We start from the raw sequence: 72,089 nt of genomic DNA on the forward strand, positions 1-72,089 counted from the left end.
TGTCTCTGCCTTTCAGGAGCTTAAACGCCGATTTACTTCTGCCCCGGTGTTGCGTCAGCCGGATGTTTCTCTTCCATTTCAGGTTGAGGTTGACGCTTCTGAGATTGGGGCAGGGGGCGTTTTGTCTCAGAGGAATTCTGATGGTTCCTTGATGAAACCATGTGCCTTCTTTTCCCGAAAGTTTTCGCCTGCTGAACGCAATTATGATGTCGGCAATCGGGAGTTGTTGGCTATGAAGTGGGCGTTCGAGGAATGGCGACATTGGCTTGAGGGAGCTAAGCACCGTATTGTGGTCTTGACCGATCATAAAAATCTGATTTACCTCGAGTCTGCCAAATGGCTGAATCCTAGACAGGCTCGATGGTCCCTGTTTTTCTCCCGTTTTGATTTCGTGGTCTCGTATCTTCCGGGTTCTAAGAATATTAAGGCTGATGCCCTCTCTAGGAGCTTTTTTCCTGATTCTCCTGAGGTCCTTGAACCGGTCGGCATTCTGAAGGAAGGGGTGGTCCTTTCTGCCATCTCCCCTGATTTACGTTGGGTTCTCCAGGAATTTCAGGCTGACAAACCTGACCGCTGTCCAGTGGGGAAACTGTTTGTTCCTGATAGATGGACTAGTAGAGTGATTTCTGAGGTTCATTGTTCTGTGTTGGCTGGCCATCCTGGTATTTTTGGTACCAGAGATTTGGTTGGTATGTCCTTTTGGTGGCCTTCTTTGTCGCGGGATGTGCGTTCTTTTGTGCAGTCCTGTGGGACTTGTGCGCGGGCCAAGCCTTGTTGTTCCCGCGCTAGTGGGTTGCTTTTGCCTTTGCCGGTCCCTGTGAGGCCCTGGACGCATATTTCTATGGATTTTATTTCAGATCTTCCGGTTTCCCAGAGGATGTCGGTTATCTGGGTGGTTTGTGACCAGTTTTCTAAGATGGTTCATTTGGTGCCTTTGCCTAAATTGCCTTCCTCTTCTGATTTGGTTCCGTTGTTTTTTCAGCATGTGGTTCGTTTGCATGGTATTCCGGAGAATATTGTGTCCGACAGAGGTTCCCAGTTTGTTTCTAGGTTTTGGCGGGCCTTTTGTGCTAGGCTGGGCATTGATTTATCTTTTTCCTCTGCATTTCATCCTCAGACAAATGGCCAGACCGAGCGAACTAATCAGACCTTGGATACTTATTTGAGATGCTTTGTGTCTGCTGATCAGGATGATTGGGTGACCTTTTTGCCATTGGCCGAGTTTGCCCTTAATAATCGGGCTAGTTTGGCTACCTTGGTTTCGCCCTTCTTTTGTAATTTTGGTTTTCATCCTCGTTTTTCTTCAGGGCAGGTTGAGCCTTCTGACTGTCCCAGTGTGGATTCTGTGGTGGACAGGTTGCAGCAAATTTGGGCTCATGTGGTGGACAATTTGGTGTTGTCTCAGGAGAAGGCTCAACGTTTTGATAACCGTCGTCGGGGTGTTGGTTCCCGGCTTCGGGTTGGGGATCTGGTCTGGTTGTCTTCCCGTCATGTTCCTATGAAGGTTTCTTCTCCTAAGTTTAAGCCTCGGTTTATTGGTCCTTATAGGATTTCTGAGATTATTAATCCGGTGTCTTTTCGTTTGGCCCTTCCGGCCTCTTTTGCCATCCATAATGTTTTCCATAGATCTTTATTGCGGAAATATGTGGTGCCCGTTGTTCCCTCTGTTGATCCTCCTGCCCCTGTGTTGGTTGATGGGGAGTTGGAGTATGTGGTTGAGAAGATTTTGGATTCTCGTTTTTCGAGGTGGAAGCTTCAGTACCTTGTCAAATGGAAGGGTTAAGGCCAGGAGGATAATTCTTGGGTTTTTGCTTCTGATGTCCATGCTGCTGATTTGGTCTGGGCCTTTCATCTGGCTCGTCCTGATCGGCCCGGGGGCTCTGGTGAGGGTTCGGTGACCCCTCCTCAAGGGGGGGTACTGTTGTGAATTCTGCTCTTGGGTTCCCTCCGGTGGTTGCTGCTGGTAATGCAGTTGTCCCTGGATTGTAATTCTGCTCAGGTGTCCCTGCTTATTGCTGGCTTGCTGGGTATTTAGGTTTGCAGGATCCTTCAATCCTTGCCAGTTGTCCATTGTTCTTGGAGGATTCACATCTCTGTCTGGTTTCTCCTGCTCTGCTGCCCAAATCAGCAAAGATAAGTTTTTGCTTTTGTTTCTGCAGTCCACATGCTGTGGGCCTTACAGTTCAGTGCTTTTCAATGTTTTTTCTTGTCCAGCTTAGTCTGTGTAAGGATTTATTCAGCCTAGCTGGAATCTCTGGAGATGCAGATATACCCTCCATATCTTTAGTTAGATGTGGAGTTTTTGTATTTTCTGTGGTGGATATTTTCTAGTGTTTTAATACTGACCGCATAGTATTCTGTCCTATCCTTGCTATTTAGCTAGAGTGGCCTCCTTTGCTAAATCCTGTTTTCAGTCTGCGTATGTTTTTTCCTCTCCTCTCACAGTCAATATTTGTGGGGGGCTGTCTATCCTTTGGGGATTTTCTCTGAGGCAAGATAGATTTCCCTTTTCTATCTATAGGGGTATTTAGTCCTCCGGCTGTGTCGAGGTGTCTAGGTTTGTTAGGTACACCCCACGGCTACTTCTAGTTGCGGTGTTAAGTTCAGGGATTGCGGTCAGTACAGGTACCACCTTCTCCAGAGTACGTCTCAGGCTGCTCCAAGGCCACCGGATCATAACAGTACAACTGGCCCACTAGGAGTTAAATGCATCTCAGAAGAAGGGAAGGAAGCTTTTGAGCCATTTTTTTTCTGTAGTCTGCTTTGTCTTTCCTTCCCTCTTTACCTCTGCGTGGCTGAGGAGTTTTTTGCTAGCATGGATGTTCAGGGATTAGCTTCTCGTGTGGATCAGCTTGCTGCTAAGGTACAGGGTATTTCAGCTTATATTGTTCAGACTCCGGTTTTAGAACCTAAGATTCCTACTCCTGATTTGTTTTTTGGTGACAGGTCTAAATTTTTGAGTTTTAAAAACAACTGTAAACTGTTTTTTGCTCTAAAACCTCGATCCTCTGGTGATTCCATTCAGCAGGTTAAAATTGTCATCTCCCTGCTGCGTGGCGATCCTCAGGATTGGGCATTTTCCCTGGAATCGGGGAATCCGGCCTTGATTAATTTCGATGCCTTTTTTCAGGCTCTAGGATTATTATATGATGAACCAAATTCTGTGGATCAAGCAGAGAAGACCTTGTTGGCCCTGTCTCAGGGTCAGGAAGCGGCAGAATTGTACTGTCAGAAATTTAGAAAATGGTCTGTGTTGACTAAATGGAATGATTATGCTTTAGCGGCAATTTTCAGAAAGGGTCTTTCTGAATCCGTTAAAGATGTTATGGTGGGGTTCCCCACGCCTGTCGATCTGGGTGATTCTATGTCTCTGGCCATTCAGATTTATCGGCGCTTGCGAGAGCACAGATCTCTGCGCGCTGTGGTGTTGTCCTCGGAGCAGATGCCTGAGCCAATGCAGTGTGATAGGATTCTGTCTAAGACGGAACAGCAAGGATTCAGACATCAAAATAGGTTGTGTTTCTATTGTGGTGATGCTTCTCATGTCATTTCACTCTGTCCTAAACATACAAAGAGGATCGCTAGTTCATTTACCATCAGTACTGTACAACCTAAATTTCTTTTATCTGTGTCCTTGATCTGCTCATTATCGTCAGTTTCTGTCATGGCGTTTGTGGATTCAGGCGCCGCTCTGAACTTAATGGACTTTGACTTTGCCAGGCGTTACGGTTTTTCTTTGCAGTCTTTGCAGAACCCTATTCCTTTAAGGGGCATTGATGCTACACCCTTGGCTAAAAATAAGCCTCAGTTTTGGACACAGGTGACCATGCGCATGGCGCCAGCCCATCAGGAAGAGTGTCATTTTCTGGTGTTGCATAATTTGCATGATGCTATTGTGCTGGGTTTTCCATGGTTACAGGTACATAATCCGGTGTTGGATTGGAAATCTATGTCTGTGACTAGTTGGGGTTGTCAGGGGGTTAATAATGACGTTCCTTTGATATCAATCTCCTCTTCCCCCTCTTCTGAAATTCCTGAGTTTTTGTCAGATTTCCAGGATGTATTCGATGAGCCCAAGTTCAGTTCCCTTCCACCGCATAGGGACTGTGATTGTGCTATTGACTTGATTCCAGGCTGTAAGTTCCCTAAGAGCCGACTTTTCAACCTGTCTGTGCCAGAACATACCGCCATGCGGAGTTATGTTAAGGAGTCTTTGGAGAAAGGGCATATTCGGCCATCGTCTTCACCATTGGGAGCGGGATTTTTTTTGTTGCCAAGAAGGATGGCTCCTTGAGACCCTGTATTGATTATCGCCTCTTGAATAAGATCACGGTCAAATTTCAATACCCTTTGCCTTTGCTTTCTGATTTGTTTGCTAGGATTAAGGGGGCAAGTTGGTTTACTAAGATTGACCTTCGAGGGGCATATAATCTTGTTCGTATTAAGCAGGGTGAGGAATGGAAAACTGCGTTTAATACGCCCGAAGGCCATTTTGAATACCTTGTGATGCCATTCGGGCTCTCTAATGCTCCATCTGTTTTTCAGTCCTTCATGCATGATATCTTCCGGAATTATCTTGATAAATTCATGATTGTATATTTGGATGACATTTTGATTTTTTCCGATGATTGGGAGTCTCATGTGAAACAGGTCAGGATGGTATTTCAGATCCTTCGTGATAATGCTTTATTTGTGAAGGGGTCTAAGTGTCTCTTTGGAGTGCAGAAGGTTTCTTTTTTGGGCTTCATTTTTTCTCCCTCATCTATAGAGATGGATCCGGTTAAGGTTCAGGCCATTCATGATTGGATTCAGCCCACATCCGTGAAGAGCCTTCAAAAATTTTTGGGCTTTGCTAATTTTTATCGCCGTTTCATTGCTAACTTCTCCAGTGTGGTTAAACCCCTGACCGATTTGACGAAGAAAGGCGCTGATGTGACGAATTGGTCCCCTGCGGCTGTCTCTGCCTTTCAGGAGCTTAAACGCCGATTTACTTCTGCCCCGGTGTTGCGTCAGCCAGATGTTTCTCTTCCGTTTCAGGTTGAGGTTGACGCTTCTGAGATTGGGGCAGGGGGCGTTTTGTCTCAGAGGAATTCTGATGGTTCCTTGATGAAACCATGTGCCTTCTTTTCCCGAAAGTTTTCCCCTGCTGAACGCAATTATGATGTCGGCAATCGGGAGTTGTTGGCTATGAAGTGGGCGTTCGAGGAATGGCGACATTGGCTTGAGGGAGCTAAGCACCGTATTGTGGTCTTGACCGATCATAAAAATTTGATTTACCTCGAGTCTGCCAAATGGCTGATGGCTCGATGGTCCCTGTTTTTCTTCCGTTTTGATTTCGTGGTCTCGTAAGAATATTAAGGCTGATGCCCTCTCTAGGAGCTTTTTTCCTGATTCTCCTGAGGTCCTTGAACCGGTCGGCATTCTGAAGGAAGGGGTGGTCCTTTCTGCCATCTCCCCTGATTTACGTTGGGTTCTCCAGGAATTTCAGGCTGACAAACCTGACCGCTGTCCAGTGGGGAAACTGTTTGTTCCTGATAGATGGACTAGTAGAGTGATTTCTGAGGTTCATTGTTCTGTGTTGGCTGGCCATCCTGGTATTTTTGGTACCAGAGATTTGGTTGGTATGTCCTTTTGGTGGCCTTCTTTGTCGCGGGATGTGCGTTCTTTTGTGCAGTCCTGTGGGACTTGTGCGCGGGCCAAGCCTTGTTGTTCCCGCGCTAGTGGGTTGCTTTTGCCTTTGCCGGTCCCTGTGAGGCCCTGGACGCATATTTCTATGGATTTTATTTCAGATCTTCTGGTTTCCCAGAGGATGTCGGTTATCTGGGTGGTTTGTGACCAGTTTTCTAAGATGGTTCATTTGGTGCCTTTGCCTAAATTGCCTTCCTCTTCTGATTTGGTTCCGTTGTTTTTTCAGCATGTGGTTCGTTTGCATGGTATTCCGGAGAATATTGTGTCCAACAGAGGTTCCCAGTTTGTTTCTAGGTTTTGGCGGGCCTTTTGTGCTAGGCTGGGCATTGATTTATCTTTTTCCTCTGCGTTTCATCCTCAGACAAATGGCCAGACCGAGCGAACTAATCAGACCTTGGATACTTATTTGAGATGCTTTGTGTCTGCTGATCAGGATGATTGGGTGACCTTTTTGCCATTGGCCGAGTTTGCCCTTAATAATCGGGCTAGTTTGGCTACCTTGGTTTCGCCCTTCTTTTGTAATTTTGGTTTTCATCCTCGTTTTTCTTCAGGGCAGGTTGAGCCTTCTGACTGTCCCAGTGTGGATTCTGTGGTGGACAGGTTGCAGCAAATTTGGGCTCATGTGGTGGACAATTTGGTGTTGTCTCAGGAGAAGGCTCAACGTTTTGCTAACCGTCGTCGGGGTGTTGGTTCCCGGCTTCGGGTTGGGGATCTGGTCTGGTTGTCTTCCCGTCATGTTCCTATGAAGGTTTCTTCTCCTAAGTTTAAGCCTCGGTTTATTGGTCCTTATAGGATTTCTGAGATTATTAATACGGTGTCTTTTCGTTTGGCCCTTCCGGCCTCTTTTGCCATCCATAATGTTTTCCATAGATCTTTATTGCGGAAATATGTGGTGCCCGTTGTTCCCTCTGTTGATCCTCCTGCCCCTGTGTTGGTTGATGGGGAGTTGGAGTATGTGGTTGAGAAGATTTTGGATTCTCGTTTTTCGAGGCGGAAGCTTCAGTACCTTGTCAAATGGAAGGGTTAAGGCCAGGAGGATAATTCTTGGGTTTTTGCTTCTGATGTCCATGCTGCTGATTTGGTCTGGGCCTTTCATCTGGCTCGTCCTGATCGGCCCGGGGGCTCTGGTGAGGGTTCGGTGACCCCTCCTCAAGGGGGGGTACTGTTGTGAATTCTGCTCTTGGGTTCCCTCCGGTGGTTTCTGCTGGTAATGCAGTTGTCCCTGGATTGTAATTCTGCTCAGGTGTCCCTGCTTATTGCTGGCTTGCTGGGTATTTAGGTTTGCAGGATCCTTCAATCCTTGCCAGTTGTCCATTGTTCTTGGAGGATTCACATCTCTGTCTGGTTTCTCCTGCTCTGCTGCCCAAATCAGCAAAGATAAGTTTTTGCTTTTGTTTCTGCAGTCCACATGCTGTGGGCCTTACAGTTCAGTGCTTTTCAATGTTTTTTCTTGTCCAGCTTAGTCTGTGTAAGGATTTATTCAGCCTAGCTGGAATCTCTGGAGATGCAGATATACCCTCCATATCTTTAGTTAGATGTGGAGTTTTTGTATTTTCTGTGGTGGATATTTTCTAGTGTTTTAATACTGACCGCATAGTATTCTGTCCTATCCTTGCTATTTAGCTAGAGTGGCCTCCTTTGCTAAATCCTGTTTTCAGTCTGCGTATGTTTTTTCCTCTCCTCTCACAGTCAATATTTGTGGGGGGCTGTCTATCCTTTGGGGATTTTCTCTGAGGCAAGATAGATTTCCCTTTTCTATCTATAGGGGTATTTAGTCCTCCGGCTGTGTCGAGGTGTCTAGGTTTGTTAGGTACACCCCACGGCTACTTCTAGTTGCGGTGTTAAGTTCAGGGATTGCGGTCAGTACAGGTACCACCTTCTCCAGAGTACGTCTCAGGCTGCTCCAAGGCCACCAGATCATAACACAGAGTATCGCATGAGAGTGCACATCTTTGGCAACAGTCCTTCCCCTGCAGTCGCCATTTACGGACTCAAAAGGTCGGCTCAGGAAGGAGAAGCAGAATATGGAGTAGATGTCAGACAATTCATAGAAAAAGACTTTTAATTCGACGACTGTCTGAAAGCCATGCCTTCAAATGAGACTGCCATCAGTCTTCTCAGGAGAGCCCAGGATATGCTTCCCTGCTCAAACCTTAGGCTTCATAAAATAGCCTCAAACAGCCAAGAACTCATGGAAGCATTCCCTCCTCAGGACTTATGTAATGGTCTCAGAGACCTGGACATGGGGTCAGACCCCGCACCAATGCAACGCAGTCTCGGGCTTCTCTGGAATCTACAGTCAGACACTTTCACCTTTCAGGTCAGCCAGGAAGAAAGGCCTTTCACATGTAGAGGCGTCCTGTCTACCATCAACAGTCTGTACGATCCCTTGGGTTTTGCAGCTCCTGTTACTATACAAGGCAATGCCCTATTAAGAGACTTAACTAGGGAAACATCTGACTGGGATGCACCCCTGCCACCTGATAAGAGGATCCAGTGAGAAGGGTGGAAGAACTTGTTAGCGGCACTCTCCAACCTGAATGTGCCAAGACCATACGCCCCTGTGCCATCTACTGAAATACAAAGCCAAAGACTGTACGTATTTGCAGATGCTTCTGTCAAGGCAATTGCCGCTGTTGCCTATCTCAAAACTGTAGACTCCAAATGTCAGTGCCACATTGGTTTCATTATGGGAAAGGCCAAACTCGCACCACAACCAGAGCACACTATACCCAGGTTAGAGCTTTGTGCCGCAGTCTTAGCTATTGAGTTAGCGGAGTTCATCACATCCGAAATGGATATCGACTTGACACAGGCCAAGTTCTGTTGTGAATTCTGCTCTTGGGCTCCCTCCGGTGGTTATAAGTGGTAGCGCTGCTGTCTTTGGATCGCTGCATTCATCAGGTGTGTCCACTTGCAATTCTGACTGGGCTGTTTAGTCTTGCTTGACCCTTTAGTCAGTGCCAGTTGTCCATTGTTCCTGGAGGATTCACATTCCTGCCTGGTCTCTCCTGCTTGCTGTTTATTTCAACAAGATAAGTTCTGGCTTTGTTTTTTGCAGTCCACATGCTGTGGGCCTATTGTTCAGTTCTTTTCCATGTTTTGTCTTGTCCAGCTTGGTCTGTATAAGGATTTGTTCAGCCAAGCTGGTATCTCTGGAGAGGCAGATATACCCTCCATATCTTTAGTTAGATGTGGAGATTTTGTATTTTCTGTGGTGGATATTTTCTAGTGTTTTAATACTGACCGCATAGTACTCTGTCCTATCCTTTCTATTTAGCTAGAGCGGCCTCCTTTGCTAAATCCTGATTTCAGTCTGCGTATGTTATTTCCCTCTCCTCTCACAGTCAATATTTGTGGGGGGCTGTCTATCCTTTGGGGATTTTATCTCAGGCAAGATAGTTTTCCCTTTTCTATCTCTAGGGGTATTTAGTCCTTTGGCTGTGTCGAGATGTCTAGGGAGTGTTAGGTACATTACACGGCTACTTCTAGTTGCGGTGTTAAGTTCAGGGTCTGCGGTTAGTACAGGTACCACCTTCTCCAGAGTACGTCTCATGCTGCTCCTAGGCCACCAGATCATAACAGTACAACTGGCCAACAATGAGTTAATCGCATCTCAGAAGAAGGGGAGGAAAGTGCTGAGCCATTTTTTTTTCTGTAGTCTGTTGTGTCTTTTCTTCCCTCTTTACCTCTGGGTGGGTCAGGAGTTTGGCGCTGGCATGGATGTTCAGGGATTGGCTGCTCGTGTGGATCAACTTGCTGCTAGAGTACAGGGTATTTCCGATTATATCGTTCAGACTCCGGTTTTGGAGCCTAAAATTCCTACTCCTGATTTGTTTTTTGGAGACAGGTCCAAATTTTTGAGCTTTAAAAATAACTGTAAACTGTTTTTTGCTCTTAAACCCCGTTCCTCTGGTGATCCCATACAGCAGGTTAAAATTGTCATCTCTCTGCTGCGTGGTGATCCTCAGGATTGGGCATTTTCCCTGGAATCTGGGAATCCGGCCTTGCTTAATGTAGACACCTTTTTTCAGATGCTAGGGTTATTGTATGATGAACCTTATTCAGTGGATCATGCTGAGAAGACCTTGTTGGCCCCGTGTCAGGGTCAAGAAGCGGCAGAATCGTATTGCCAGAAATTTAGAAAATGGTCTGTGCTGACTAAATGGAATGAGGATGCCTTGGCGGCAATTTTCAGAAAGGGTCTTTCTGAATCCGTTAAAGATGTTATGGTGGGGTTCCCCACACCTGCTGGTCTGAGTGATTCTATGTCTCTGGCCATTCAGATTGATCGGCGCTTGCACGAGCGCAGAGTTGTGCACACTATGGCGTTGTCTTCCAAGCGGAGTCCTGAGCCTATGCAGTGTGATAGGATTGTGTCTAGAGCTGAACGACAAGGATTCAGACGTCAGAAAAGGTTGTGCTTTTACTGCGGCGATTCTGCTCATGTTATTTCTGATTGCCCTAAGCGTACCAAGAGAATCGCTAGTTCCGTTACCATCAGTACTGTACAACCTAAATTTCTGTTATCTGTGACCCTGATCTGCTCATTATCGTCATTTTCTGTCATGGCATTTGTGGATTCAGGCGCCGCTTTAAACTTAATGGACTTAGAATTTGCCAGACGTTGTGGTTTCCCCTTGCAGCCTTTGCAGAGTCCTATTCCTTTGAGGGGCATTGATGCTACACCGTTGGCTAAAAATAAACCTCAGTTTTGGACACAGCTGACCATGGGCATGATGCCAGCCCATCAGGAAGATTGTCGTTTTCTGGTATTGCATAATTTGCATGATGCTATTGTGCTGGGTTTCCCATGGTTACAGGTGCATAATCCGGTATTAGATTGGAAATCTATGTCTGTGACTAGTTGGGGTTGTCAGGGGGTTCATGGTGACGTTCCTTTGATGTCAATTTCCTCCTCCCCCTCTTCTGAAATTCCTGAGTTTTTGTCAGATTTCCAGGATGTATTCGATGAGCCCAAATCCAGTTCCCTTCCACCGCATAGGGACTGTGATTGTGCTATTGACTTGATTCCAGGCTGTAAGTTCTCTAAGGGCCGACTTTTCAACCTGTCTGTGCCAGAACATACCGCCATGCGGAGTTATGTTAAGGAGTCTTTGGAGAAGGGGCATATTCGGCCATCTTCTTCACCATTGGGAGCAGGTTTTGTTTTTGTTGCCAAGAAGGATGGCTCCTTGAGACCCTGTATTGATTATCGCCTCTTGAATAAGATCACGGTCAAATTCCAATACCCTTTGCCTTTGCTTTCTGATTTGTTTGCTAGGATTAAGGGGGCTAGTTGGTTTACTAAGATTGACCTTCGAGGGGCATATAATCTTGTACGTATTAAGCAGGGTGACGAATGGAAAACTGCGTTTAATACGCCCGAAGGCCATTTTGAATACCTTGTGATGCCATTCGGGCTCTCTAATGCTCCATCTGTTTCAGTCCTTCATGCATGATATATTTCGGAATTATCTTGATAAATTCATGATTGTATATTTGGACGATATTTTGATTTTTTCAGATGATTGGGAGTCTCAAGTGAAACAAGTCAGGATGGTATTTCAGATCCTTCGAGATAATGCTTTGTTTGTGAAGGGGTCTAAGTGCCTCTGGAGTACAGAAGGTTTCTTTTTTGGGCTTCATTTTTTCTCCCTCATCTATAGAAATGGATCCGGTTAAGGTTCAGGCCATTCATGATTGGATCCAGCCCACATCCGTGAAGAGCCTTCAGAAATTTTTGGGCTTTGCTAATTTTTATTGCCGTTTCATTGCCAACTTCTCCAGTGTGGTTAAACCCCTGACCGATTTGACGAAGAAAGGCGCTGATGTGACGAATTGGTCCTCTGCGGCTGTCTCTGCCTTTCAGGAGCTTAAACGCCGATTTACTTCTGCCCCTGTGTTGCGTCAGCCGGATGTTTCTCTTCCATTTCAGGTTGAGGTTGACGCTTCTGAGATTGGGGCATGGGCCGTTTTTGCTCAGAGGAATTCTGATGGTTCCTTGATGAAACCATGTGCCTTCTTTTCTCAAAAGTTTTCGTCTGCAGAATGCAATTATGATGTCGGCAATCGTGAGTTGTTGGCTATGAAGTGGGCATTTGAGGAGTGGCGACATTGGCTTGAGGGGGCCAAGCACCGTATTGTGGTCTTGACCGATCATAAGAATCTGATTTACCTCGAGTCTGCCAAACGGCTGAATCCTAGACAGGCCCGATGGTCTCTGTTTTTCTCCCGTTTTGATTTTGTGGTCTCGTATCTTCCGGGTTCTAAGAATGTTAAGGCTGATGCCCTCTCTAGGAGCTTTTTGCCTGATTCTCCTGGGGTCCTTGAGCCGGTCGGCATTCTGAAGGAAGGGGTGATTCTTTCTGCCATGTCCCCTGATTTACGACGGGTTCTTCAGGAATTTCAGGCTGATAAACCTGACCGCTGTCCAGTGGGGAAACTGTTTGTTCCTGACGGATGGACTAGTAAAGTGATTTCTGAGGTTCATTGTTCTGTGTTGGCTGGCCATCCTGGGATTTTTGGTACCAGAGATTTTGTTGGTAGGTCCTTTTGGTGGCCTTCTTTGTCACGGGATGTGCGTTCTTTTGTGCAGTCCTGTGGGACTTGTGCGCGGGCCAAGCCTTGTTGTTCCCGCGCTAGTGGGTTGCTTTTGCCTTTGCCAGGCCCTGAGAGGCCTTGGACGCATATTTCTATGGATTTTATTTCTGATCTTCCGGTTTCCCAGAGGATGTTGGTTATCTGGGTGGTTTGTGACCGGTTTTCTAAGATGGTTCATTTGGTACCTTTGCCTAAATTGCCTTCCTCTTCTGATTTGGTTCCGTTGTTTTTTCAGCATGTGGTTCGTTTGCATGGCATTCCGGAGAATATTGTGTCCAATAGAGGTTCCCAGTTTGTTTCTAGGTTCTGGCGGGCCTTTTGTGCTAGGCTGGGCATTGATTTGTCTTTTTCTTCCGCATTTCATCCTCAGACAAATGGCCAAACCGAGCGAACTAATCAGACTTTGGAAACTTATTTGAGATGCTTTGTGTCTGCTGATCAGGATGATTGGGTGGCTTTCTTGCCATTGGCCGAGTTTGCCCTTAATAATTGGGCTAGTTCTGCTACCTTGGTTTCACCCTATTTTTGTAATTCTGGTTTTCATCCTCATTTTTCTTCAGGGCAGGTTGAGCCTTCTGATTGTCCTGGGGTGGACGCCAGGACCATCCACTCTATAGGTAACCATTAACCTCTAATTATTCTAAACTACTGGTAAATACCTTATTGTGCCATATTGTGCCTAGTGTCATCTGATTATGGAGATCATGCAGTAACTTTAGATACTATTTTGTATGGCCCTGTATGTTAATTTAACACAGGTTTTTTTGCCAACATGTAACTGCTTTTTGGTGGATGCAATTTGGCTGACTACTAATTAGGTTACTAGATGTGGGGAATTTTCTTTGTGTTAACCTGGCGTCCCCTAGACGGTATTTTGCTTTTTTACTGTTAGTTTTTATATGTGGTGTCATTTGTGACTTAATAAAATATTGATTTTAATAAGTATGTGGGATCTCTTCTTTGTCCCTTGGATTGTTTATATGGGATTTGGTGTTGATTCTATGTTTATGTCAATAACAGAGTGCTACGAATCATCCGAAGCAGTAAATAAGGTACAGTGGTGTGCACTCAATCAATTAGAGGCGAGGTGCAGGTGTAATGGACTATAAAAGTCCCAATATAAGTAATGATTGAAAGACACCGCACACTCTAATTAATGCTTATGCAGGAGAGTGCAAATTTATTGAATACAACTGCAAACTAGTAACACATGGGAGCAATATACAATTTAAGGATAATCGACCACTGACATAACATTTGACGTTTCGGCTCTCCCGAGCCTTAATCATAACATCGCTAAAAAACAAAAGCATGACAAGGGTTAATACACAAACAAAACAGAAATTATATACATACAGCATCCGTGCGTAATGTAACACTAAACATTACGCCAAGGTACAAAGGAATGGAAAGCAACTATATAGTCTTCCAAGCACCAAGGCAGGGCTGGTTTTAGGCAAAGTGGGGCCCTAGGCAAAGTTTAAAATGGGGCCCCAAATGCTAACATATTGCACATCATACAGAAGCATTTCGGTTGTATTTACATGCGCTAATCTCAGGCCGCTAAACAAGTATGATTGACAATACAGAAGTCGTTGGACGCTTGTTTCCCGGCCTCTTTCCACCGTCTGAGAAAGAATGAAGGGGACAGAATGATTACTAATAGATCACTAACAGATCACTATACAGTATCATGTTATCAGCAGCACATCTACAGTTTACACCGGCGACGTCCTGCTGAGAACAATGACTTTTATTCCGGCATAAACAATCCAATCCCCCAATGAATATGCAGAATTTTGCTTGCTTAGTATAATACACCCCATAGTCCTCCATATATTAGAATGTGCACCACAGGCCTCCATATTGTAAAATGCACACCCCATAGTCCTCCATATAATATAATGTGCCCCATAGTCCTCCATATAGTATAATACACTCCTCATAATCCTCCATATAGTATTATACACTTCCCATAGTCCTCCATATAGTATAATACACTCCTCATAGTCCTCCATATATTAAAATATACTCCTCAGTCTTCCATATAGCATAATACACTCCTCACAGTGCTCCATATAGTATAATGCACCGCCATAGTCATCCATGTAGTACATTTCACTTCCCATAGTCTAATGCACCCCTAAGTTCTTCATATAGTATAATGTATTCCCCATAGTCCTCGATACAGTATAATTCAGCCCACATATAGTATAATGCAGCCACCTCCCCACAGAGTATAATGCAGCCACCCCAGAGTATAATGTAACCCCCCACAGAGTATAATGTAACCTCCCCATAGAATATAATGCAGCCCCCCATATAGTATAATGTAGCCCCTCCATAGAGTATGATGCAATCACCCCTCATAGAATATAAATATAATACAGCCCCCACCATAGAATATAATGTAGCCCCGAACAAGATATAATACAGCCCACCTCCCCATAGAATATAATGTAGCCCCATCAAAGGGTATGATGCAATCATCCCTCATAAAATCTAATAAAGCCCCCCACAGAATATAATGCAGCCCCCCATAGTATATAACACAGCCTCCTCCATAGAATATAATGTATAATGTACCCCCAAATATATAACACAGCCACATAGTATATAACACAGCCTCCCCCATAGAATATAATATACCCCCATAGTATATAGCACAGCCCACATAGTAGTATATAGCACAGCCCACATAGTAGTATATAGCACAGCCCACACAGTAGTATATAGCACAGCCCACACAATATTATATAGAACAGCCCACACAGTAGAATAAAGCACTGCCCACACAGTAGTATACAGCACAGCCCACACAGTAGTGTACAGCACAGCCCATACAGCACAGCCCACACAGTAGTGTACAGCACAGCCCACACAGTAGTGTACAGCACAGCCCACACAGTAGTGTATAGCACAGCCCACACAGTAGTATTCAGCACTGCCCACACAGTAGTATACAGCACTGCCCACACAGTAGTTTACAGCACTGCCCACACAGTAGTATACAGCACTGCCCACAGTAGTATACAGCACTGCCCACAGTAGTATACAGCACTGCCCACAGTAGTATACAGCACTGCCCACAGTAGTATAGAGCACTGCCCACACAGTTGTATACAGCACTGCCCACACAGTAGTATACAGCACTGCCCACAGTAGTATACAGTACTGCCCACAGTAGTATACAGCACTGCCCATACAGTAGTATACAGCACTGCCCACATCCCCCTTCTCTCTCCATCTCTCTCCTCCCGAGAATGGCCGCACAGTCCAGTAAAAAAAACAAAAAAACCACAAGCTCCCCCCCTCTCTTCGAGCCCGTGCTGCTCCCTGCTCCTTTGTCGGGGGCTGCAGCCGCACTGCCTGGCACACAGTGACTACGCGATGACGCACACCCGCTGTGTCAGAGGCAGAGCGGGGAATGATGGGAGAGGGAGCGTCAGGTGATGCTCTCTCCTCCATCATTGCTTTGAACTGTACAATGTATAGTTCAATGCGGCGGGGGAGTCAGCACTGGTGGCAGGCGGGCCCCCCTGCCTCACAGGGGCCCCATAGCGGCTGCGTGACTTGTCGCTAGCTGGGGGCCCCTGGAGGAGTGGGGGCCCCAGGCAGCTGCCTGGTCTGCCTGCCCCTAACGCCAGCCCTGCACCAAGGATGCACCGAAGTGAATTAAACTCCTAAAGTTATGTTAAACGTGGATGCCATAGGTGGTCTAGCGGTCAAAAAGGGGTTAAGACCGAGAGAAGGAGAGGAGAGGGACAGTAGGCACTCGTTACCTTGGTAAAGCAATGATAAGTAAACAAAGCGAATCCTTCGCTTAAGAGTATCGGTGGTGCTGTCAGGGATTGACAGGGGGTAAAAATAAGTATGTTGAGCAGATACAGGATAGCAAGAAGTAATGGAAAGAAGGTCCCAGGTTCAATACCTATTAGGTGGTAAGGTGGTGTATGGCCAGCTGTAGTTTGCTGCCCTGTGTGTTGGACTTATATTGGACCAAAATGACAATTAAACACACTCTACATCTGAAAAAAGGTGAGTAACAAGGGGGGGGGGGTTGGGTAGGGAAGAAGTTTAGGGGGGGAGAGGAGTGGGAGGCCTGAGTAAAAAGGGATCTCAATAACTGTGTGAGATACTCATAGGTCACCAATGGAATAAACCTGCGATACATGTCAGAGTGGTCCTCATTAAATGTGGAGGCAGAGCCCCGCGTTACCTGAAGTGTGCGTCTTGTTTAGCGGTGCTTCCACGCCCTGCTGATGTCGGCATGGCCAGGGGTGAGAGGTAGGGCTGTTTAAGTAGAGGCGGCGGCCTCCGGCCCGGAAGTGCGTCATCCAAGAGTTTCAAAGGGTATTCCCTTTCTTGGAATTTGAGGGCCATAGTGTCTATTCTACTCTGACGTAGGGCAGGATCGATGCGAGAGACTCTTAAATTGTGACCGTGGGAGGCTATTTTTCGTTGTCTAGGGATGGCAGCTGGAGTAATGTAGTAGGTTATTACAATCTGTTGGTTTAGTGAATATGTCAGTAGTAAGGTTTCCATTGTCATCTTTGATCACCAAGGCATCCAGAAAAGAAATTTTATGGGCGTCATAGTGTATGGTAAACTATATATGTATGGTAAACTATATAATGACGCCCACCATTCCTAGGAGTAAGAAGCACTGAACATGAGCTCCTGAATTTCCATCACTTTATACCTTGTAATGAGGTAACTGTAAGACAAAACCTGGAAAAACTCAACTCCGTGGAACATAAAAGTGATCTGGACTGAACTGGACTTTAAATTTTATGAAAAAAGGAAGAATTGGAGGATTTAAAAGGACAAAACAAGAATCTCCTGGAGGATACAGACTGGAAACAGCTGGCATCATACATCTGACATCCTGATATCTGGACCTATAAAAGGTAGGAGAATTCTTTAACCACAACACAACCTATAGACTTGTTACAAATTAATCTTCTTAGAAATAAGGATTATAATTAACATATAACTACTAGTGTTGAGCATTCCGATACCGCAAGTATCGGGTATCGGCCGATACTTGCGGTATCGGAATTCCGATACCGAGTTCCGATATTTTTGTGATATCGGAAATCGGAATCGGAAGTTCCCAGTGTATGGTTCCCAGGGTCTGGAGGAGAGGAGACTCTCCTTCAGGCCCTGGGATCCATATTCATGTATAAAATAAAGAATAAAAATAAAAAATATTGATATACTCACCCCTCGGACGGCCCCGGCTCTCACCGGTCCAAGCGTCTGCCTCCGTTACTAAGAATGCATGTGACCGCTCACGCGACCAATCACAAGCCGTGACGTCATCGAAGGTCCTTAACTCGGCATTCTTAGGAACGGAGGCACCGCTAAGAGCAGGGGCCGCCGGAGGGGTGAGTATATCAATATTTTTTAATTTTATTCTTTATTTTATACATGAATATGGATCCCAGAGCCTGAAGGAGAGTTTCCTCTCCTTCAGACCCTGGGAACCATTCCGATATTTTGTGTCCCATTGATATGCATTGGTATCGGGTATCGGTATCGGCGAGATCCGATATTTTGCCGGTATCGGCCGATCCAATCCAATACCGATACCTTTGCATATCGGAAGGTATCGCTCAACACTAATAACAACTACAAAATGGAAAACACAAATTTAGAACAAGTAAGGCTGGTTTCACATTTGCGTTTGTTGCCGCAGCGTTTGTACCGCTTATAAACGCATGCGTCGTGTATTCCTATATTTAACATTAAAAACACATGCGGTTTTTTTTGTTCGCGTTTTGCTGCGTTTGACGACGCATGCGTCGTCTTGTCGTTTGCGGCTTGGCGCGGAAATGCAACATGTAGTAATTTCTAGAGGCGTCTATTTGCCGCCAGGAAATGCATGTGGTCGATTGCGCAAGGTTTGCGACAAAAAAACATATTGCTGTCTATGTAAACGCATGCGTTTATAAGCACATGCGTTTGGTTGCGTTTTTGAACGCATGCGTTTCAATTGAGAAAAACATGTCTAGATACTGATAAGCCACCCCCCACCATCAAGGTGATAAAAGGGAGGGTGTGGACAGTTGTAGGTCACTTCTCACCAGACTCTGAAGCAGACGGGACACAGACAGGCTACATCTTGGAGGAAAACAAGACCCTGAACAATGTGAGTATATCCTAGCCAATGCCTTCATTTTCTATTTTCGGTCTCTACATGTCCTAATTTCTGCCATTTCTTTCTTTCTACATGCATCAGAATGTCTTCTTCGGATTCTTCATCTGGTGAGGAGTTTCGGCCAGGACAGTCGGAAGTGGAGTATGTCAGTGAGGTACTTGCCTCGTCAGATTGCTAAGTATTCACTGTCACATCGACACATGTGACAATTTGTTTTTTCTTTTTTTTAGAGCTCTTCTACTGCGGCAGAGACAGGGCAGGAGCAGCGGAGTCAAGGTCCGGTGGCAAGACGGCAGCGGGTACGTATGCAAGGCTGACTGTCCTCAGTGTAATATTCTTGAATCTTCCTTTCTTTCCACTCGTATTTCTTTACTTTTTTCTTCTGGAATCCTTTTGTATGTTGACTTTCCTATTCATGCCATTTCTCAGCATCTTTTTTCTTTCTTTTCCTTATGTTAATTGAGCAAACTTTAATGACTTTCTTTAATTTTTAGGTTTCACAATGGGAGGATGACCTAATCGAGAATGACCTCCTTATCACCCTGGTCCAGGAGCGAGTCCCGTTGTGGGACACCCGGGATCCACTGCACTCGAACAACATCACGATCCGGCGGTTATGGAATGAGGTGGCCCAAGCGATGTGGGATGGCTGGGACAACGCCCCAACACGAGTCCGAGCTGCATTTGGTAAGTATTGCACTGCAGTGTGAAGCAGCAGAGACCTTGGCCATGCTCACTCGACTGTGTGTGATGAAAGAAACTCTCAGGAGTTTCTCTCATCACACACAGTTGTGTGAGCATGGCCAAAAGTCCTTTTTCTGACCACAATTTTTTTTTAACAGTATCCAAAGTCAAAACACGTTGGCGTTCAATGAAGGACCGCTTCAACAAGGACCTGCGTCAAGAGAGCCGTGTTCCCAGTGGTTCAGGAGCAAGGATCAGACGCTACAAATACCATCGAGTACTGTCATTTTTAAGACCGGTCCTTGCCCAGAGAACGTAAGTATTTATCACGTGCATTAGGTTGTATTGTATTGCCATAATCTGTATTTTTACATTCCACAGGATTTTGCGTCTGGTAAATTTTTGATAGTAATTTTCTTTTTCCTTTTTTCACAGCACATACAGCACTACTGTTGGCCCAGGTTCGTGAGCGGTCCTTCATCTGACAGCCACGGACCTGTCCCAGCCATCAAGCAGCGCAGCAGCAAGTGGGCCTTCCACACTAACTGGAGACCAGGGAGCTGGTCCATCAGGTCTTCGACTTTCGCAGTCCTCTTCCACTGCCCCCTTTTTTTTGGGCTCCTCCCGGCAGCGGCAGAGGGCTTCGGACAGGTCACTCATGCCCGAGTTTTTGCACTTGAGCTCGGTTTTACACGACGCAATCAAGGCTTTGGGTGACCGAATGGATGTTTCACATAACCTCTTGAATGCACGTATCCAGGAGGTCAGCAAAAGCCTTGATCAAGTAAAAGCCGACCTCCAGAGGCCAGCACATCATTTTTTTAATCAAATTGAGCAGGGCATGTCGGAACACCTTACTCCTGATCTCCAGCTGAGTGTCATGCAGGCCTGCAATGCTGCTTATGTTAAAGAGATTGTAAACACTAAGGGGGTGAATAACCAATTATATAATATATTATAGTAACCCCAGTGAAGACAACAAAAGCGAGTGGGAACCACTCCTAACCATGGAGAGAAGGAACCAACCACCTTGAGCAAGGATACCAATCCCAGAAAAATGATAACAAAGCAGGGTATACGTATTAAAATATAAGTCTTTATTAGTGGTAGTAATACATATAAATAAAAGTGCACATGTTGGATAATATAATTAAAATAAAATCCTTAAAGAAGGTAGCCAATATAGGCATGCGGTGTACCAATAGGAATTTAGGAATGTTATATAGTACCTATATGTATGTCTCCAGGGAAAGGTAAAAAAGAGAATAAAATCGTGAAAATTTAGAAAAATGATAAGGAAATACCCACAATAGGGTTAAAAAGGAGAAAAACCAGTGTAAAATATAAAGTGCCAGATGTGCAAAGTGCAATTGTGCAACATAGGCTAGTGTAAATCACTCACACATAAATCAGGTGTATTGCACACAAAAGGAAAGGAGACCGGGATAAAAAATGGAGGACATATACCTGATGGTGACACCGTATCCAACAAAGTGCACCCCGACGCGCGTTTCGGATACACGATCCTTCGTCAGGGGGTGATGGATATATGAGCCTAGGTGTTTATATATGTTGCTGACAACCGGTGCCATTGTGTATGCGGCGCAGACGCCGACAGACAGGCCGGAAGTCACCGCCCACAACGTCACGCGGCCGGACGCACAGGAAGAACCCGGCGTTGCCAAGACCACGGAGACGCCGAGAGCAGAGACCGCAGGCCCCTGAAGGCGCATGCGCACCACTCCGGCACTCAGGCGTGAGCAATAGAATCAAGAATAGTACATGGGCAGACCGAATGAGAGGCCTACCGAATGGGGAGAAAATAAGAAAAAACAAAAGATGAAAGTAATTATAAAGGGCGCCCATAAAGGGATTATATTTAGTCTGAAAGTAGAAAAAAACACATACGGGTGTTGTACTAGATAACATCTAGTTAACTGAGTATAGAAATAAATAAAAAGGGGAGGTATATATAACTAACCAGTCCATGATAGATACATAAAATTAATAAAGTGGCTGCTAATGGGTATATCAGGGAACAAGTGTAGTTATGAACATCAATATCCCATGAAATATCACAGGGATACTAACATGGGGGAAAAAAAGGAGAACCCCGTTTAGGCCCTCAAGGGGATATATGTGTATTTATGCAACAGGAGGATCAGGATGAACAAAAAAGTGGAATAAGGAAGTGAAAACAATAAGTGCACCAAAAAACACAAAAAGAGGATGAAGTTATTAATAATACTCAGTATAAATATATAATTGACTGGGCTATATCAGTCAAGAAAAGCTTAGTTAATACAAAAAATAATAATAATATATATAAGCTAGCAAAAACCATCCATACCGACATCATGATTTTATGCAATAACCATGTCATAGTAATAACTATATTCTAAAGAAAAAACGTGTATATATCAATAAATGCACACAATAATAATAATAATAGTCTTTTTTTTAAAGATAAGACATCCGTCGACCACTCCGCTGGAACAGACCGATCGCATGGAAAGAATGGGAGACATCGTGATAAAGACTGGCAAACATCATGATGGCAAGGTAAGTAGGATCTGAAAAATGGGAAAAGTGAAAAATTGAGCACCATAGTAATAAAACATATAAAATATGGAGAAATAAAAAACACCTAGTTAAAATATCTAAATGAATAATATGAATATAAAAATCCAAAACTAATAAAATTGCACTAATACTGAGGTTTACAAAAAAGGGGCAAAACTTAGATTTTCATTGAGGCCAAGTGGGGAAACAGTATCTAAAACCCATATCCACTTGGCCTCCATTTGAGCTAAAGGTGTACTAATTTTGCCCCCACGTTCATTTGGTTTGATCATGTCGATGCCAATCACTCTCAAAAGTGAGGCATCACAGTTATGGTGGACTCTAAAATGCTTGGGGATTGTTTTTAAGGTGGAAACATCTTCCACATCTTTAGCCGCCAAAATACCCAAGACATGTTCCCTCGTCCTAACCTTTAATTGTCTTGTTGCGAGTCCCACATAAATGAGGGAACAGGGACACGTGGCATAGTAAATTACAGCCTTTGACATACAATTAATAGTATGTTTTATTCGGTATGTCTTAGTCCCCTTTGAGTTAGTAAATTCTTGGGCTCTTTGGATATTAGGACATGAAACGCATTTCCCACAGGGTTTACATCCAGTCTGTAACCTGGGGCAGAAAGGAAGAGGAGAGAGGAGGGTATTGTTATGTGTATAGTGACTCTTTACCAGATAGTCACCCAGGTTTTTCGATCTCCTATAGGTGATACTTGGCCTATCTCCAATATATTTTTGTAGGATAGGGTCAGATTGGAGAATCGACCATGATTTCGCTATATATGATGTCATCAAGTCAGCTTGTCCGTGATACTGTGTAATGAACCTTACCGGTTGATTAAGAACAGACGTTTTTTTAGAGTATAGGACTTCATGTCTAGTTAAATGTTTGGCTCTATTATAAGCTTTTTTTATAGAGCGTCTACTATAACCTCTTTCCAAAAATCGTATTTTTAACTCTTCAGATTGTCTTTTAAAGTCCGTCTCGTCTGAACAAATCCTACGTAAACGCAGGAATTGTCCTGTCGGTATTGCTCTTATCATTGCTGGAGGGTGTGCTGACGTAGCATGAAGTAAGGAGTTCACGGAGGTGATCTTACGATATAGATCTGTGCATAAACAACCATCCTCACCCCTCCGAACAGTAACATCAAGAAAATCAAGCGTATTGCGGTCAAATTTGTAAGTCAAGTGGATGTTGTATTCATTCTGGTTTAACAGTGTCATAAACTCTTTAAGTGCATCCGCCGACCCCTGCCAAATTAAAAAAATGTCATCGATGTAGCGTGTCCACATGAGGACACGCTCCATCAATGGCATCTCACCCGACATAAACAGGTCCCTCTCCCACAGCCCCAAGAAGAGATTTGCGTAAGCCGGCGCAAAGGACGCGCCCATTGCAGTACCTTGGAGCTGCAGGTAGAGGGACCCTTTAAATAAAAAGAAATTATGTGATAATGAAAAGTCAAGTAGCTGGATCACAAATGCGCTCATAAGAGTGGACATGGATGAAGTCTGTGCAAAATATTGGACTGCTTTAATCCCATCCACATGGCGAATATTAGTATAAAGGGATTCTACGTCGCAAGACACCAAGAATGTATCATCCTCAATGCAAAGACCATCAACTTTTTTCAAGAATTCCGTAGTATCCTTTGTGAATGATGGCAGTTCTTCCACTAGGGGTTGTAGTTTGGCATCAATAAATTTGTCTACGTTTTCAAGGTAATTTCCACACCCGGAGATGATTGGTCTACCTGGGGGAACGTTTTGATTTTTATGAACCTTAGGCAAAAGGTACAGTGTTGATACCATAGGTTCCAACACTTGAAGAGCTGTAAATAGATCCTTATTGATCACCTCACTCTCATAAGCCTCCCTTAAGATGGTTGAGAGTTCAGTTTTAAATTTATCCAAGGGGTTAAAAGTCAATCTCTTATAACATTTACCATCTCTTAATTGCCTAAAGGCCTCACTTTCATATAATATCTTAGGCCAAATCACTATATTTCCACCCTTGTCAGCTGGCTTAAAAATCACATCATCCAGTGCTTGTAATCTTTTGAGAGCCATTCTTTCATCTCCACTAAGATTATCAGAATCCTAGTAGAGAGGAATTTTACCAAAATCTTTACTGACCGTTTTAACAAACACCTCAATTGGTGGATAGGCTGACAAGGGTGGAAATCTATTGGACCGAGGTTGAATAGATTTAGGAACCTTACCTCCCTGGGGTTCATTTTCCTGTGCCAATTCATGTAAAATGGCTAACGTCTCCTGCTCCGCCTCTGTTGGGAACATTTGTAAGAGACTTTCATTATGGAAGAATTTCTTAAATATCAATTTTCTCGCAAAGAGATGGAGGTCTTTGACTGCGGTAAAATGATCAAAATGTGCCCGAGGGCAAAACATCAAACCACGACCCAGAATGTCAATCTCAGTGGGGGACAATTCATGGGTACTCAAATTTATTACCTTTAAATTGTTCCCAGAGTTTTCATGGGTGTACCCGTATGGTTTCTTTGCAGGTACATAGCGGGGTTCCCTTTTCCGTTTTGGAGTTGAGACGGTTGAGACCATGGAGAAGGCGGAGGATGAAGTTCCGGACACATCACATATAGGTAAATTGGATGTAGTTGATGGAATTTTATCACTCAATGATTCCCTACAGTGGTGTCTCCTCCATCTATACACATTCCCACTAGAGAAGTCCTTTTGATCTCTTATGAGTTTGTTGGATTGTTTTGCTTGAATGTCCTTCACCCACTGATCAATATTTTTGTCCATCTGTAAATTGATGGACTGGATCTGCTCGGATGACAAATTAGCCTTAGCTCTTGTGAATACCTCATCCAGGAGGCCATCAATTTTTGTTAGGATTCCCAGATTATATTTGATTAATAACTCCATCAATTTCCTGGATGTATCATTACATATTTCCTCCCAGTTTTTCACAAATTCTTCGTCATCCACCGGAAAAGACGGAGTAACCTGGATTCGTAACCCTCTGGGGATCAACTGTCTCTGGATATAGTTGTCTAAGAACGCCCGGTTCCACCACGACCGGGTTCTCTTATGAGTGAGATTTTTAATCTCATTAGATATCTCATTGAATTGTAAACCTTTATCAGTATTAGGACCCATATCACCACCACAGAAGACGGCATTGATTTGGCCCTGCCAGGAAACCTCTCTGGCCTTGAAGTCCATGCTCAGGTTTATGGAGAAAAATCTGTGCGAAACACAGTACACTTGTTAAAGAGATTGTAAACACTAAGGGGGTGAATAACCAATTATATAATATATTATAGTAACCCCAGTGAAGACAACAAAAGCGAGTGGGAACCACTCCTAACCATGGAGAGAAGGAACCAACCACCTTGAGCAAGGATACCAATCCCAGAAAAATGATAACAAAGCAGGGTATACGTATTAAAATATAAGTCTTTATTAGTGGTAGTAATACATATAAATAAAAGTGCACATGTTGGATAATATAATTAAAATAAAATCCTTAAAGAAGGTAGCCAATATAGGCATGCGGTGTACCAATAGGAATTTAGGAATGTTATATAGTACCTATATGTATGTCTCCAGGGAAAGGTAAAAAAGAGAATAAAATCGTGAAAATTTAGAAAAATGATAAGGAAATACCCACAATAGGGTTAAAAAGGAGAAAAACCAGTGTAAAATATAAAGTGCCAGATGTGCAAAGTGCAATTGTGCAACATAGGCTAGTGTAAATCACTCACACATAAATCAGGTGTATTGCACACAAAAGGAAAGGAGACCGGGATAAAAAATGGAGGACATATACCTGATGGTGACACCGTATCCAACAAAGCGCACCCCGACGCGCGTTTCGGATACACGATCCTTCATCAGGGGGTGATGGATATATGAGCCTAGGTGTTTATATATGTTGCTGACAACCGGTGCCATTGTGTATGCGGCGCAGACGCCGACAGATAGGCCGGAAGTCACCGCCTATCTGTTGCCGCAGCGTTTGTACCGCTTATAAACGCATGCGTCGTGTATTCCTATATTTAACATTAAAAACACATGCGGTTTTTTTTGTTCGCGTTTTGCTGCGTTTGACGACGCATGCGTCGTCTTGTCGTTTGCGGCTTGGCGCGGAAATGCAACATGTAGTAATTTCTAGAGGCGTCTATTTGCCGCCAGGAAATGCATGTGGTCGATTGCGCAAGGTTTGCGACAAAAAAACATATTGCTGTCTATGTAAACGCATGCGTTTATAAGCACATGCGTTTGGTTGCGTTTTTGAACGCATGCGTTTCAATTGAGAAAAACATGTCTAGATACTGATAAGCCACCCCCCACCATCAAGGTGATAAAAGGGAGGGTGTGGACAGTTGTAGGTCACTTCTCACCAGACTCTGAAGCAGACGGGACACAGACAGGCTACATCTTGGAGGAAAACAAGACCCTGAACAATGTGAGTATATCCTAGCCAATGCCTTCATTTTCTATTTTCGGTCTCTACATGTCCTAATTTCTGCCATTTCTTTCTTTCTACATGCATCAGAATGTCTTCTTCGGATTCTTCATCTGGTGAGGAGTTTCGGCCAGGACAGTCGGAAGTGGAGTATGTCAGTGAGGTACTTGCCTCGTCAGATTGCTAAGTATTCACTGTCACATCGACACATGTGACAATTTGTTTTTTCTTTTTTTTAGAGCTCTTCTACTGCGGCAGAGACAGGGCAGGAGCAGCGGAGTCAAGGTCCGGTGGCAAGACGGCAGCGGGTACGTATGCAAGGCTGACTGTCCTCAGTGTAATATTCTTGAATCTTCCTTTCTTTCCACTCGTATTTCTTTACTTTTTTCTTCTGGAATCCTTTTGTATGTTGACTTTCCTATTCATGCCATTTCTCAGCATCTTTTTTCTTTCTTTTCCTTATGTTAATTGAGCAAACTTTAATGACTTTCTTTAATTTTTAGGTTTCACAATGGGAGGATGACCTAATCGAGAATGACCTCCTTATCACCCTGGTCCAGGAGCGAGTCCCGTTGTGGGACACCCGGGATCCACTGCACTCGAACAACATCACGATCCGGCGGTTATGGAATGAGGTGGCCCAAGCGATGTGGGATGGCTGGGACAACGCCCCAACACGAGTCCGAGCTGCATTTGGTAAGTATTGCACTGCAGTGTGAAGCAGCAGAGACCTTGGCCATGCTCACTCGACTGTGTGTGATGAAAGAAACTCTCAGGAGTTTCTCTCATCACACACAGTTGTGTGAGCATGGCCAAAAGTCCTTTTTCTGACCACAATTTTTTTTTAACAGTATCCAAAGTCAAAACACGTTGGCGTTCAATGAAGGACCGCTTCAACAAGGACCTGCGTCAAGAGAGCCGTGTTCCCAGTGGTTCAGGAGCAAGGATCAGACGCTACAAATACCATCGAGTACTGTCATTTTTAAGACCGGTCCTTGCCCAGAGAACGTAAGTATTTATCACGTGCATTAGGTTGTATTGTATTGCCATAATCTGTATTTTTACATTCCACAGGATTTTGCGTCTGGTAAATTTTTGATAGTAATTTTCTTTTTCCTTTTTTCACAGCACATACAGCACTACTGTTGGCCCAGGTTCGTGAGCGGTCCTTCATCTGACAGCCACGGACCTGTCCCAGCCATCAAGCAGCGCAGCAGCAAGTGGGCCTTCCACACTAACTGGAGACCAGGGAGCTGGTCCATCAGGTCTTCGACTTTCGCAGTCCTCTTCCACTGCCCCCTTTTTTTTGGGCTCCTCCCGGCAGCGGCAGAGGGCTTCGGACAGGTCACTCATGCCCGAGTTTTTGCACTTGAGCTCGGTTTTACACGACGCAATCAAGGCTTTGGGTGACCGAATGGATGTTTCACATAACCTCTTGAATGCACGTATCCAGGAGGTCAGCAAAAGCCTTGATCAAGTAAAAGCCGACCTCCAGAGGCCAGCACATCATTTTTTTAATCAAATTGAGCAGGGCATGTCGGAACACCTTACTCCTGATCTCCAGCTGAGTGTCATGCAGGCCTGCAATGCTGCTTATGTTAAAGAGATTGTAAACACTAAGGGGGTGAATAACCAATTATATAATATATTATAGTAACCCCAGTGAAGACAACAAAAGCGAGTGGGAACCACTCCTAACCATGGAGAGAAGGAACCAACCACCTTGAGCAAGGATACCAATCCCAGAAAAATGATAACAAAGCAGGGTATACGTATTAAAATATAAGTCTTTATTAGTGGTAGTAATACATATAAATAAAAGTGCACATGTTGGATAATATAATTAAAATAAAATCCTTAAAGAAGGTAGCCAATATAGGCATGCGGTGTACCAATAGGAATTTAGGAATGTTATATAGTACCTATATGTATGTCTCCAGGGAAAGGTAAAAAAGAGAATAAAATCGTGAAAATTTAGAAAAATGATAAGGAAATACCCACAATAGGGTTAAAAAGGAGAAAAACCAGTGTAAAATATAAAGTGCCAGATGTGCAAAGTGCAATTGTGCAACATAGGCTAGTGTAAATCACTCACACATAAATCAGGTGTATTGCACACAAAAGGAAAGGAGACCGGGATAAAAAATGGAGGACATATACCTGATGGTGACACCGTATCCAACAAAGTGCACCCCGACGCGCGTTTCGGATACACGATCCTTCGTCAGGGGGTGATGGATATATGAGCCTAGGTGTTTATATATGTTGCTGACAACCGGTGCCATTGTGTATGCGGCGCAGACGCCGACAGACAGGCCGGAAGTCACCGCCCACAACGTCACGCGGCCGGACGCACAGGAAGAACCCGGCGTTGCCAAGACCACGGAGACGCCGAGAGCAGAGACCGCAGGCCCCTGAAGGCGCATGCGCACCACTCCGGCACTCAGGCGTGAGCAATAGAATCAAGAATAGTACATGGGCAGACCGAATGAGAGGCCTACCGAATGGGGAGAAAATAAGAAAAAACAAAAGATGAAAGTAATTATAAAGGGCGCCCATAAAGGGATTATATTTAGTCTGAAAGTAGAAAAAAACACATACGGGTGTTGTACTAGATAACATCTAGTTAACTGAGTATAGAAATAAATAAAAAGGGGAGGTATATATAACTAACCAGTCCATGATAGATACATAAAATTAATAAAGTGGCTGCTAATGGGTATATCAGGGAACAAGTGTAGTTATGAACATCAATATCCCATGAAATATCACAGGGATACTAACATGGGGGAAAAAAAGGAGAACCCCGTTTAGGCCCTCAAGGGGATATATGTGTATTTATGCAACAGGAGGATCAGGATGAACAAAAAAGTGGAATAAGGAAGTGAAAACAATAAGTGCACCAAAAAACACAAAAAGAGGATGAAGTTATTAATAATACTCAGTATAAATATATAATTGACTGGGCTATATCAGTCAAGAAAAGCTTAGTTAATACAAAAAATAATAATAATATATATAAGCTAGCAAAAACCATCCATACCGACATCATGATTTTATGCAATAACCATGTCATAGTAATAACTATATTCTAAAGAAAAAACGTGTATATATCAATAAATGCACACAATAATAATAATAATAGTCTTTTTTTTAAAGATAAGACATCCGTCGACCACTCCGCTGGAACAGACCGATCGCATGGAAAGAATGGGAGACATCGTGATAAAGACTGGCAAACATCATGATGGCAAGGTAAGTAGGATCTGAAAAATGGGAAAAGTGAAAAATTGAGCACCATAGTAATAAAACATATAAAATATGGAGAAATAAAAAACACCTAGTTAAAATATCTAAATGAATAATATGAATATAAAAATCCAAAACTAATAAAATTGCACTAATACTGAGGTTTACAAAAAAGGGGCAAAACTTAGATTTTCATTGAGGCCAAGTGGGGAAACAGTATCTAAAACCCATATCCACTTGGCCTCCATTTGAGCTAAAGGTGTACTAATTTTGCCCCCACGTTCATTTGGTTTGATCATGTCGATGCCAATCACTCTCAAAAGTGAGGCATCACAGTTATGGTGGACTCTAAAATGCTTGGGGATTGTTTTTAAGGTGGAAACATCTTCCACATCTTTAGCCGCCAAAATACCCAAGACATGTTCCCTCGTCCTAACCTTTAATTGTCTTGTTGCGAGTCCCACATAAATGAGGGAACAGGGACACGTGGCATAGTAAATTACAGCCTTTGACATACAATTAATAGTATGTTTTATTCGGTATGTCTTAGTCCCCTTTGAGTTAGTAAATTCTTGGGCTCTTTGGATATTAGGACATGAAACGCATTTCCCACAGGGTTTACATCCAGTCTGTAACCTGGGGCAGAAAGGAAGAGGAGAGAGGAGGGTATTGTTATGTGTATAGTGACTCTTTACCAGATAGTCACCCAGGTTTTTCGATCTCCTATAGGTGATACTTGGCCTATCTCCAATATATTTTTGTAGGATAGGGTCAGATTGGAGAATCGACCATGATTTCGCTATATATGATGTCATCAAGTCAGCTTGTCCGTGATACTGTGTAATGAACCTTACCGGTTGATTAAGAACAGACGTTTTTTTAGAGTATAGGACTTCATGTCTAGTTAAATGTTTGGCTCTATTATAAGCTTTTTTTATAGAGCGTCTACTATAACCTCTTTCCAAAAATCGTATTTTTAACTCTTCAGATTGTCTTTTAAAGTCCGTCTCGTCTGAACAAATCCTACGTAAACGCAGGAATTGTCCTGTCGGTATTGCTCTTATCATTGCTGGAGGGTGTGCTGACGTAGCATGAAGTAAGGAGTTCACGGAGGTGATCTTACGATATAGATCTGTGCATAAACAACCATCCTCACCCCTCCGAACAGTAACATCAAGAAAATCAAGCGTATTGCGGTCAAATTTGTAAGTCAAGTGGATGTTGTATTCATTCTGGTTTAACAGTGTCATAAACTCTTTAAGTGCATCCGCCGACCCCTGCCAAATTAAAAAAATGTCATCGATGTAGCGTGTCCACATGAGGACACGCTCCATCAATGGCATCTCACCCGACATAAACAGGTCCCTCTCCCACAGCCCCAAGAAGAGATTTGCGTAAGCCGGCGCAAAGGACGCGCCCATTGCAGTACCTTGGAGCTGCAGGTAGAGGGACCCTTTAAATAAAAAGAAATTATGTGATAATGAAAAGTCAAGTAGCTGGATCACAAATGCGCTCATAAGAGTGGACATGGATGAAGTCTGTGCAAAATATTGGACTGCTTTAATCCCATCCACATGGCGAATATTAGTATAAAGGGATTCTACGTCGCAAGACACCAAGAATGTATCATCCTCAATGCAAAGACCATCAACTTTTTTCAAGAATTCCGTAGTATCCTTTGTGAATGATGGCAGTTCTTCCACTAGGGGTTGTAGTTTGGCATCAATAAATTTGTCTACGTTTTCAAGGTAATTTCCACACCCGGAGATGATTGGTCTACCTGGGGGAACGTTTTGATTTTTATGAACCTTAGGCAAAAGGTACAGTGTTGATACCATAGGTTCCAACACTTGAAGAGCTGTAAATAGATCCTTATTGATCACCTCACTCTCATAAGCCTCCCTTAAGATGGTTGAGAGTTCAGTTTTAAATTTATCCAAGGGGTTAAAAGTCAATCTCTTATAACATTTACCATCTCTTAATTGCCTAAAGGCCTCACTTTCATATAATATCTTAGGCCAAATCACTATATTTCCACCCTTGTCAGCTGGCTTAAAAATCACATCATCCAGTGCTTGTAATCTTTTGAGAGCCATTCTTTCATCTCCACTAAGATTATCAGAATCCTAGTAGAGAGGAATTTTACCAAAATCTTTACTGACCGTTTTAACAAACACCTCAATTGGTGGATAGGCTGACAAGGGTGGAAATCTATTGGACCGAGGTTGAATAGATTTAGGAACCTTACCTCCCTGGGGTTCATTTTCCTGTGCCAATTCATGTAAAATGGCTAACGTCTCCTGCTCCGCCTCTGTTGGGAACATTTGTAAGAGACTTTCATTATGGAAGAATTTCTTAAATATCAATTTTCTCGCAAAGAGATGGAGGTCTTTGACTGCGGTAAAATGATCAAAATGTGCCCGAGGGCAAAACATCAAACCACGACCCAGAATGTCAATCTCAGTGGGGGACAATTCATGGGTACTCAAATTTATTACCTTTAAATTGTTCCCAGAGTTTTCATGGGTGTACCCGTATGGTTTCTTTGCAGGTACATAGCGGGGTTCCCTTTTCCGTTTTGGAGTTGAGACGGTTGAGACCATGGAGAAGGCGGAGGATGAAGTTCCGGACACATCACATATAGGTAAATTGGATGTAGTTGATGGAATTTTATCACTCAATGATTCCCTACAGTGGTGTCTCCTCCATCTATACACATTCCCACTAGAGAAGTCCTTTTGATCTCTTATGAGTTTGTTGGATTGTTTTGCTTGAATGTCCTTCACCCACTGATCAATATTTTTGTCCATCTGTAAATTGATGGACTGGATCTGCTCGGATGACAAATTAGCCTTAGCTCTTGTGAATACCTCATCCAGGAGGCCATCAATTTTTGTTAGGATTCCCAGATTATATTTGATTAATAACTCCATCAATTTCCTGGATGTATCATTACATATTTCCTCCCAGTTTTTCACAAATTCTTCGTCATCCACCGGAAAAGACGGAGTAACCTGGATTCGTAACCCTCTGGGGATCAACTGTCTCTGGATATAGTTGTCTAAGAACGCCCGGTTCCACCACGACCGGGTTCTCTTATGAGTGAGATTTTTAATCTCATTAGATATCTCATTGAATTGTAAACCTTTATCAGTATTAGGACCCATATCACCACCACAGAAGACGGCATTGATTTGGCCCTGCCAGGAAACCTCTCTGGCCTTGAAGTCCATGCTCAGGTTTATGGAGAAAAATCTGTGCGAAACACAGTACACTTGTTAAAGAGATTGTAAACACTAAGGGGGTGAATAACCAATTATATAATATATTATAGTAACCCCAGTGAAGACAACAAAAGCGAGTGGGAACCACTCCTAACCATGGAGAGAAGGAACCAACCACCTTGAGCAAGGATACCAATCCCAGAAAAATGATAACAAAGCAGGGTATACGTATTAAAATATAAGTCTTTATTAGTGGTAGTAATACATATAAATAAAAGTGCACATGTTGGATAATATAATTAAAATAAAATCCTTAAAGAAGGTAGCCAATATAGGCATGCGGTGTACCAATAGGAATTTAGGAATGTTATATAGTACCTATATGTATGTCTCCAGGGAAAGGTAAAAAAGAGAATAAAATCGTGAAAATTTAGAAAAATGATAAGGAAATACCCACAATAGGGTTAAAAAGGAGAAAAACCAGTGTAAAATATAAAGTGCCAGATGTGCAAAGTGCAATTGTGCAACATAGGCTAGTGTAAATCACTCACACATAAATCAGGTGTATTGCACACAAAAGGAAAGGAGACCGGGATAAAAAATGGAGGACATATACCTGATGGTGACACCGTATCCAACAAAGCGCACCCCGACGCGCGTTTCGGATACACGATCCTTCATCAGGGGGTGATGGATATATGAGCCTAGGTGTTTATATATGTTGCTGACAACCGGTGCCATTGTGTATGCGGCGCAGACGCCGACAGATAGGCCGGAAGTCACCGCCCACAACATCACGCGGCCGGACGCACAGGAAGAACCCGGCGTTGCCAAGACCACGGAGACGCCGAGAGCAGAGACCGCAGGCCCCTGAAGGCGCATGCGCACCACTCCGGCACTCAGGCGTGAGCAATAGAATCAAGAATAGTACATGGGCAGACCGAATGAGAGGCCTACCGAATGGGGAGAAAATAAGAAAAAACAAAAGATGAAAGTAATTATAAAGGGCGCCCATAAAGGGATTATATTTAGTCTGAAAGTAGAAAAAAACACATAAGGGTGTTGTACTAGATAACATCTAGTTAACTGAGTATAGAAATAAATAAAAAGGGGAGGTATATATAACTAACCAGTCCATGATAGATACATAAAATTAATAAAGTGGCTGCTAATGGGTATATCAGGGAACAAGTGTAGTTATGAACATCAATATCCCATGAAATATCACAGGGATACTAACATGGGGGAAAAAAAGGAGAACCCCGTTTAGGCCCTCAAGGGGATATATGTGTATTTATGCAACAGGAGGATCAGGATGAACAAAAAAGTGGAATAAGGAAGTGAAAACAATAAGTGCACCAAAAAACACAAAAAGAGGATGAAGTTATTAATAATACTCAGTATAAATATATAATTGACTGGGCTATATCAGTCAAGAAAAGCTTAGTTAATACAAAAAATAATAATAATATATATAAGCTAGCAAAAACCATCCACACCGACATCATGATTTTATACAATAACCATGTCATAGTAATAACTATATTCTAAAGAAAAAACGTGTATATATCAATAAATGCACACAATAATAATAATAATAGTCTTTTTTTTAAAGATAAGACATCCGTCGACCACTCCGCTGGAACAGACCGATCGCATGGAAAGAATGGGAGACATCGTGATAAAGACTGGCAAACATCATGATGGCAAGGTAAGTAGGATCTGAAAAATGGGAAAAGTGAAAAATTGAGCACCATAGTAATAAAACATATAAAATATGGAGAAATAAAAAACACCTAGTTAAAATATCTAAATGAATAATATGAATATAAAAATCCAAAACTAATAAAATTGCACTAATACTGAGGTTTACAAAAAAGGGGCAAAACTTAGATTTTCATTGAGGCCAAGTGGGGAAACAGTATCTAAAACCCATATCCACTTGGCCTCCATTTGAGCTAAAGGTGTACTAATTTTGCCCCCACGTTCATTTGGTTTGATCATGTCGATGCCAATCACTCTCAAAAGTGAGGCATCACAGTTATGGTGGACTCTAAAATGCTTGGGGATTGTTTTTAAGGTGGAAACATCTTCCACATCTTTAGCCGCCAAAATACCCAAGACATGTTCCCTCGTCCTAACCTTTAATTGTCTTGTTGCGAGTCCCACATAAATGAGGGAACAGGGACACGTGGCATAGTAAATTACAGCCTTTGACATACAATTAATAGTATGTTTTATTCGGTATGTCTTAGTCCCCTTTGAGTTAGTAAATTCTTGGGCTCTTTGGATATTAGGACATGAAACGCATTTCCCACAGGGTTTACATCCAGTCTGTAACCTGGGGCAGAAAGGAAGAGGAGAGAGGAGGGTATTGTTATGTGTATAGTGACTCTTTACCAGATAGTCACCCAGGTTTTTCGATCTCCTATAGGTGATACTTGGCCTATCTCCAATATATTTTTGTAGGATAGGGTCAGATTGGAGAATCGACCATGATTTCGCTATATATGATGTCATCAAGTCAGCTTGTCCGTGATACTGTGTAATGAACCTTACCGGTTGATTAAGAACAGACGTTTTTTTAGAGTATAGGACTTCATGTCTAGTTAAATGTTTGGCTCTATTATAAGCTTTTTTTATAGAGCGTCTACTATAACCTCTTTCCAAAAATCGTATTTTTAACTCTTCAGATTGTCTTTTAAAGTCCGTCTCGTCTGAACAAATCCTACGTAAACGCAGGAATTGTCCTGTCGGTATTGCTCTTATCATTGCTGGAGGGTGTGCTGACGTAGCATGAAGTAAGGAGTTCACGGAGGTGATCTTACGATATAGATCTGTGCATAAACAACCATCCTCACCCCTCCGAACAGTAACATCCTCACCCCTCCGAACATACTGTGCGTCCGGCCGCGTGACGTTGTGGGCGGTGACTTCCGGCCTGTCTGTCGGCGTCTGCGCCGCATACACAATGGCACCGGTTGTCAGCAACATATATAAACACCTAGGCTCATATATCCATCACCCCTGTTATGACCCCAATGGCGAGGGTCTCAGAGGAACGTGGAAGTCTGCAGAATACAAAAATCCAGCTCATAGGGCAGTGGTAACTGGGTTGACCATATATCTACTCCTAACGCCAACACTAGAAGTAGCCGGGGATCATTCCTACGTTGATTCTAGATGACACGCGCCAGCCGGAGAATCTAGCTACCCCTAGTAGAGGAAAACAAAGACCTTTCTTGCCTCCAGAGAAGGGGACCCCAAAGCTGGATAGAAGCCCCCCACAAATAATAACGGTGAGGTAAGAGGAAATGACAAACACAGAAATGAACCAGGTTTAGCACAGAGAGGCCCGCTTACTGATAGCAGAATAAAGAAAGGTAACTTATATGGTCAACAAAAACCCTATCAAAATCCACACTGGAAATTCAAGAACCCCCGAACCGTCTAACGGTCCGGGGGGAGAACACCAGCCCCCTAGAGCTTCCAGCAAAGGTCAGGATATAGATTTGGAACAAGCTGGACAAAAATACAAAACCAAAACAAATAGCAAAAAGCAAAAGGCAGACTTAGCTGATATAACTGGAACCAGGATCAGTAGACAAGAGCACAGCAGACTAGCTCTGATAACTACGTTGCCAGGCATTGAACTGAAGGTCCAGGGAGCTTATATAGCAACACCCCTAACTAACGACCCAGGTGCGGATAAAAGGAATGACAGAAAAACCAGAGTCAAAAAACTAGTAACCACTAGAGGGAGCAAAAAGCAAATTCACAACAGTACCCCCCCCCTTAGTGAGGGGTCACCGAACCCTCACCACGACCACCAGGGCGATCAGGATGAGCGGCATGAAAGGCACGAACTAAATCGGCCGCATGAACATCAGAGGCGACCACCCAGGAATTATCCTCCTGACCATAGCCCTTCCACTTGACCAGGTACTGAAGCCTCCGCCTGGAGAGGCGAGAATCCAAGATCTTCTCCACCACGTACTCCAACTCGCCCTCAACCAACACCGGAGCAGGAGGCTCAGCAGAAGGAACTACAGGCACAATGTACCGCCGCAACAAGGACCTATGAAATACATTGTGAATAGCAAACGACACAGGAAGATCCAGACGAAAAGATACAGGATTAAGGATTTCCAATATCTTGTAAGGCCCAATAAAACGAGGTTTAAATTTGGGAGAGGAGACCTTCATAGGAACAAAGCGGGAAGAAAGCCATACCAAATCCCCAACGCGTAGTCGGGGACCCACACCGCGGCGGCGGTTGGCAAAGCGCTGAGCCCTCTCCTGTGACAACTTCAAGTTGTCCACCACATGATTCCAGATCCGCTGCAACCTATCCACCACAGAATCCACCCCAGGACAGTCAGAAGGCTCCACATGACCCGAAGAAAAGCGAGGATGGAAACCAGAGTTGCAGAAAAAAGGCGAAACCAAGGTGGCGGAACTAGCCCGATTGTTAAGGGCAAACTCAGCCAACGGCAAGAATGTCACCCAATCGTCCTGATCAGCAGAGACAAAACACCTCAAATAAGCCTCCAAAGTCTGATTGGTTCGCTCCGTCTGTCCATTAGTCTGAGGATGGAAAGCAGACGAAAACGACAAATCAATGCCCATCCTACTACAAAAGGATCGCCAGAACCTGGAAACGAACTGGGATCCTCTGTCAGACACAATATTCTCAGGGATACCGTGCAAACGAACCACGTTCTGGAAAAACACAGGAACCAGATCGGAAGAGGAAGGCAGCTTAGGCAAAGGAACCAAATGAACCATCTTGGAGAAGCGATCACATATCACCCAGATAACGGACATGCCCTGAGATAGCGGAAGATCAGAAATGAAATCCATGGAGATATGTGTCCAAGGTCTCTTCGGGACAGGCAAGGGCAAGAGCAAACCGCTGGCACGAGAACAGCAAGGCTTAGCTCGAGCACAAGTCCCACAGGACTGCACAAATGACCGCACATCCCTTGACAAGGAAGGCCACCAAAAGGACCTGGCCACCAGATCTCTGGTGCCAAAAATTCCCGGGTGACCTGCCAACACCGAGGAATGAACCTCGGAAATGACTCTGCTGGTCCACTTATCCGGGACAAACAGTCTGTCAGGTGGACAAGACTCAGGCCTATCAGCCTGAAATCTCTGCAACACACGTCGCAGATCCGGAGAAATAGCTGACAAGATAACTCCATCTTTAAGAATACCAACAGGATCAGCGACTTCAGGAGCATCAGGCACAAAGCTCCTAGAAAGAGCATCGGCCTTCACATTCTTTGAACCTGGTAAATACGAGACAACAAAATCAAAGCGGGAGAAAAACAATGACCAGCGGGCCTGTCTCGGATTAAGGCGTTTAGCAGACTCGAGATACATCAGATTTTTGTGATCAGTCAAGACCACCACACGATGCTTAGCACCCTCGAGCCAATGACGCCACTCCTCAAATGCCCATTTCATGGCCAACAACTCCCGATTGCCCACATCATAATTTCGCTCGGCAGGCGAAAACTTCCTAGAGAAAAAGGCACAAGGTTTCATAACAGAGCAACCAGGGCCTCTCTGCGACAAAACGGCCCCTGCTCCAATCTCTGAAGCATCCACCTCAACCTGAAAGGGAAGTGAGACATCGGGCTGGCACAAAACAGGCGCCGAAGTAAACCGGCGTTTCAACTCCTGGAAAGCCTCCACGGCAGCAGGAGCCCAGTTAGCTACATCGGAGCCCTTCTTGGTCATATCCGTCAAAGGTTTCACAATGCTAGAAAAATTAGCGATAAAACGACGGTAGAAGTTAGCGAAACCCAAGAACTTCTGAAGACTCTTAACTGACGAGGGCTGAGTCCAATGAAGAATAGCTCGGACCTTGACTGGGTCCATCTCCACAGCAGAAGGGGAAAAAATGAACCCCAAAAAGGAACCTTCTGTACACCAAAGAGACACTTTGAGCCCTTGACAAACAAAGAATTTTCACGCAAAATTTTAAAGACCAACCTGACCTGCTCCACATGCGAATCCCAATTATCAGAAAAAACCAAAATATCATCCAGATAAACAATCAAAAATTTATCCAGATACTTCCGGAAAATGTCATGCATAAAGGACTGAAAAACTGAAGGCGCATTGGAGAGCCCAAAAGGCATCACCAAGTACTCAAAATGACCTTCGGGCGTATTGAATGCGGTTTTCCATTCATCACCTTGCTTAATGCGCACAAGGTTGTACGCACCACGAAGGTCTATCTTGGTGAACCACTTGGCACCCTTAATCCGGGCAAACAAGTCAGACAACAGCGGTAAAGGATACTGAAATTTGACAGTGATCTTGTTTAAAAGCCGATAATCAATACAAGGCCTCAAAGATCCGTCCTTTTTTGCCACAAAAAAGAATCCCGCACCAAGAGGGGAAGAAGACGGACGAATATGTCCTTTCTCCAGAGACTCCTTGATATATGAACGCATAGCGGTATGTTCAGGTACCGACAGATTAAACAGTCTTCCCTTAGGAAATTTACTGCCTGGGATCAAATCTATAGCACAGTCACAGTCCCTATGAGGAGGCAGTGCACTGGACTCAGACTCACTGAAGACATCCTGATAATCAGACAAATACTCAGGAACTTCCGAAGGCGTAGAAGAAGCAATAGACACAGGCAGGGAATCCCCATGAATACCACGACAGCCCCAACTAGAGATTGACATAGCCTTCCAGTCCAGGACTGGATTATGGGTCTGTAACCATGGCAGCCCTAAAACAACCAAATCATGCATTTTATGTAAAACCAGGAAACGTATCACCTCGCGGTGTTCAGGAGTCATGCACATGGTAACCTGTGTCCAATACTGCGGTTTATTTGCTGCCAATGGCGTAGCATCAATACCCCTAAGAGGAATAGGATTTTCTAATGGTTCAAGAGAAAAACCACAGCGCTTAGCAAATGACAGATCCATAAGACTCAGGGCAGCACCTGAATCAACAAACGCCATGACAGGATAAGACGACAGTGAGCAAATCAAAGTTACAGACAGAATAAATTTAGGTTGCAAATTACCAACGGTGACAGGACTAACAACCTTAGCTATACGTTTAGAGCATGCTGAGATAACATGTGTAGAATCACCACAGTAGTAGCACAAGCCATTCCGGCGTCTATGAATTTTCCGCTCATTTCTATCACATTGCATTAAATCAGGTGTCTGTTCAGACAACACCATGAGGGAATTTGCGGTCTTTCTATCACATTGCACCGAATTAGGTGTCTGTTCAGACAACACCATGAGGGAATTTGCGGTTTTGCGCTCCCGCAACCGCCAGTCAATTTGAATAGCCAGTGCCATAGTATCATTCAGACCTGTGGGAATGGGAAAACCCACCATAACATTCTTAATGGCTTCAGAAAGGCCATTTCTAAAATTAGCGGCCAGTGCACACTCGTTCCAATGTGTCAGCACGGACCATTTCCGAAATTTTTGGCAATACACTTCAGCCTCGTCCTGCCCCTGAGACATAGCCAGCAAGGCCTTTTCTGCCTGAATCTCAAGATTGGGTTCCTCATAAAGTAAACCGAGCGCCAGAAAAAACGCATCAAGATCAGCCAATGCCGGATCTCCTGGCGCCAGCGAAAAAGCCCAATCCTGAGGGTCGCCCCGTAAGAACGAAATAACAATTTTTACTTGCTGAGCAGAGTCTCCAGATGAACAGGGTCTCAGGGACAAAAACAATTTACAATTATTCCTGAAATTCCTAAACTTAAACCTGTCTCCGGAAAACAGTTCAGGAATCGGTATTTTAGGTTCTGACCTAGGATTTCTGATAACATAGTCTTGTATGCCCTGCACACGAGTAGCCAGCTGGTCCACACTTGTAATCAAGGTCTGGACATTCATGTCTGCAGCAAGCATAGCCACTCTGAGGTAAAGGGGAAGAAGGAAAAAAAAAAAAACTCAGAATCTTCTTTCTTATAATCCCTCTTCTGCAATGCATTAAACATTTAATACTGGCCTGGCAAACTGTTATGACCCCAATGGCGAGGGTCTCAGAGGAACGTGGAAGTCTGCAGAATACAAAAATCCAGCTCATAGGGCAGTGGTAACTGGGTTGACCATATATCTACTCCTAACGCCAACACTAGAAGTAGCCGGGGATCATTCCTACGTTGATTCTAGATGACACGCGCCAGCCGGAGAATCTAGCTACCCCTAGTAGAGGAAAACAAAGACCTTTCTTGCCTCCAGAGAAGGGGACCCCAAAGCTGGATAGAAGCCCCCCACAAATAATAACGGTGAGGTAAGAGGAAATGACAAACACAGAAATGAACCAGGTTTAGCACAGAGAGGCCCGCTTACTGATAGCAGAATAAAGAAAGGTAACTTATATGGTCAACAAAAACCCTATCAAAATCCACACTGGAAATTCAAGAACCCCCGAACCGTCTAACGGTCCGGGGGGAGAACACCAGCCCCCTAGAGCTTCCAGCAAAGGTCAGGATATAGATTTGGAACAAGCTGGACAAAAATACAAAACCAAAACAAATAGCAAAAAGCAAAAGGCAGACTTAGCTGATATAACTGGAACCAGGATCAGTAGACAAGAGCACAGCAGACTAGCTCTGATAACTACGTTGCCAGGCATTGAACTGAAGGTCCAGGGAGCTTATATAGCAACACCCCTAACTAACGACCCAGGTGCGGATAAAAGGAATGACAGAAAAACCAGAGTCAAAAAACTAGTAACCACTAGAGGGAGCAAAAAGCAAATTCACAACACACCCCCTGACGAAGGATCGTGTATCCGAAACGCGCGTCGGGGTGCGCTTTGTTGGATACGGTGTCACCATCAGGTATATGTCCTCCATTTTTTATCCCGGTCTCCTTTCCTTTTGTGTGCAATACACCTGATTTATGTGTGAGTGATTTACACTAGCCTATGTTGCACAATTGCACTTTGCACATCTGGCACTTTATATTTTACACTGGTTTTTCTCCTTTTTAACCCTATTGTGGGTATTTCCTTATCATTTTTCTAAATTTTCACGATTTTATTCTCTTTTTTACCTTTCCCTGGAGACATACATATAGGTACTATATAACATTCCTAAATTCCTATTGGTACACCGCATGCCTATATTGGCTACCTTCTTTAAGGATTTTATTTTAATTATATTATCCAACATGTGCACTTTTATTTATATGTATTACTACCACTAATAAAGACTTATATTTTAATACGTATACCCTGCTTTGTTATCATTTTTCTGGGATTGGTATCCTTGCTCAGAATGCTGCTTATGTGCAGGCTATGCAGCAGAGTCGGTATTTCCAGCAGACAGTGGGGGCATATCCACCTGTGCCTTCACTGTCACAATTGTCCTCAATGCCAACCTCTGCTGCATCCCACTGCACGGCCACCTCAATTCCTTCCACAGCCGGACACCAGTACAGCACCACCACCATGCCGAGTGCAGTTGGACATCCCACCGCCACCACCATGACATCCGCTGCTCCTGCTTGGACCTCCTCCACTGACACCACGATGCAGCAGGACGCTGGCATGGCCTTCCGTACCGCCACCTCCACGATGCAGCAGGACCCTGGCATGGCCTTCCGTACCGCCACCTCCACGATGCAGCAGGACCCTGGCATGGACTTCCGCTCTACAAGCGCTATGGACTCTGGCATGGCTGCACACTCTACAAGCACTATGGACTCTGGCATGGCTGCACGCTCTACGAGCGCTATGGACTCTGGCATGGCTGCATGCTCTACGAGCACTATGGACTCTGGCATGGCTGCACGATCTACGAGCACTATGGACTCTGACACAGTGCAGCCGGACCCTGACAGGTCACCCGCCACAACGCCACGCCATATGAGCCCACCAAGACTTCCCCCAACCAGGCAAACAAAAAAAAAACAGAAAAAAAACCAGAGCACTCTTAGCATTGCTCACGCTTCACCTCCCAATGTGCCTGTAATGTCAGGTTTGTCTCACCCTACCAGTGCGTCTCAAGCCTCTCATGTGTCAAGCCCCATCCCCGAACTTCCAGACCCTTCTAGTTTCATTGCCCCTTCTCCTGCCACCTCGGCGTCGTCCACGGTTAGCCAGGCCTCAGTTCTTCACACCCCCCGTTTACATCACTCTACTCCAAGCCGGCGCAGTAAAAAATAATTTTTTGGGTTGTTAACAAAATAAAAAAAGTTTGATTTGCCACAATTATGCTTTGGTTTATTGTGTCTTCTGCCGCCGGCAACACACACCGTGCGCCAAGAAACTTCGCCACACACTTACCTTTTGGGCCACATCATATCTCCACTAGTTAAAAATAAAAAGACTGCAGCTTTGTGTGTCTTTAGTATACAGATATGAGGTGGCCCAAAAAATATTACATGTATCTCCATAATCTCTTTTTGTCTGTGCCTAGTGTGGCAGTCTGAAGAGAAAATTGTGGCAATACAGTGCAGACTTCTACTGAACAGGTCAGGTGTCAAAAAACACATTAGTTATGACACCTGACCTGTTGAGTAGAGAACTGCCTTCTATAACCACCATTTTCTCTTCTTTATACATAATCTATTACACACAAATTGAGGGGACAATGGTGGTCACACACTACATATCTATGCTCACCTGCACAGGTGTCAGAAATAGTGAATTCATGAGCCTGTATATGTTTATCATGAATTTATTATTTCTGACACCTGACTTGATGAGTATAGATAGTGTGACAGTGATTGTTTCTTCAGTTTGTGTCCAATGGAAACAGGAGAAGAGAATCATGACGCAATGACGTCAACAAGCTTACCAAGCCCCCTGAGGAAGCGGTCACATACCAAACGCGAAACGCGCGTCGGGGTACTTATCCAGGACCTGGACGGACGGTTACAGATATCCATGGGTAAATAACTTTCTGTGAAATACTATATGTATATTTAACTGTGCGGGTAGCTGGGGTAGGATGTGCTACTGATATAGCGATGGTGTACCATTGATATATTTATACCTTGTTGCACACCGTAACTAAGTGCTAATGTGCACGTATATATTGATTACAAAGCACCGCAATAACATACTACTTAATGTTCCGTTTATGGTTCCTGGAATATTAGATGCACTTTGTATGTAGTCACTAATCACTAATTTTGATATTACTGTATATCATCATATATGATGTTTTTTAGTGGATTCTAAATAAAATACAACTTTTAGGTACTTTTTCATCTTTGTAGCCATTCTTTGACTCTTGTTTCTCCTATATTTATTATGTGCTATTGAGTCGTGGCATATGGTAATTTGCTGATGCCCCTTGTTTATGTATAAGCTTACCAATAAAGCAACATGGCTGCCATTACTAGCAGTATGTGGCCAATGTTTTATATCAGTATTTGTAAGCCAAAACAAGGAGTGGAACAATTAGAGGTAAATTATATTAACATAATAACTAGCACCTATGCTTTTATCACCCACTCCTGGTTTTGGATTACCAAAACTGATATTAAATACAGATCAAATACTGCCAGTTTTAGGACAGCCTTGGTTTGGAGAGGAAAAAGATAGGAGACATGGTCAACACAACCAAAAGTAAAGTTTATTAATGAGAAATATTATTATCATTGTAGAAAATTACTGGTACAGATCGAATTACAACAGGATATTTACACAACATTGTCCTGCCATGACACACGTCCAATATCTGAATCAAAAAAGGCGGCAAATTGGTCCCGCATGTGACCAACGGCTGCAGTTGACCGCAGCGGGTGATGCTGGAAATCGGGCAGTGGGTGTGCAACTGGTTCATCCAGTTCAATGTTGGGTTGCTCCTTAACCATTATATAATTGTGCAGAACCACACAGGCTTTGACCACCTTGTCGACTGTTCCCACTTTTAGATTTATGGCTGATGCAAGAATGCGCCATTTAGCGACCAGAATGCCAAAGGTACACTCTACTGTTCTTCGGGCCCTGGTCAGTCTGTAGTTAAAGATCCTTCTAGTGTGGTTCAAGTCCCGACTGGAATAGGGCTTCAGTAGGTTTTCACACATCTGAAAGGCCTCATTCCCAACCATAACAAATGGCATCGGTTGACCTTGAGTGTTGGGGAGAGGTTGTGGCGGTGGAAAATTGAAATTTTTGCCATACACACGGCGGCCCATATCCGAGTTCTTGAAAGTCTGGGAATCGTTTCCACGGCCAAAAGCTCCAATGTCCACGGCGATGAAGCGACAGTTCGCATCGGCTATTGCAATGAGTACAACAGAAAAATAGTTTTTGTAATTGAAGTACTCCGATCCTGTTCTGGCTGGTTTGATAATGCGAATGTGCTTTCCATCCACCACTCCTAAACAGTTGGGGAAATCACACACACTCCAGAATTTTTCCGCAATTTCAAGCCACATGTCCAAGATGGGTAGGGGTATAAACTCATCCCGGAGTACATTCCACAAAGCCCGGCAGGTGTCCGCAACTATTCCAGACAGGGTGGATATTCCAAGGCAGTATTGGAAGTGGAGGGATGATAAACTCTCTCCGGTTGCCAGAAATCTGGAAGAAAAACAAACACAAAAAACATTACAATCTATTCTTTTTATGGTGTGGTTACGCTAAAGAAAGAAAGGAAAATAGCCAATAAATATATGTCAGAAAACACTAAATTTGGACTGTCATTGGTTTAGATTTTGAACGTACCTTAATGTAACCAACAGACGTTCCTCCGGTGGAATCGCTCTACGGAGCTGGGTGTCCTGTCGCCGTATAGCTCTTTGGACATGAGAAAGCAAATCCTGGAACGAGTCTTGCGACATCCTGGTGTATTCCTGGAATTTCTCCGGGTTGGCATTAAGCTCAGCATAGAGCGTGTGATAGGCTCCACGGCTCTCACGTAGTTCGATAATGGGGTGCCTCCAAAAACGCCTACATTGTCTCCTTCTTCATCTTTTGCGATTTCTGTCTTGCTCCCAAGCAAAAGCACAGGCAAGAAACATTTTGAAGCTGAAATCCAGGTTGAAATAAAAGCTCTCCATGCAAAGATCCATCATGACACAGGATACAGTAGCAAACTGTTAAAATTTCAGTAGTCCTAGGGTCTATATATAGAGATCCCATAATACACGCCCTCTGTAGTCCCATTGGCGGTGTCTGGTTATCTTGATTTTTCTCTTGTGAAATTTCTCATCATGCGCACCAAAAACACAAACGCAGGAAAAAACGCATGTAAACGCGTACAAACGCGGCGTTTTTTTAACCGCATGCGACAACGCATGCGTCTAAAAAACGCCGCATTTGTACGCGTTTATATGCGTTTTTTCCACCACTTGCGGATGCGTTTTAAACGCTGCGGATTTAAACGCAAATGTGAAACTAGCCTAAATGAACAAAACCCAGAGCCAGAGACACAGGAAGGCTGGTGTCAGATCTGGAGATAACACAGGGGCAGTGGGGCAATAAACACAAGAAGGACTATATTAGAGAGAATCCAGAGACTCTTTATGCAGATTTCACAAAGGAAGAACCAAAAAGAAAAAACAATTTATTATTCTATACAGACCAACTCTCAGCCTGGCACACTGCCCTGTGCAATCGATATAAACATGTATCTAAATGCAATACGGCCAGCGGATTAAAATTAACAGCCAAGCAGATGATGACACCAATGTACTCACCATAAGCCTATACAACAGTGACACAGTCATGGTGCAGGGGACTGAGGAGATTCTGCAGCAATCTGAAAATTGTTTTTCTTATATCAAAGAGCAGGCACAAACCTATAAGGGACTACAAGCCCCAGCTGCTGCCTCTAATGCTCACATAGCGATCCCCAGACAGAGCCACCTAACCCCCGACACTTCATACCTCTCGCCTCATAACATCAGATACTTCTTATCTCAATTAGAAAGAGACTTGGTCCAACTGAAATTAGAATGTGAAAGAAACTCACAAAGGAATGCAAATTACCAAGCAACAAATGAACTCAATAAACAGGAATACAACACAGCCCTAAGGTACCTTCACACGAAACGACATCGCTAGCGATCCGTGACGTTGCAGCGTCCTCGCTAGCGATATCGTTTCGTTTGACACGCAGCAGCGATCAGGATCCTGCTGTGATGTCGCTGGTCGCTGAATAAAGTCCAGAACTTTATTTGGTCGTCCGATCGCTGTGTATCGTTGTGTTTGAAAGCAAAAGCAACGATACCAGCGATGTTTTACACTGGTAACCAGGGTAAACATCGGGTTACCAAGCGCAGGGCCGCGCTTAGTAACCCGATGTTTACCCTGGTTACCAGCGTAAAAGTAAAAAAAACAAACAGTACATGCTGACCTGCACGTCCCCCAGCGTCTGCTTCCTGACACTGACTGAGCGCCGGCCCTAAAGTGAAAGTGAAAGCACAGCGGTGACGTCACCGCTGTGCTGTTAGGGCCGGAGCTCAGTCAGTGTCAGGAAGCAGACGCTGGGGGACGCGCAGGTGAGTATGTACTGTTTGTTTTTTTTACTTTTACGCTGGTAACCAGGGTAAACATCGGGTTACTAAGCGCGGCCCTGCGCTTAGCAACCCGATGTTTACCCTGGTTACCCGGGGACCTCGGCATCGTTGGTCACTGGAGAGCTATCTGTGTGACAGCTCTCCAGCGATCAAACAGCGACGCTGCAGCGATCGGCATCGTTGTCGCTATCGCTGCAGCGTCGCTTCGTGTGAAGGTACCTCTACAGAAAATAAGGGAAGAAATGTGCGAACTGAAATGTCAACACAAGGCAGCTCTACAGGAAATGGGTGAACTGAAAATAGACAATGATAAACTCAGAAAGGAGATTACAGAATTAAAAGCCCATAGCCCTGGACATCTGAACCAGCAGGGGCAATGAAAACAAGCCAGAGAGCAGACAACATGGCCACCACTGAACAGAATGCAGAGACACCAAATAGCATTAAAATAATAACCAACAATATGACTGATCCTGAAACCAGAGAGATGGAAGAGAGAAGAGAACCAGCCACCAGCAAAGCCAGCATCACAGACCCCTGTCAGCAGCACCGTAGCCCACCCAAGACATCACAAAGTCCTGATATTGTCCTAATAATGGACTCAAATGGGAAGTACCTAAATACACAGCGGCTATTCCCAGGAAAACAGGTCCGTACAATCCGCTGTGCAAATATTGAACAGGTGACAGAGGTCATCAGTAAACCACGGTTTACCAACCCAAAGCATATTATTATACACACGGGTACAAACAATCTGCCAGACCAGCAACAGCAGACCGCAGAACAACTGATCAAACTGGCAAAGATGGCAAAACTAAAATTCCCGGACAGTAAAATCATTCTGTCATCGCTGCTCCCAAGAAAGGACACATCCAGGCAAACCACCCAAACCATCAATACAGAACTGACTGAAAGGATCAAGACTGTGCCAAACGTGACCCTGGCACAACACCTCTCCATAAGCAGCAGTCACCTGCACGATAATAAACATCTCAACAAACAAGGGGTCAGCCTCCTGGCCAAAGAGCTGAAGGACATCATGCTAAACAGAGACCCCAGGCCTGGATTCAACAGTGGCCATGATCACACTGAAAGACCCCCGAGAACAAAAGAGCAGAAAACCCCAATGCTACCTCCTGAAGCTGGAAACAAAGCTCTTCACCCAGTGTCAGACCATCAGAGGTGGAGACCTCCATGGAGGGTACCACCGAACCCGCACAGACACATGCAGAGCAGAGATATGGATGAGATAAAGAACCTGCTCAATGCACTGTGCAGCAGACTAATGTGACTGGATGGAACCAAGCACTTCTATAAAACAGTCAGAAATCCAGTTTGTCCCACACAGCCATACTCATTACAAGGTATATACACACAAAATACACAGAAGAATGTCTTCACTTACAATCAGCAGCTGGAATATTCAGGGTCTCAACGCCTCAACCTTTGGATCTAAAACAAAGGACCCTGATTTTATACAAAGACTGAAAAATATAGACATTCAGATCCTCCTGGAAACATGGTCCAGAGCCGAAAGCGAATCCCTGGTGCCTATTGGATACAAGGAATTCTTGGTCCATGCCCAGAAAAATAAAAACATCAAACAGGGCCAGGGCTCAGGAGGAGTATTGATCTGGTATAAAGAGGAGCTCCACCAGTACATCAAACCGGTGAAGAAAGGAGGCAGCCACATATGGATCAGAATCAGCAGCTCCATCCTCACCTGTCAGTCTGATGTCCACCTCTGTGCTACCTATATACCACCGCCAGAGTCCCCCTACTTCAATCCAGACTGCTTCGAGATCTTACAAAGAGAAGCCGCCCATTATCAGGCCCTGGGCAAAGTTCTCATCTTTGGAGACCTCAATGCAAGAACAGGGAGAGAGAGAGACTTCCTGACCACGGATGGAAACATCTACATACTTGGAGCAGAGAATGACGGCCAAGACCCTGTACACACTGAGAGAAACAGCTATGACAGTACAGTCAACAAAAGTGGCAGAAAGCTCCTGGACGTATGTAGTTTAGGACTTCATATCCTTAATGGACGAAGCAAGGGTGACTCCTTAGGAAGGTATACACTAAACTCCCATGTAGTTACATATACATAGTTACATAGTTATTAAGGTTGAAGGAAGACTTTAAGTCCATCTAGTTCAACCCATAGCCTAACATGCCCTAACATGTTGATCCAGGGGAAGGCAAAAAAAACCCATGTGGTAAGAGTAAGCTCCACCATGGGGAAAGAAATTCCTTCCCGACTCCACATACGGCAATCAGACTAGTTCCCTGGATCAACGCCCTATCAAGGAATCTAATATATATACCCTGTAACATTATACTTTTCCAGAAAGGTATCCAGTCCCCTCTTAAATTTAAGTAATGACTCACTCATTACAACATCATACGGCAGAGAGTTCCATAGTCTCACTGCTCTTACAGTAAAGAATCCCCGTCTGTTATTATGCTTAAACCTTTTTTCCTCCAGACGTAGAGGATGCCCCCTTGTCCCTGTCACCGGTCTATGATTAAAAAGATCATCAGAAAGGTCTTTGTACTGTCCCCTCATATATTTATACATTAACATAAGATCACCCCTTAGCCTTCGTTTTTCCAAACTAAATAGCCCCAAGTGTAATAACCTATCTTGGTATTGCAGACCCCCCAGTCCTCTAATAACCTTGGTCGCTCTTCTCTGCACCCGCTCTAGTTCAGCTATGTCTTTCTTATACACCGGAGACCAGAACTGTGCACAGTATTCTAAGTGTGGTCGAACTAGTGACTTGTATAGCGGTAAAATTATGTTCTCCTCATGAGCATCTATGCCTCTTTTAATGCATCCCATTATTTTATTTGCCTTTGTAGCAGCTGCCTGACACTGGCCACTGAATATGAGTTTGTCATCCACCCATACACCCAGGTCTTTTTCATTGACGGTTTTGCCCAGAGATTTAGAATTAAGCACATAGTTATACATCTTATTACTTCTACCCAAGTGCATGACCTTACATTTATCCCCATTAAAGCTCATTTGCCATTTATCAGCCCAAGCTTCTAGTTTACATAAATCATCCTGTAATATAAAATTGTCCTCCTCTGTATTGATTACCCTGCAGAGTTTAGTGTCATCTGCAAATATTGAAATTCTACTCTGAATGCCCCCTACAAGGTCATTAATAAATATGTTAAAAAGAAGAGGGCCCAATACTGACCCCTGTGGTACCCCACTGCTAACCGCGACCCAGTCCGAGTGTGCTCCATTGATAACCACCCTTTGTTTCCTATCCCTGAGCCAGCTCTCAATCCACTTACACATATTTTCCCCTATCCCCATTATTCTCATTTTATGTAACAACCTTTTGTGTGGCACCGTATCAAAAGCTTTTGAAAAGTCCATATACACTATATCCACTGGGCTCCCTTGGTCCAGTCCGGAACTTACCTCTTCATAGAAGCTGATCAAATTAGTCTGACATGAACGGTCCCTAGTAAACCCGTGCTGATACTGGGTCATGAGGTTATTCCTCTTCAGATACTCCAGTAAAGAATCCCTTAGAATGCCTTCCAGGATTTTACCCACAGTAGAGGTTAAGTTTACTGGCCTATAATTTCCAAGTTCAGTTTTTGTCCCCTTTTTGAATATTGGTACCACATTTGCTATACGCCAGTCCTGTGGTACAGACCCTGTTATTATGGACTCTTTAAAGATTAAAAATAATGGTCTATCAATGACTGTACTTAATTCCTGCAGTACTCGGGGGTGTATCCCATCCAGGCTTGGAGATTTGTCAATTTTAGTGGTTTTTAGACGCTGCCGTACTTCCTGCTGGGTTAAGCAGGTAACATTTAATTGGGAATTTTTATCACTAGTCATTATGTCTGCCATGGGATTTTCTTTTGTAAATACTGATGAAAAAAAGTCATTTAGCATATTGGCTTTTTCCTCATCCTCATCCACCATTTCACCCAGACTATTTTTAGGGTGGCCAACACTATCATTTTTTAGTTTCTTACTATTTATGTAGTTAAAGAATATTTTGGGATTATTTTTGCTCTCTCTGGCAATGAGTCTCTCAGTCTCAATCTTTTCTGTCTTGATTTGCTTTTTACAGAATGTATTTAATTTTCTGTATTTATTTAATGCCTCCTCACTACCTACTTCCTTTAATTCTCTAAATGCTTTCTTTTTGTCCCTTATTGCGCCCCTTACAGCTCTATTTAGCCATATTGGTTTCCTCCTATTTTTAGTATATTTATTCCCATACGGTATATACTGTGCACAGGTCCTATCCAGGATGCTAATAAACGTCTCCCATTTACTTTGTGTACTTTTATGTCTCAGGATATCGTCCCAGTTAATTGCACCAAGATCCTCTCTCATCCGTTGGAAATTTGCCCTCCTGAAGTTTAGTGTCCTTGTCACCCCTCTACTACACATCTTATTAAAGGAGACATGAAAACTTATTATTTTGTGATCACTATTCCCCAAGTGACCCCCAACCCTTATATTTGACATGCGGTCTGGCCTGTTGGTTAATATTAGTTCTAGCAGTGCCCCCCTTCTTGTTGGGTCCTGAACCAGTTGTGAAAGATAATTGTCTCTCATAGTTGTCAAAAACCGATTACCCTTACTGGAACTGCAGGTTTCTGTTCCCCAATCTATTTCAGGGTAGTTGAAGTCCCCCATAATAATGACTTCTCCTTGAGTCGCAGCTTCATCTATTTGCTTTACGAGGATATTCTCCATTGCTTCCATTATTTTTGGAGATTTATAACAAACCCCTATCAGGAATTTATTATTTTTTCCCCTTCCCCTTATCTCCACCCACAGGGACTCCACATTTTCATTAGATTAGATATTATCACGCAGGATGAGTTTTAAGGTCGATTTTACATACAGACACACCCCACCCCCTCGCTTATCTGTACGGTCATTTGTGAAAAGGCTATAGCCCTGCAAGTTAACAGCCCAGTCATGGCTCTCATCCAGCCATGTTTCAGATATCCTCACCATGTCATAATTATGTTCCAACAACATTAGTTCTAATTCATCCATTTTGTTGGCGAGGCTTCTGGCATTAGTATACATGCACTTGATGTTCCTCTCTGTACCTCTATTCTTTCTTAAATTACTAACTGTTCTAACCCCGCCCCCCATGCCACCGCCAAACCCAACTTCCTTACTTGTGCCCAGGTCTCTATCTGAACTATCTTCCCCTCCTATAAAATGAATACCCTCCCCCCCAATCCCTAGTTTAAACACTCCTCCAACCTTCTAGCCATTTTCTCCCCCAGCACAGCTGCACCTTCCCCATTGAGGTGCAGCCCGTCCCTAGCGTAGAGCCTGTAGCCAACTGAGAAGTCGGCCCAGTTCTGCAGGAACCCAAACCCCTCCTTCCTACACCAATTCTTGAGCCACTTATTAACCTCCCTGATCTCCCGTTGCCTCTCTGGCGTGGCACGTGGTACAGGCAGTATTTCGGAAAATACCACGTTGGAGGTCCTTGCTTTCAGCTTACAGCCTAATTCCCTGAAATCATCTTTAAGGACCTTCCACCTACCTCTAACTTTGTCATTTGTGCCAATGTGCACAATGACCGCTGGGTCCTCACCAGCCCCTCCCAGTAATCTGTCCACCCGATCAGCGATGTGTCGGACTCAAGCGCCAGGTAGGCAGCACACCGTTCGACGATCCCTGTCTTTGTGACAGATTGCCCTATCTGTTCCCCTAATAATTGAGTCCCCCACTACCAGCACCTGTCTGGCCTGCCCTGCTCTCCTATTTCCCTCCTTACTGGAGCAGTCACTCCTCCGGCTTTCAGAAGATATGCCTGGCTGCAGCAGTGCTACCCCTGTACTGGCACCCCCCTCATCTGCCAACTTAGCAAACTTATTGGGGTGAGCCAGATCAGGACTAGCCTCCCTGGCACTCTTCCCTCTACCCCGCTTTCTGAATGTCACCCAGCTACCTACTTCACTGTCCTGCAGCTCCATCCTGCCATCCCCCTCCTCATCTATCCCATTGAGTGTCTGCTCTGTGAGCAGAAGACTCCTCTCCATATTGTCAATGGATCTCAGTGTTGCCAGCTGCACATTTAGATCCAGAATCTGGGATTCCAAATGCACAACGTGCTCACATCTCGCACAGCAGTATGCACCCTCGACCGGCTGGTCAAGGACTGCATACATGTGGCAAGATGTGCACTGGATGGCATTAACAATTGTGGAGCACATTTCCTAATGGGGATTGCACCAGACAGAAATGTTAAATAAAAAATAAATACAAGTATTAATTAAAAACAGACAGCAATTCCTCCCTTGGAAACTCCCTGATTCCAAAGTCACTGAATCACAAGTCACACTTACCGCCGTCCACACTTACACTCAGGTCACACTCAGCTCGCTCACACTCGCTATGCTGAAGATATATAGATTTTTTTTTTCTCTTTCCCTTCAACAACAAGCCACCTTGCTGTTCAAATGCACTTCCAAAAAGGACTTGAGCCCCAAACAGCTGCCCCTTATAAACCCTTGATTATGACCGCCCACCCTAGGTTAACCCCTTGTGAATATAGCTACTCCCAATTCAGCAACTCACACAAATTCACACAGGTATTTGTTAAAGGCCTTCCAAATAGCTCCTCACTGAATCACAAGTCACACTTACCGCCGTCCACACTTACGCTCAGGTCACACTCAGCTCGCTCACACTCGCTATGCTGAAGATATATAGATTTTTTTTTTCTCTTTCCCTTCAACAACAAGCCACCTTGCTGTTCAAATGCACTTCCAAAAAAAAGGGAGCAGTGTAGTAGATTACGCCATTACAGATCTGAACCTGGCAGATGTCAGCGCCCTCATAGTCACCCCACAAACGCACCTGTCAGACCACAGCCAACTTCTTCTGTACATGAAATCTACAGAGTAACCATCCACTCAGAAGCCACAGCAGAGCGGCCTCTTCACCTGGCCTCCATCCTATAAATGGTCCAAAATGTCGGCACTAAAGTATAAATAAGCTTCCAGCAGACCTGAAATACAGCGGATGCTCCACCACTTCTACAACCTTGAGTACAAGCCAAACCCAGAGGGAGTGAGCCAAGCCGCAAAGGACCTCAACAATATATTCTACGCAATGGCCAGACTGTCCGACCTTAAAAAAGTCGACTACAAGAGACCAAAAGAAACACAGGTCAATGACTGGTTTGACAGAGAATGTAAAGCTGTACGGAAGACCCTGAGAACAGCCTCCAACAAGAAACACAGAGACCCCAACCACCTGGGTCTGAGGGAAGCCTATGACTCCATACAAAGGCAGTACAAAACCATCCTCAGGAGGAGGAAGCAGAGTTACATCTCTACCAAGCTTAACCAACTCCAAGATGCCCTCCAAGACAACTCCTTCTGGGAACTATGGAACCACATGGGCACCAAAGACAAGAAAAACAACACCCATATCCAAAATGGCAACCTCTGGCTCCAATACTTAAGAGACCTCTATAAAGACATTCCAAAGGAAGAACTAAGCCAAGAACAGGAAAACATAATGGCGAAATGGAGGAAAAAATCAAAAACTTCCAAAACCCGGTGGATACACCTATAACACTACAGGAAGTAGCCGAGAGACTCTCCTCCATAAGATCTAGAAAAGCCGGTGGTCTGGATGGAATCCTACCAGAAATGCTGAAGTACAGCCCACCAGAAATACAGGCTGCAATGGTTAAACTCTTCAATATTGTGCTGAGTGCCGGCTACTTCCCTCGTACCTGGAACCAAGGCCTCATCACACCCATCCACAAGAGTGGGGACAGGTATGACCCAGCCAACTACAGAGGCATATGTGTCAGCAGCAACCTGGGAAAACTGTTCAACATTATCCTGAACAAGAGGATCCTCACCTTCCTCACCGAGCACAACGTCCTCAGCAAGAGCCAAGCAGGGTTCATGCCGAACCACCGCACCACTGACCACATCTATACTCTGCACAGCCTCATTCAGAGACACGTCTACAATACAAAGAATGGGAAGATATACGCCTGCTTTGTGGACTTTAAAAAGGCCTTTGATTCAGTGTGGCACCCGGGCTTATTCCTGAAACTGCTGGAGAGCAGAATAGGAGGAAAGACCTACGATGTCATCAAAAGCTCCTACACCGAGAACTGCTGCAGCGTGAGTGTGAATGGCTTATTTCCAGCAGAGCCGCGGGGTCAGACAAGGCTGCAGCCTAAGTCCAACGCTCTTCAACATTTACATCAACGAGCTGGCTACCGCCCTGGAATCCTCCTCAGCACCAGGTCTCACCCTCCACTATGCTCAGGTGAAATTCCTGCTGTATGCAGATGACCTGCTGCTGCTGTCACCAACCGAGAAAGGCCTCCAGGACAACCTGAAAATCCTAGAGAAATTCAGCTCCACCTGGGCTCTACCGGTCAACCTAAAGAAAACCAACACTATGGTGTTCCAGAGGAAAAAGAGAAGATCAGACCAGCACCCATCATTTGTCCTCAACAACTGCGACCTCACAGGAATGGACAAATATACCTACCTGGGCCTAGAGATTCACATGTCAGGGAGCTTCAAACAAGCCATAGAGACCCTGAAAGACAAGGCCTGCAAAACCTTCTATGCTATCCAAAGGAAACTCTACCATCTGAAGCCACCAGTGAGGGTCTGGCTAAAAATCTTCGACTCCATCATCACCCCAATCCTCCTGTATGGCAGCGAAGTCTGGGGTCCTCACACCTACCCTGACTGGTCAAGGTGGGATTCCAGTCCAACAGAAATATTCCACCTGGAATTCTGCAAGCACCTTCTCCAGGTCCATCGGAGCACCTCCAACAGTGCTTGTCGGAACGAGCTGGGCAGATTCCCTCTACGCCTAACAGTTCTAAAGAGGGCGCTGTCATTCCGGGCTCACCTGCATAGGAGCAATCCAAGCTCCCATCACCATAAAGCCCTGATACATGTAGGTGAAAAAGAAAAACCAGAAGCCTCGGAACAGCCCAGCCAAACCCAACCGGACCAGAACACCAATCACAACAACAAAAGCCGGAATCAGGAAGATGGCAGACGAAGGCCAGGAGAAGTATATCAGTGACTGGAAGAATGATATCATCAGCTCACAGAAACTGATCATGTACCGGAGTCTACAGAGAGACTACAGAGTGGCCCCATATCTGGAGAAACTCCCGGACCCCAGAGATCGCAAGATCCTGAGCCGATATAGACTCAGTGCCCAGTCTGGCCATCGAATGTGGCCGACACAGGCAGAACTACAAGCCCAGGGAGGAAAGACTGTGCCAACACTGTGATCAGGAGGCCATAGAGGACGAAACCCACTTCCTGCTACACTGCTCCAAATACTCAGCAGTGAGGGACACTCACTTCAGGAGACTCTCCGATCTCTTCCCGGATTTCAGCTCCATGAAGGAGGAAGAGAAAACATATATCCTGCTGGGATAAGAAGAGAGAGCAGTGGAGATAGCAGCGCAGTATGTGAGCGAATGCCATAGACTGCGAGTAAGATAACTATGACGCCATGGACTATAGCCCCCACAATGGATCTGGGATCTGCCCCCATCCACCTTCCCTATGCCATGGACTATAGCCCCCACAATGGATCTGCCCCCATCCACCTCCCCTACAGCTCCTACCCAACATCCCCACAGTCCCTATCCCTATTGCCTTTATACACTTGCTTTGGCAAAACTGATGTGTATTTGGTCCTGCCAATAAAGCTTCTTTGAATCTTGAATCTTGAATCTTGAACTGAAGTCCTGGGGAAATGGAATTAAGGTATGTAAAAAATTGGTGCAAGGTTTCTGCTGTCCCTGTCCATATGAAGAAGATGTCATCAATATATCGAACATAGTTGGTGGCATAGGATATGAATAGCTCATTTTCATAGATGTGCTCAACTTCGAACTGATTCATAAAAGCATTGGCATAGGCTGGGACTACATTTGAGCCCATTGGGGTCCCACGCGTTTGGACATAGTACGTGTCTTGGTATAGAAAAAAGTTTTCATAGAGAACAAGTGTAAGACGCTCCAGGCAAAGTTGGGTGGTTCTTTTGGGCATGTCAGATTTTTCCAGTAGGGATTTAGTAGCTGAAATGCCTTTCTCATGTTCAATAGAGGTATACAGACTATTGACCTCGAGCGTTACCAGAAGGCTATGGGTAGGTATGCACTGAAGACCTTTAATGATTTGGAGGAATTGTCATGTGTCAAGTAAAAATGATCTAGTGGTTCTTACCAGTGGAGTAGGAACTTTCTCCAAAAAGATGGAAAGAGGTGAGAGGATAGAATCTGTGGAGGCCACAATGGGCCTACCCGGGGGATTGGTGAGCGATTTGTGTATTTTTGGTAACACATAGAAGACAGGTGTAATAGGGTGCTGATTCTGAAGAAAGGTGGCTGTCAGTAGTGTAGCAGAGGGACCTTTCGTCAAACTCAATTTGACAGGTGGACACGCCCCTATCAAAGTGTATCAAAGTGTGTAACCCCTCCTCCCCTCCCTGTCAGCCAGCTGTCCTCATTGTCTGGCTGTCCCCTTTTGATATAGTTTAATTTGTTAATACAGCGAATATTATCCCAGTAATTGTTTTATATTAGATGATTATATGATATATTAAGATTAGTCTTGTTTGATAATCCACTGATAGGGAGAGTGAGGCTGTGTTTCTACAGTTTTATTCTGCTGTGAGCTTGAATGATTCTAGTACTATAATAGCTAACAGCTGCTAAGAGTCTCTGTGATGCAGATACAAACAATCCACCAGCTAGCAGCTGTTAAAATGTATCTGTACTGATCACTAACTTGCTGTCAGGGTGTGTGTGTTAAGAGGTGTTTACCAAATATGTGAAACTTCTTACAAAATAATATGTTGTTACAAGTCATTTATCCACTATAAGATGTGCTTCTGACATTTTCATAAACCTATAGTCCCAATAATATTTATTTGGCCAGCAGATAATTAATTAAAATCGCATAAAGTGTGTTAAATAGACATCATAGTGAGTATAAAATGTATTAAATGACATTTTGATACAGCTACAGTATTTATATAGGTAGGACCCTCTTTTATTGACAGTTTGATACTATAAACAGAACTGATCTTTGTAAAATAAAGAACAAGATAACTTTTTCAGATAAAAGTAATTTTGATACAGCTACAGTATTTATATAGGTAGGCCCCTCTTTTATTGCCAGTTTGATACTATAAACAGTACTGATCTTTGTAAAATAAAGAACGAGAGAACTTTTCCAGATAAAAGTAATAACGTTTATACAAAATTCTTACAAAATAAATATCAATGCTGCATCGTACAAAATAAATAGCACGATGATTACACATCATTACACTTCTTATAATGCGCACATTATGTATGTAGGCCATGTTACAACACCCGCAAGTATGAAGCGTGGTGTTTTTATACGTTTATAAAAAGCAAAGACGCGGTAATGTAAAAAATGTAAAAGATTTTTGTTGATTAGCGTTTATTTATAGTTAAATAATATTTTTGCTCTTTTATTGACAATTTGATACAGCTACAGTATTTATATAGGTAGGACCCTCTTTTATTGACAGTTTGATACTATAAACAGTACTGATCTTTGTAAAATAAAGAACGAGAGAACTTTTTCAGATAAAAGTAATAACGTTTATACAAAATTTTTACAAAATAAATATCAATGCTGCATCGTACAAAATAAATAGTACGATGGTTACCTTTTATTGACAATTTGATACAGCTACAGTATTTATATAGGTAGGCCCCTTTTTTATTGACAGTTTGATACTATAAACAGTACTGATCTTTGTAAAATAAAGAACGAGAGAACTTTTTCAGATAAAAGTAATAACGTTTATACAAAATTCTTACAAAATAAATATCAATGCTGCATCGTACAAAATAAATAGCACGATGATTACACATCATTCCACTGGGAGAGTGAGACTGTGTTTCTACAGTATTATTCTGCTGTGAGCTTGAAGCCTGGGTACTATAACTGCTAACAGCTGCTAAGATTTTCTGTGATGGAGATACAAACACTCCACTTGCTAGCACCTGTTAAAATGTATCTGTGCTGACCACTAACTAGATGTCAGGTTGTGTTTGTTAAGAGGTGTTTACCAAATATGTGAAACTTCTTACAAAATAATATGTTGTTACAAGTCATTTATCCACTATAAGATGTGCTTCTGACATTTTCATAAACCTATAGTCCCAATAATATTTATTTGACCAGCAGATAATTAATTAAAATCGCATAAAGCGTGTTAAATAGACATTACACCAAAATCATAGCGAATCAAAATGTATTAAACTGATTACTGATACGTTTCCAACAAATTGATAATAATATCAAAAGTGTAGCAATAATATTTATACTCTTTTTATTGACATTTTCATAAACCAATAGTCCCAACAATATTTATTTGACCAGCAGATAATTAAAATCGCATAAAGCATGTTAAATAGACATCATACGGATATCGTAGTGACTGTGCCGTCTATTTGCACACAACCATTTGAATCCATGTTTTGCTGACCTTAAACATTTTGTATAACAGCTGTGTTTCTCCTGATTTTTCTAGCGCAGCTCGCTGAGCGTTACCACTGTACTCATTTCTCTGTGCTGCTTCTGAATGTACACTATTCTCACCCATGGACAGTTTTCCTTTAAAAATATGAATATTATTGAATATAATGTTTTACATATGTTACAGTATTTCATTTTTCCTGGTGTTACTTTAATAATAATAATGATAATAATAATAAAAATATGAATATTATTGAATATAATGTTTTACATATGTTACAGTATTTTATTTTTCCTGGTGTTACTTTAATAATAATAATGATAATAATAATAATAATAATAATAATAATCATACAATCTGATTTTTCTAGCGCAGCTCGCTGAGCGTTACCACTGTACTCATTTCTCTTTGCTGCTTCTGAATGTACACTATTCTCACCCATGGACAGTTTTCCTTTAAAAAATATGAATATTATTGAATATAATGTTTTACATATGTTACAGTATTTTATTTTTCCTGGTGTTACTTTAATAATAATAATGATAAAAATATGAATATTATTGAATATAATGTTTTACATATGTTACAGTATTTTATTTTTCCTGGTGTTACTTTAATAATAATAATGATAATAATAATAATAATAATCATACACCGCAAAATTGTGTCAATATTGGACTACTATGAAATTTTCCATAAAAATCTTCTTGGTTATCCCAAGACACGTAAGAAACAAATGCATGACTTTTAGCACCGCCACAGCCACGTATATTATTCCATCTTTCTTTAATTCAACATTATTTTATCACATATTAATTTCACAGATGTCTGTGCCGTCTATTTGCACACAATCATTTGAATCCATGTTTTGCTGACCTTAAACATTTTGTATAACAGCTGTGTTTCTCCTGATTTTTCTAGCGCAGCTCGCTGAGCGTTACCACTGTACTCATTTCTCTTTGCTGCTTCTGAATGTACACTATTCTCACCCATGGACAGTTTTCCTTTTAAAAATATGAATATTATTGAATATAATGTTTTACATATGTTACAGTATTTTATTTTTCCTGGTGTTGCTTTAATAATAATAATGATAATAATAATAAAAATATGAATATTATTGAATATAATGTTTTACATATGTTACACTATTTTATTTTTCCTTGTGTTACTTTAATAATAATAATGATAATAATAATAAAAATATGAATATTATTGAATATAATGTTTTACATATGTTACAGTATTTTATTTTTCCTGGTGTTATTTTAATAATAATAATGATAATAATAATAATAATAATAATCATACACCGCAAAATTGTGTCAATATTGGACTACTATGAAATTTTCCATAAAAATCTTCTTGGTTATCCCAAGACACGTAAGAAACAAATGCATGACTTTTAGCGACGCCACAGCCACGTATATTATTCCATCTTTCTTTAATTCAACATTATTTTATCACATATTAATTTCACAGATGTCTGTGCCGTCTATTTGCACACAACCATTTTGAATCCATGTTTTGCTGACCTTAAACATTTTGTATAACAGATGTGTTTCTCCTGATTTTTTTTTTTTTCTAGCGCAGCTCGCTGAGCGTTACCGCTGTACTCATTTCTCTTTGCTGCTTCTGAATTTACACTATTCTCACCCATGGACAGTTTTCCTTTAAAAAATATGAGTATTATTGAATATAATGTTTTACATATGTTACAGTATTTTATTTTTATTAATAGTTACTTTTAACTATTCTTTTAGAGTGTCTAGTAGATTTATATTCTTTGCCTGATATATTTCTACACAAAGCTTCAAAACTATTTTGTAATTTATAATGTATCACAGTAGTTTCATATGAAGTTACATCTTAGGCCCCATTCAGACTATTGTAATATCTGTAGCTTAAAATAGAGCCAAATAGCTACTTTCAAATCCGGACATACACCATTGATTTTAATGGGGTCTAAGGGGGTTCTATCAAGGTTTCCACATAATAGTTATGGAAAGAATAATGCTACAGAATTGGCCGCTCCAGTTATAAAACAAAAATGATGAAAATTATCCATGATGATAATGTGAAAAAGGCTTATGCAGTGGGTTTATGGATCTCTACAATAAACACCATGTGTAGAAATTTGGTTCTAGAACTTGTTGGATTAGTGAATATAATAACGTTTGCCATATTTTATAACATGCAGCTAATGATTCTTGCTTTCAACTTGTATGTAACTGGATTAAAATAAAGAATAATGACCTAGATGATTTGGGTGATATTGTAAAACCATTTATTGTTTCTACTACTTGGCAATTGTTACATTCAGTTATTTTTATTTATTTATTTATTTTTATTTTTATTTATTTATTTATTTATTTATTTTTTCCTTGGAATTTGTTAGTCATTACAATTATTTTTGCTCCCAAGATAGGTTTTTAGAGCCACCAAGTTACATAAATGTGCAGGCTCCTGAATATTACAATTACAAAACATTCAAAGTTTGTTTCTCCACTTTTTGCAGATAATAAATCTTAATTTCTTTATAATTTGACTTTTAGTTATAGTTTGTTTCAGTTCTTTGGCGTTCTATGTATACCGTAAATTTTGCTTCCTTTCAGTGAATAATATAAGACAAATTATTTTTATTCAAAAACATCTAACTTATGTATACTTTTAAAGCTTTGTTACATTTCTAGCCAGTCTACACCATGCTGTGTAACATAAATACATGCGGTCTTGTAGTGATTTAATATACTACACCAAACATGATATGGTTTTTGGTTTCTCTGAACGGGCGCAAACAAAACATATAAGATAGTACGGCACAAGACGTGAGCGTACCCGCAGCTCACTGAGCATTACCACGGTACTCACTTCTCTTTGCTGCTTCTGAATGTACACTATTCTCATCCATGGAGAGTTCTCCTTTAAAATATGGATATTATTGAATATAATGTTTTACTTATGTTACAGTATTTTATTTTCCTGGTGTTACTTTTGTTCATGTATTACTGGTCTCTTCTGCAGTTGTGATTCGTACCTTTTCTATTAAAATATGGATAAATGAATTGTCCATTATAGAACCATTTTGAATCCATGTTTTGTAGACCTGTTTCTCTTGATTTTTTTTTTTCTTTTTATTTATTTATTTATTAATTTATTTTTATTTTTATTTTTTTCTTGGTTAAGGGATCACTGATGTTTTAATAAACTTTGAATAAATAACTGTGCATACATAAGAAACCTTGCAATATATCTTTATAGAAATAATACTTCTGCACTCAGGGCCACTTCTCCACCTTTGCCTCCAGAACTCATCATTCATTGTGAAATAATGCAAAAATCCATCTTTGTGCTGATGGAGGCATCAACATTTTGCCATTATAAGTTTATGGCTCTGTAAAGAGAGATGAGAATTGTCGAAAGGAGATGAAGGCAGACACACACAACACACAGAACACACGCACAACAAACACACAGAACACACGCACAACAAACACACAGAACACACGCACAGCAAACACACATAACATACAGAACACACACAACACATACAACACAAACAACAAACATACACACACACAACATACAGAACACACACAACACATGCAACACACACAACAAACACACGCAACACATACAACACACACAACAAACATACACACACACAACATACAGAACACACACAACACATGCAACACACACAAGAAACACAAACACATACAACACACGCGTGCTGCTGAAGGCTCTGCCGAGTCAACGTAGTGATTGAAAAGTAGCTGCTATGATGGATTTTTGCATTATTTCACAGTGAATGATGAGTTCTGGAGGCAAAGGTGGAGGAGAAGTGGCCCTGACTGCAGAAGTATTATTTCTATAAAGATATATTGCAAGGTTTCTTATGTATGCACAGTTATTTATTCAAAGTTTATTAAAACATCAGTGATCCCTTAACCAAGAAAAAAAAATAAAAAAATAAATAAATAAATAAATAAATAAATAAAAAGAAAAAAAAAAAAATCAAGAGAAACAGGTCTACAAAACATGGATTCAAAATGGTTCTATAATGGACAATTCATTTATCCATATTTTTATAGAAAAGGTACGAATCACAACTGCAGAAGAGACCAGTAATACATGAACAAAAGTGACACCAGGAAAATAAAATACTGTAACATAAGTAAAACATTATATTCAATAATATCCATATTTTAAAGGAGAACTCTCCATGGATGAGAATAGTGTACATTCAGAAGCAGCAAAGAGAAGTGAGTACCGTGGTAATGCTCAGTGAGCTGCGGGTACGCTCACGTCTTGTGCCGTACTATCTTATATGTTTTGTTTGCGCCCGTTCAGAGAAACCAAAAACCATATCATGTTTGGTGCAGTATATTAAATCACTACAAGACCGCATGTATTTATGTTACACAGCATGGTGTAGACTGGCTAGAAATGTAACAAAGCTTTAAAAGCATACATAAGTTAGATGTTTTTGAATAAAAATAATTTGTCTTATATTATTCACTGAAAGGAAGCAAAATTTACGGTATACATAGAACGCCAAAGAACTGAAACAAACTATAACTAAAAGTCAAATTATAAAGAAATTAAGATTTATTATCTGCAAAAAGTGGAGAAACAAACTTTGAATGTTTTGTAATTGTAATATTCAGGAGCCTGCACATTTATGTAACTTGGTGGCTCTAAAAACCTATCTTGGGAGCAAAAATAATTGTAATGACTAACAAATTCCAAGGAAAAAAATAAATAAATAAATAAATAAATAAAAATAAATAAATAAAAATAACTGAATGTAACAATTGCCAAGTAGTAGAAACAATAAATGGTTTTACAATATCACCCAAATCATCTAGGTCATTATTCTTTATTTTAATCCAGTTACATACAAGTTGAAAGCAAGAATCATTAGCTGCATGTTATAAAATATGGCAAACGTTATTATATTCACTAATCCAACAAGTTCTAGAACCAAATTTCTACACATGGTGTTTATTGTAGAGATCCATAAACCCACTGCATAAGCCTTTTTCACATTATCATCATGGATAATTTTCATCATTTTTGTTTTATAACTGGAGCGGCCAATTCTGTAGCATTATTCTTTCCATAACTATTATGTGGAAACCTTGATAGAACCCCCTTAGACCCCATTAAAATCAATGGTGTATGTCCGGATTTGAAAGTAGCTATTTGGCTCTATTTTAAGCTACAGATATTACAATAGTCTGAATGGGGCCTAAGATGTAACTTCATATGAAACTACTGTGATACATTATAAATTACAAAATAGTTTTGAAGCTTTGTGTAGAAATATATCAGGCAAAGAATATAAATCTACTAGACACTCTAAAAGAATAGTTAAAAGTAACTATTAATAAAAATAAAATACTGTAACATATGTAAAACATTATATTCAATAATACTCATATTTTTTAAAGGAAAACTGTCCATGGGTGAGAATAGTGTACATTCAGAAGCAGCAAAGAGAAATGAGTACAGCGGTAACGCTCAGCGAGCTGCGCTAGAAAAAAAAAAAAATCAGGAGAAACACATCTGTTATACAAAATGTTTAAGGTCAGCAAAACATGGATTCAAAATGGTTGTGTGCAAATAGACGGCACAGACATCTGTGAAATTAATATGTGATAAAATAATGTTGAATTAAAGAAAGATGGAATAATATACGTGGCTGTGGCGTCGCTAAAAGTCATGCATTTGTTTCTTACGTGTCTTGGGATAACCAAGAAGATTTTTATGGAAAATTTCATAGTAGTCCAATATTGACACAATTTTGCGGTGTATGATTATTATTATTATTATTATTATTATCATTATTATTATTAAAATAACACCAGGAAAAATAAAATACTGTAACATATGTAAAACATTATATTCAATAATATTCATATTTTTATTATTATTATCATTATTATTATTAAAGTAACACAAGGAAAAATAAAATAGTGTAACATATGTAAAACATTATATTCAATAATATTCATATTTTTATTATTATTATCATTATTATTATTAAAGCAACACCAGGAAAAATAAAATACTGTAACATATGTAAAACATTATATTCAATAATATTCATATTTTTAAAAGGAAAACTGTCCATGGGTGAGAATAGTGTACATTCAGAAGCAGCAAAGAGAAATGAGTACAGTGGTAACGCTCAGCGAGCTGCGCTAGAAAAATCAGGAGAAACACAGCTGTTATACAAAATGTTTAAGGTCAGCAAAACATGGATTCAAATGGTTGTGTGCAAATAGACGGCACAGACATCTGTGAAATTAATATGTGATAAAATAATGTTGAATTAAAGAAAGATGGAATAATATACGTGGCTGTGGCGGTGCTAAAAGTCATGCATTTGTTTCTTACGTGTCTTGGGATAACCAAGAAGATTTTTATGGAAAATTTCATAGTAGTCCAATATTGACACAATTTTGCGGTGTATGATTATTATTATTATTATTATCATTATTATTATTAAAGTAACACCAGGAAAAATAAAATACTGTAACATATGTAAAACATTATATTCAATAATATTCATATTTTTATTATTATTATCATTATTATTATTAAAGTAACACCAGGAAAAATAAAATACTGTAACATATGTAAAACATTATATTCAATAATATTCATATTTTTTAAAGGAAAACTGTCCATGGGTGAGAATAGTGTACATTCAGAAGCAGCAAAGAGAAATGAGTACAGTGGTAACGCTCAGCGAGCTGCGCTAGAAAAATCAGATTGTATGATTATTATTATTATTATTATTATTATCATTATTATTATTAAAGTAACACCAGGAAAAATAAAATACTGTAACATATGTAAAACATTATATTCAATAATATTCATATTTTTATTATTATTATCATTATTATTATTAAAGTAACACCAGGAAAAATGAAATACTGTAACATATGTAAAACATTATATTCAATAATATTCATATTTTTAAAGGAAAACTGTCCATGGGTGAGAATAGTGTACATTCAGAAGCAGCACAGAGAAATGAGTACAGTGGTAACGCTCAGCGAGCTGCGCTAGAAAAATCAGGAGAAACACAGCTGTTATACAAAATGTTTAAGGTCAGCAAAACATGGATTCAAATGGTTGTGTGCAAATAGACGGCACAGTCACTACGATATCCGTATGATGTCTATTTAACATGCTTTATGCGATTTTAATTATCTGCTGGTCAAATAAATATTGTTGGGACTATTGGTTTATGAAAATGTCAATAAAAAGAGAATAAATATTATTGCTACACTTTTGATATTATTATCAATTTGTTGGAAACGTATCAGTAATCAGTTTAATACATTTTGATTCGCTATGATTTTGGTGTAATGTCTATTTAACACGCTTTATGCGATTTTAATTAATTATCTGCTGGTCAAATAAATATTATTGGGACTATAGGTTTATGAAAATGTCAGAAGCACATCTTATAGTGGATAAATGACTTGTAACAACATATTATTTTGTAAGAAGTTTCACATATTTGGTAAACACCTCTTAACACACACAACCTGACATCTAGTTAGTGGTCAGCACAGATACATTTTAACAGGTGCTAGCAAGTGGAGTGTTTGTATCTCCATCACAGAAAATCTTAGCAGCTGTTAGCAGTTATAGTACCCAGGCTTCAAGCTCACAGCAGAATAATACTGTAGAAACACAGTCTCACTCTCCCAGTGGAATGATGTGTAATCATCGTGCTATTTATTTTGTACGATGCAGCATTGATATTTATTTTGTAAGAATTTTGTATAAACGTTATTACTTTTATCTGAAAAAGTTCTCTCGTTCTTTATTTTACAAAGATCAGTACTGTTTATAGTATCAAACTGTCAATAAAAAAGGGGCCTACCTATATAAATACTGTAGCTGTATCAAATTGTCAATAAAAGGTAACCATCGTACTATTTATTTTGTACGATGCAGCATTGATATTTATTTTGTAAAAATTTTGTATAAACGTTATTACTTTTATCTGAAAAAGTTCTCTCGTTCTTTATTTTACAAAGATCAGTACTGTTTATAGTATCAAACTGTCAATAAAAGAGGGTCCTACCTATATAAATACTGTAGCTGTATCAAATTGTCAATAAAAGAGCAAAAATATTATTTAACTATAAATAAACGCTAATCAACAAAAATCTTTTACATTTTTTACATTACCGCGTCTTTGCTTCTTATAAACGTATAAAAACACCACGCTTCATACTTGCGGGTGTTGTAACATGGCCTACATACATAATGTGCGCATTATAAGAAGTGTAATGATGTGTAATCATCGTGCTATTTATTTTGTACGATGCAGCATTGATATTTATTTTGTAAGAATTTTGTATAAACGTTATTACTTTTATCTGGAAAAGTTCTCTCGTTCTTTATTTTACAAAGATCAGTAATGTTTATAGTATCAAACTGGCAATAAAAGAGGGGCCTACCTATATAAATACTGTAGCTGTATCAAAATTACTTTTATCTGAAAAAGTTATCTTGTTCTTTATTTTACAAAGATCAGTTCTGTTTATAGTATCAAACTGTCAATAAAAGAGGGTCCTACCTATATAAATACTGTAGCTGTATCAAAATGTCATTTAATACATTTTATACTCACTATGATGTCTATTTAACACACTTTATGCGATTTTAATTAATTATCTGCTGGCCAAATAAATATTATTGGGACTATAGGTTTATGAAAATGTCAGAAGCACATCTTATAGTGGATAAATGACTTGTAACAACATATTATTTTGTAAGAAGTTTCACATATTTGGTAAACACCTCTTAACACACACACCCTGACAGCAAGTTAGTGATCAGTACAGATACATTTTAACAGCTGCTAGCTGGTGGATTGTTTGTATCTGCATCACAGAGACTCTTAGCAGCTGTTAGCTATTATAGTACTAGAATCATTCAAGCTCACAGCAGAATAAAACTGTAGAAACACAGCCTCACTCTCCCTATCAGTGGATTATCAAACAAGACTAATCTTAATATATCATATAATCATCTAATATAAAACAATTACTGGGATAATATTCGCTGTATTAACAAATTAAACTATATCAAAAGGGGACAGCCAGACAATGAGGACAGCTGGCTGACAGGGAGGGGAGGAGGGGTTACACACTTTGATACACTTTGATAGGGGCGTGTCCACCTGTCAAATTGAGTTTGACGAAAGGTCCCTCTGCTACACTACTGCTGTCTTTTGGTCAATTGTATTGTCATGGAGGAAGGGGTCAATGAGATCATGAATTTTTTTCTTGATTCTGAAGGTAGGGTCACTAGAAATGGTCTGGTATGTCTCAGTGTTCGAAAGTTGTCTATTGATCTCATTACAGTACTGGACCCGATCCATTACAATAGCTCCCCCCTTGTCTGCGGGTTTTATTATAATGCTCTTATTTGAGCGGAGAGTGGCAAGAGCCTGTTTTTCTACCACCGTGAGGTTTTTATGCGTGGGGAAAAATCCAAGGCGTTGTTCATGTGCAAGAGGTTTGACCTCACGGTCTACCAGAGAAATGAAAGTTTCAGTGGCATGATAGGTGGGAAGGAGAGAAAGTACTTGGCTTGTGAAGTCCCAGGGTAGAAATGGAAAGCTCAGGAGTCGTGCTTCCTCAAGCCGAGGAGACACCACTCGGTTGAGCCTGAGGCACAGTACAAAAATGAGTTTTTAACCTTACAGAACGATAGAAGCATTGTAAATCCTTTTCTAACTGGAACGCGTCCCAGTTAGGTGTGGGGCCGAAGGATAAACCCTTCTGTAACACTGCAGGTTCAGCAGGGGAGAGGGAGTAGCTAGAAATGTTCACCACCAGGTTCGATGGCTTACCTGGGATCATGTTGCCATCCTTTCTCTGTGACCTTCTCGTTAGACTGCGTTGTTGTACCCTCCCCTGCGTCCCTTGTAAAAAAAATGTGGTCTGCTTGCACCCGTAGATGAGTCGCTGCCAGAGCTGAAAGAATCGACTCTTCGTTGGTTCGGTGAACGTCGCTAGGAATTGGAGGCGGAGGAGTCGTTCCATCTGTACACGTTATTGCTTGTATAGTCCTCGTTGTCTCATTGGAACTTTATCCTCTTACGTTCCTGTAGGTTTTTCTCAAAGTCCGCAATGGTCTTGTCCGTTTTACTCTTCAGTGAGGACCATTCAGAGTCTCTATGGCCTGAATATTTTTTTGGACCTCTGTTCTGAATTCCGTTCTCGAACTAACTCCCTCCTGTGGTCATGAATGGTACTTTGGTGAGTTCTGTCCTTGGACTCCCTCTGGTGGCTGTGAGTGGAGCTGCTGGTTCTGAGATTCCTTCCCCAGCTGCCCTCGTTTAGGGCTAGGCTAGGATTCTCTATTTAACTCCACTCAGATCGTTACTCCATGCCAGCTGTCAATGTTCTAGTACTGGTTCAGATCTCTCCTGGATCTTTCTGAGGACCTGTCTACTCCAGCAAAAGCTAAGTTCCGGCTTGTTCATTTGTTACTTATGGTTTTTCTTGCTAAGTTCTAGTCCAGATTGCTATCATGAAACTGCCTGGCTAGCTGTAAGCTCTGGGGGTGCAGAGTGGCACCACCGCACCGTGAGTCGGTGCGGGGGTATTTTTTGCACACTCTGCGTGGTTTTTGTAGTTTGTTGTGTTGACCGCAAAGATCCCTTTTCTATCCTCAATCTGTTTAGTTAGACTGGCCTCTCTTTGCTAAAGCCTATTTCATCCTGTGTTTGTGATTTCCTCTTAACTCACAGTCAATACTTGTGGGGGGCTGCTTTTACCTTTGGGGAAATTTCTCTGAGGCAAGTGAGGCTTTGTTTCCTTTCTTTAGGGGTAGTTAGCTCTTAGGCTGTGAAGAGGCGTCTAGGCAGAGTCAGGCACGCTCCACGGCTATTTCTAGTTGTGTTGATAGGAGTAGGGTTGCGGTCAGCAGAGTTCCCATTTCCCCAGAGCTCGTCCCGATTCCGTGTTTAACTATCAGGTCATTCCTGGTGCACCTAACCACCAGGTCCATAACAGTACAGCTGGCCCACAAAGTGTTAATGCATCTCAATAGAGGGAAAAGAGAAGTTCTGAGACCATTTTTTTTTCTCTGCAGTGTGTTTTGCCTTTCTTTTCCCCTTAAACTCTGGGTGGTTCAGAACTCAGGTGTGGATATGGACATTCAAGGTCTGTCCTCTAGTGTAGATCAACTCGCTGCAAGGGTACAAAACATTCAAGATTATGTAGTTCAGAATCCTATGTTGGAGCCTAGAATTCCAATTCCTGATTTGTTTTCTGGGGATAGATCTAAATTTCTGAATTTCAAAAACAATTGTAAACTGTTTCTTGCTCTAAAACCCCGCTCTTCTGGTGACCCTATTCAGCAAGTGAGAATCATTATTTCCTTGTTGTGTGGCGACCCTCAAGACTGGGCATTCGCCCTGGCGCCAGGAGATCCTGCATTGCGTAATGTAGATGCGTTTTTTCTGGCGCTGGGATTGCTTTATGATGAACCGAATTCTGTGGATCAGGCAGAGAAAATTTTGCTGGCTTTGTGTCAGGGTCAGGATGAAGCGGAGGTATATTGCCAGAAGTTCAGAAAGTGGTCTGTGCTTACTCAGTGGAATGAGTGTGCCCTGGCAGCAATTTTCAGAAAGGGTCTTTCTGAAGCCCTTAAGGATGTTATGGTGGGGTTCCCCACGCCTGCTGGTCTGAATGAATCAATGTCCTTGGCCATACAGATCGATCGGCGCTTACGTGAGCGCAAAACTGTGCACCATTTGGCGGTATCCTCTGAGCAGAGGCCTGAGCCTATGCAATGTGATAGGACTTTGACCAGAGCTGAACGGCAAGAACATAGACGTCAGAATGGGCTGTGTTTTTACTGTGGTGACTCCACTCATGCTATCTCTGATTGTCCTAAGCGCACTAGCGGTTCGCTAGGTCTGTCACCATTGGTACTGTACAGCCTAAATTTCTTTTGTCCGTTACTCTGATTTGCTCTTTGTCATCCTATTCTGTTATGGCTTTTGTGGATTCAGGCGCTGCCCTGAATTTGATGGACTTAGAGTTTGCCAGGTGCTGTGGTTTTTTCTTGGAGCCCTTGCAGCATCCCATTCCTTTGAGGGGAATTGATGCTACGCCTTTGGCCAAGAATAAGCCTCAGTACTGGACCCAGTTGACCATGTGCATGGCTCCTGCGCATCAGGAGGATATTCGCTTTTTGGTGTTGCATAATCTGCATGATGTAGTCGTGTTGGGTTTGCCATGGCTGCAGGTCCATAATCCAGTATTGTCCAGTTGGGGTTGTCAAGGGGTACATGGGGATGTTTCATTGTTGTCAATTTCTTCCTCCACTCCTTCTGAAGTCCCTGAGTTTTT

Source organism: Ranitomeya variabilis, chromosome 6 (genome assembly GCF_051348905.1).
Source record: "Ranitomeya variabilis isolate aRanVar5 chromosome 6, aRanVar5.hap1, whole genome shotgun sequence".
NCBI lineage: Eukaryota > Metazoa > Chordata > Amphibia > Anura > Dendrobatidae > Ranitomeya > Ranitomeya variabilis.